General features: G+C 35.0%; 5 protein-coding genes across 11 annotated transcripts; 3 read left to right on the top strand and 2 right to left on the bottom strand.

The window, feature by feature from the left end:
• Positions 1-7,475: 7,475 nt before the first annotated feature.
• LOC122319406 (protein WUSCHEL-like) lies at positions 7,476-9,490 on the top strand. The gene is made up of 3 exons (XM_043137462.1): positions 7,476-8,115; positions 8,269-8,363; positions 8,929-9,490. Exons 1-3 carry the CDS (start codon positions 7,659-7,661, stop codon positions 9,310-9,312), a joined length of 936 nt encoding a protein of 311 aa, XP_042993396.1. The 5' UTR covers positions 7,476-7,658; the 3' UTR covers positions 9,313-9,490.
• A 3,763-nt stretch (positions 9,491-13,253) lies between these two features.
• Positions 13,254-17,265, bottom strand: LOC122274768 (protein ANTHESIS POMOTING FACTOR 1). Of its 2 annotated transcripts, none has more exons than XM_043083792.1 (12): positions 17,045-17,265; positions 16,882-16,973; positions 16,334-16,434; positions 15,800-15,900; positions 15,654-15,720; positions 15,445-15,544; positions 15,223-15,336; positions 14,992-15,129; positions 14,750-14,834; positions 14,204-14,253; positions 13,608-13,797; positions 13,254-13,532 (listed from the first exon to the last, which is right to left on the bottom strand). In XM_043083792.1, exons 1-11 carry the CDS (start codon positions 17,049-17,051, stop codon positions 13,654-13,656), a joined length of 999 nt encoding a protein of 332 aa, XP_042939726.1. In that variant the 5' UTR covers positions 17,052-17,265; the 3' UTR covers positions 13,254-13,532; positions 13,608-13,653. The 2 variants fall into 2 exon arrangements, with proteins under 2 accessions (XP_042939726.1, XP_042939725.1); XM_043083791.1 differs by having other exon boundaries at positions 13,254-13,517; positions 17,045-17,264.
• Positions 17,266-23,404: 6,139 nt separating this feature from the next.
• LOC122319265 (WEB family protein At2g17940-like) lies at positions 23,405-24,721 on the bottom strand. The gene is made up of 2 exons (XM_043137257.1): positions 24,420-24,721; positions 23,405-24,273 (listed from the first exon to the last, which is right to left on the bottom strand). Exons 1-2 carry the CDS (start codon positions 24,579-24,581, stop codon positions 23,767-23,769), a joined length of 669 nt encoding a protein of 222 aa, XP_042993191.1. The 5' UTR covers positions 24,582-24,721; the 3' UTR covers positions 23,405-23,766.
• Positions 24,722-36,563: 11,842 nt separating this feature from the next.
• Positions 36,564-43,167, top strand: LOC122319106 (calcium-dependent protein kinase 16). 4 transcript variants are annotated; one of them, XM_043137011.1, is made up of 13 exons: positions 36,997-37,139; positions 37,211-37,325; positions 37,917-38,047; positions 38,251-38,292; positions 38,486-38,597; positions 38,796-38,874; positions 39,040-39,209; positions 39,494-39,620; positions 39,901-40,016; positions 40,102-40,209; positions 41,581-41,643; positions 41,800-41,973; positions 42,610-43,167. In XM_043137011.1, the coding sequence occupies exons 2-13, from the start codon at positions 37,323-37,325 to the stop codon at positions 42,805-42,807; spliced, it is 1,323 nt and encodes a 440-aa protein (XP_042992945.1). In that variant the 5' UTR covers positions 36,997-37,139; positions 37,211-37,322; the 3' UTR covers positions 42,808-43,167. The 4 variants fall into 4 exon arrangements, with proteins under 4 accessions (XP_042992944.1, XP_042992945.1, XP_042992946.1 ...); XM_043137010.1 differs by lacking the exon at positions 37,211-37,325 and having other exon boundaries at positions 36,564-37,139; XM_043137012.1 differs by lacking the exon at positions 37,211-37,325 and having other exon boundaries at positions 37,000-37,139; positions 37,888-38,047.
• Positions 43,168-46,756: 3,589 nt separating this feature from the next.
• Positions 46,757-50,194, top strand: LOC122319422 (transcription factor bHLH121-like). 3 transcript variants are annotated; one of them, XR_006245077.1, is made up of 6 exons: positions 46,764-47,032; positions 47,384-47,505; positions 48,739-48,866; positions 48,937-49,407; positions 49,491-49,718; positions 49,809-50,194. XR_006245077.1 is itself a non-coding variant. In XM_043137487.1 (5 exons), the coding sequence occupies exons 1-5, from the start codon at positions 46,932-46,934 to the stop codon at positions 49,635-49,637; spliced, it is 966 nt and encodes a 321-aa protein (XP_042993421.1). In that variant the 5' UTR covers positions 46,757-46,931; the 3' UTR covers positions 49,638-50,194. The 3 variants fall into 3 exon arrangements, 2 of the variants coding, with proteins under 2 accessions (XP_042993421.1, XP_042993420.1); XM_043137487.1 differs by having other exon boundaries at positions 46,757-47,032; positions 47,387-47,505; positions 49,491-50,194; XM_043137486.1 differs by having other exon boundaries at positions 46,766-47,032; positions 49,491-50,194.
• Positions 50,195-71,850: the final 21,656 nt, after the last annotated feature.

Below are 71,850 nucleotides of genomic sequence, written 5' to 3'. Positions count from 1 at the left end.
CACTAGAGTTGTATGGCAAGTTAAGCAACTACCACAATAACTGGATGTGTCATCTTTGTCCGATGACTTTGGTAGTGATTGGTTGTGACAAAACATGTGTTGGAGCTGTAATGAATCCTCATTGGACACAGATAATCCCAGCTATATTTAAGTATGATTTTTGGTTGGTGCACATGAGCAAACCGGATTTTGAATGCAGCAGGATACCATAGGTAATTATATAACATTGAATTATGATGCTTGTAGCATTAATATAGCAACTTGATGAATATTGCTAGGTTTTGCATAATGTGCTGGAAAAAGGCAGCTTGAAGTTTTAATTTTTCAACAGCAAATGACCAACAAAAATATTAGGGATTACTAACTCAGCAGGTAACTGTTGATGGAAAAATATACATCTAAGAAGTATAGTTTAACTTTAGTTTGCAGGAATTCACAATTTATGAAAGAAAAACTAAACACCTCAATAGGCTTGTATTAGCACCTTAAATATATCATTTCATTATGATAGGTTAGGACTTGGCATTTACACAATAGAATCCCAATAAATTCTTCTGATGCTATATTGGCCAGTTCTTCCATATGGAAATGACATCTACATAGATATCATGTTGTAACACCAGTTATGAATAGATATGAAGGGTAATTGATAATAGCTTGCCATCACCTTCATTGTAGGGACTGCACCCTCTTGTATTTGGTGTCAATAACTGATAAAACTTTAATTGTTGGATAAAAACCTACTGATGCAGCAGGAATTTTCAGAATGCAATCATGGGATTGCATTCTAACATCCCTGGATGGAATATTATTCATGAGCAGATATATTAATTAGTGCTAAGTAGGATGGTTCCTATGATTTTGTTGGCATTTGTTGAAGTTAGGTTGTTGATTCTCCTAGAATTGTAGGGCTACTACTACTGCTGCTGCAAGTGTTTTATTTAAATTCATAACATCATGTATGAATAAAGGTTTCAGGTCAATATTCATTCAGCCAGTGGATATTTTCTGGTATAGAGAGGCATGTGGGCATCAGGATCAGCTGGTAGTATCAAAGAAAAATGGTGAGATCAACCGTTACAAAAGTCATACCTGCTTTCAATGGAGCTACCAGTGAACTTTACGTTGGAGGGAGGTTATTCTGCTGGAAGTGTATCCCCTATCTACAAGAATTGTGTAGTTGTTGTATGCATTAATAGTTGTTGTTAAAAACGCTGATGACCCTCTTCTCCTTCCCACAGGGTAAACAGAGAATTTTCCATTTCCCTCAAAGACTATGATATTGGAACATTCCTGATCAATGTTGTAAATATATATATGGGGCAATAGTTTTTCATGGATTTGTTGTCTGTATCCCAGCACAGTTATGTTTAATGGGTTATTAGTTGTAAGAAACAGGGGAACGTAATTAAAGTAGAATTATGCTTACATTGTTACCATTAATGTATTGTTGGTAAATGGTGGTGTCTATCTCGATCAACTCATGGAGAATAACTCGTGGGTATCAAGATATAGTACACTTGACATAAAAGGTTCCTTGCCACAGGTTATTTCCATGTAAAATATAGGTATTACATGGCTTTTATTTGTGGGGAAAAATCACCCACTTAAAATTCAACACATTTCCTAAAGGTATTTCTCATGGACAAATTTTTATTCCTAGGGGTGACGTTTTGTGGGGAAAAAAATAAACTCTTTGTTTATTAAGATTTTTCCCACGACAGTTTAATTCATGTAAATTATGTAATTCCCACCGAAACCCATCATGGGTAATCAGCAAATACATGAATGGATCAGGGCTTATTTGCCACAAAACAAGTAGTGGCTAATAAGTATATCCACAAAATTCATTTGTCACTGTTGCTCCTTTCCCCACGAATTTTTAAGGCGGGAATTGCTTCATCACCCACGAGTACAACTTATGGGAAAAATATCATTGCAGAAGGGTAGCGCTGGTGGGAATTACTATATTGCCTATGAGTTGTACACGTGAGAATTATACCTTTTCCCACGGATGGATCTAGTGGCATTATCTGTTTTACCCATGATATTGATAGCAATTTTATTGGCTTTTGCGATGAAGTGTAGAGTTTTTAACCACGGAACATTCCGTGGTTAAAAACATTCAGTCCCCACCGAATAGAGTTATCATGGGAAATTGAAGCATTTGCGGCGAATTATACGCCACGAGACTCCCACGGGCAGAATTTGTGGGAAAAAGTATATCCCCGCCAAAAACTGCCTTTTTGCCACGAAAAGCCCCCCCGGGGAACGTGAGAATTTCTTGTAGTGGATCATTCTCACGTTTTTTTTTTCCCAGGTTTTATTGTACACTTGGAGTAGGAGGGACTAAGTTGGATTTGTTACTTCATTTCCTATGTCTTTTTTGTGACATAGATTTGTAAATCTTAAATTATTCAACCTATTTGTTATATGTTATGATTATTAGTTACCAACTTTATTAAGTTTCTTTAGGGGCTGAAACTAGTTTTAGATTAATTTATACTTAGGTATAAACTTTATATATGTGTGTATATATTATATTATATTTTCAGAATTTATATTTATTTTGTTACACATATAGATGAATTTTTAGTTGTATTATTATTATTATTATAGTTGGTTCTTATTTTGTTCACTTTAATTTATAATTTTTCCTGATTCTTTATCTTTATCTTTTTTTTAACCAAAACAAATTCGTGGATTTTTCAAGTTCCTTTAGTTGTATCACATATCGCTTTGATTGATTGACATGCATATTCATAGCCATGAGATATATTGTGCTACTAAAAATCCAAGGGGTGATAAAATGAAAATATTACAGCTAGCGTGTGAATTTCTAACAACTCATTTAAATTAGAATAATGTTAGAGCACTCTCAATGGATTTTTCATCCTATCCTTTAAAATACATCACTAAATCTCAATTTTTCTATTTTATATACTGATTTTTACAATACATCATACATCAGCTTATCTATTTTTTCTTTATATCATTTTAATATTACACCTTTTAATATTTTATAAGAAAAAAATACAATAAAAGAAATTAATTTTAAAGAAAAAGTACAAGAAAAGATAGAAAACAATTAAAATATGTTTACATTTGTGTACAGTTGCTTCTACATCTAGAGGCAACACTGTACACAAATGTAAAATAGAAAAAAAATAAAGCATCCGTTGGATGCATGTTTTAGACCATTTTTCTTTAAATTTTACATAATAATGAATTTTACAATACCCATTGTGAGTGTTCTTAGGAACAAGCTGGCATAAATGTAAAAGACTTATGTAAGATTTTTTATATTTTTTTGTTATTATTATTTTTTTTAAAGTGACTCATCAAGAAAAATTGAGTTTATATATATATATATATATATATATATTTATATATAGTGAGGTCTATGTACTTTTTTTATAAAATAATTTTGCGAGACTTGTACGTACATTTGACTTTTATATATATATATATATATATATATATATATATATCTTTATTTTTAAATGAAGTCATTAAAACTGAGAATTTTAGAGATCTTTTTAGTTACAGATTAGGTGATATATATATATATATATATAGGTTGTACAAAAAGACTTTTAAAAAGTAAGTATAATAAACTGATATGGTTAGATCATATGATATATTAAGATATAATTTGAATGATGAGATAAGATGAGTTAGATAATTTTAAATGAAAGTTAAAATTGAATAAAATATTATTTTTAATATTATTATTATTTTAAAATTTGAAAAAGTTAAATTTTTTATTATATTTTGTGTGAAAATTTAAAAAAATTGTAATAATAAGATGACATGAAATCGTTTCTGTATCCAAATTGAGCTTATAAATTTACTTTATAATAAAATTAAACCGCTTAATTAATAATTAATTTGATGTACAACAACAAACCGTATTAGTTTATGAACTTTATTTTGTAATATATATTGATCGATATGCGAATCGAAATAATGGAAACTCCGGAATTAATTTTACATCCAATTAACCTTAAAATTAGATAAACTTGTTAAAAAAACCAAAGATGAAAAGAGAAACAAAACTTGTGGCTAGGGTTTGCGCTCTGTATCTTATACGTATCAAGAAAGAAGGAAATGAGGTTAGTAGAAGTCTAGAGAGAGAGAGAGATATGGAAATAATACTAGTGTGACGTGTCTTGAGAGATATGGGTAGAAAATAAGGGCAAGAGGATGATTACCCGAAAGAAAAGGGAGTGTACTACTGCGGCTGTGCACACTAGGGCACTCCCTTATGAGGTAAGCAGCTCAGGATTTTTGGATGAGAGAGAGAGAGAGAGAGAGAGATTTTCTCAGGCAGGCTAATCAGAAAGCTGAAACAAACACCCAGCATTCACTAGCCATCCTTCATGTCTATGAGAGAGAGAGAAACCCCATGTAAATGCATGATAAGGAAAGGCAAATCTCATGATGATAATGTCAAAATCAAACAAATTATGCAATCTGTAAAAGTTGAAACTGAGAGGGACACATAGAGAGAAGTAGAGAAAGAGAGACTGAAGCAGTCAGAATTGTAGGAAAAGGGGAATGAGACTGTTTACAGATAGAATTCAAGGAGATATTGAATATTTCCATTTACCCAAAAACTTAGATAATATTAATTAATTCAAACTCTTGCATGGGTTGGTCTGTAGTTATGAGGCTTTTTATCTATTTTCCAAAGTGATCATGATGAATGAGACCAAATTTTAGCAAGATGAGACCACATGCAAGCTGCTCTAGCCGCAGTAATGCCACAAATCACAGAAAAAAAATGAGATGACAGAAAATAGACTGATCTTATAGATAATACAAAGCTGGAAGCAAAGATTATAATAATATTTGGTTTAAGAAAGAATGAACTTGATCATGATCAAAGACCAACTCTTGTGCCTGCTTCCAGGACCATACTCATGTACTGCTATTTATTATATTACCAACTATATACGTACGTATACGTACCTCATGGCCGTGATCATCCACCTTAGTACCACGCAAAGGCATCATTTGTACTCGATATATACGAGCCCTGCATGCATGCATGGTATCTAAAATGTTATTTGATAGATATTGGAAACTAAGCCGCGCGCGTGCAATATGATAGATAATTTTTTCAATCACTATAAGTAATCTCAGAAGCCCGCAAATGCAACTCCAGACTTGTCATGTAAATGCTTCCCCATCACATGAATAAAGTAAATTATCAGCAGTAAACACATCATCTTTCATGAAGTCATGGAGTATTTTCTTATCTTTTAAAACTTCAAAGATCTTGCATGGTTATGCATATAGCTCACATATCATTGCAAATTCTTTGCCGAGAAAATCAGATTCCCATTCCATATTCTTTCATTTTAGCCGGAAATATTTCTAGTAACCAATCCTATTGTACTAAACAACTTTAGAACTTAATGTCACCTAGCCAGCTTAATTCCTTAACCTGGAGCTAGCATGCATGTGTCATGTGCAGAAGAAAAAAAGTAACACATAGCATGCATCTAGTAACTAGGACATAGCATGCATCTAGTAACTAGGACATGATGAGTTATATTATACAGAAATCTCACTTCTGATTAAAATTTGGAGTCCAATTATCTTGTTTGGAACCCTTTTTTTTTTCTTTTCCACACGCACGTAAAAAACAAACATTACCGGTGGTGGCAGCCTGGAGATTAGTCTTATCTATTTGTTATCAAAGCTGCTGCTGCAGCTGGTATGTGTCACTGAATCATATATAAAAAAATATATGCAGCGCTAGCCGGCGGAAAACGAAGATCTATGAGAGAAAGCTGGAAGAAAATGCGGATAGATCATGTAGGGATGGCCTTGGGTAGCTGAAATGCGGGTGTTTGGGAATTGGGGAGGGTACCAAAAAAGGTGCAGTGGGAAAGGGCAAAGGAATGATGGAGCTTTAGATGATGATTGATCTCTCACATCATATACATCCATAAAACCTCCACAAAACCATGACAACCCTCAACACTCTCTTATTTAATGCTCGAGAGAGAGAGAGAGAGCATTTATTTTTGGGACGCGTGCTCCGTAGCATCAAGGACTAGACACATCATGACAGTGGTTTTTTTTTTTTGTGTTTTTTTTTTAAGTTTTTATTTTTGCTTTCTTACCCTTTTGCCCCCAAGCATTTTGCCCCCAAGCATTTGGTATCTCTCTGTTTTAGTTCCCAGTTTGAAGAAATGTAACGAACCAGTACTAGTAGAACTACTCCAACTACTGGAGTTCAAGAATTAATTAAGCACATGAGATGAAAGCTGGATCTTTGAATTAAAGTGAGTTTCTGTACATTTTGTTAATAGTTAGAATATTTCATCTCATTTCATCATTATAATTTTTTTAAATTTTAATAAATAATTTAATTTTTTTAAATTTTAATAAATAATTTAATTTTTTTAAATTATAAAATAATATTAATATTAAAAAATAATATTTTAATAATTTTTTTTAAAAATTTTTAACTTTTATATCAGACCATCTATCGCATATCTAAATCCAAACGAGCAGGTCTTATACTTCTTCAACCATGATATATATAAAGTGAGGAAGGTAGAAAGATCTCATTCTAATTAGAAGTTTTCCTTACATATATATGATACAGCATGATATATATATATATATATATGTATATATAATAACATGCATATGGTATATTGGAACTCAAAGTTTAGTTAATTTATTAAGATGAGATGAAATGAGAATTTTTCAATCTCCAAACCTGCCTTTAATTTGTTAGGACCATGAGGAACCCTAAGTTTGGTTAATTTGCATAATTTTTTCTGCACATGAAAGCTAATATATATATATATATATGTGTGCATTTATATATTATTGAGGATGTAAGTAAGTAACAGAGGAATATCCTTTCCTAGCTGGCTACCATCAAATTACATTAATCCCCCAGTTGTCTGAGCAAGAAGTACTAGAACCAGAAAAGCTCGAATTTCCTGATATTCCTAGAGAGGCTACGAGCAAGCAGCTTAATAAGGTAGGGGTTGACAGGAACAAAAAACAGAAACCCTAGAAGGAAAAAGCCTCATATATAGTCAGTCAAGCTGAATAGCTAATTGGGGCTCGTGTGAGGGAGTTTATCAATTGATCGATCGATCCAAGTCATTTTACAGGTTTACCCATGACACATCCATAGGTAAAGTACAAGAATATCTTCTAGTCTGGCTTTTGGGCCTGGGAAGAAAAAGGACCATATCTCCATTAAAAGAAGAACCCTCATGAATCTATATATGACACTCCCCATCAATTTATCAACATTGCCATTCATTCATTCATTCACAAGTACCCTCTTCTCTTTTATTTCTTTCTAGTTTCTATCCATGTATCATTTTGATGCTTAATATTCTGTATTTAAGCTACCTCTCTCTCTCTCTCACACAGACACAGACAAAGTGCTTATTAATCAATTCATCCCTGGCCATATTGCCTTTTCACCTACGCAATTCCACTGATACCCTCCCTCTCTAAGCCCTCTTTTGTCCCTACTCTTTTTATGAACCCTTCTCTGTCAACTTCAGTCCTTCTCTCCCAGATATTGCTCTGATTTTCTCTGATCTCTTTCCCTCCTTGTGCCCCCTTACCCCTCGCTACTCTCTTATAACTCACACCCTTCTCACCATTTCATGCACTCTCTCTCTCTCTCTGTGCGTGTGTATGTTTTTGTTTCCTTCTCTTTGTTTTGTTCTTCTTTTCATTTTCAATCTGTCATGGAACCTCAACAACAAAACCAACCTCCGAACGAGGATGGCGGCAGTGGGAAAGGGGGGTTTCTATGTAGGCCAAGTAGTACACGCTGGACTCCTACAACTGACCAGATAAGAATTCTGAAGGACCTTTACTACAACAATGGAGTTAGGTCACCAAGTGCTGAGCAGATTCAGAGGATCTCTGCTAGGTTGAGACAGTACGGCAAAATTGAAGGCAAGAACGTCTTTTATTGGTTTCAGAACCACAAAGCTCGTGAGAGGCAGAAGAAAAGGTTCAATACTGATGTTCCCATGCAAAGAGGGGCTGGTAATGGAGGTTGGAAACCTGAAGAATCCATCCACAACAAATACCCCATGGCTAACATAACATCCGGTGAACCACTCTACTCTCCATTTCCTTTCCTCTCGCTTTCACTTCGTTTAACCCATCTTTTAATTTGTGGGTCCGGCTGATCATTACTTGTAATTTGTGCTTCATTTCATGATGTTTGAAGTCTTCTCTAATTCGGGTATCTGTTGTTTGCAGGGTTTCCTGCTTCGTCTTCTTCATCTGGGGTGATTTCTGTGGGGCAGATGGGGAATTATGGATATGGATCTGTCACGATGGAGAAGAGCTTTAGGGTAAGTAATGATGATGACTAGGGCTTGAGACTTTGGCATTTTAATAGAGATGTTGAAGTTGGTTACAAATATTTAACGTTCTTTCTAGTTTAAATTTTAAATCAGCTCTCTTTTTCAAGCACGGTGAAATGGTGAGAAACCAACAAATGAAACTTGAACCCATGTGATCATAGGGCAAGTTTAATATATGCTAAGAAGATCGCATTTTTATCTGATAATTGAAAAGATAAAGGGAGATCGGATCACAAACTAGACAATTCTACTCTTCAACATGACCTCAAAAATGTCTAAACAAAGAAGAATAAATCCTGCGGTTTGCTTTTAATCATGCCAGCCCAAACGTTAAAGGAAGTTTTCATGAGAAGAAAACCCCATTTGGGGCAAACTAATGTGAGGGATCAAGAAAATAGGTGAACTAGAAACAAGTATGTGAAAGATGGTTACATTGTATGAGAAAAAAGAAGTTTTAAAGTCTTCCGTTAAGAGAAGCATAACCACTCTCTCTCTCTCTCTCTCTCTCTGATCTCTCTCTCTCTCTCTGATCTCTCTCTCTCTCAAATATTAGGACTGCTCAATATCAGCTGGAGGTGGCGGTGGTGTTGGTGGATCTATCGGCCACAACTGTGGATGGGTAGGGGCTAATGATCCCTACTCCTCGTCCTACACTTTCCTTGACAAGAGATTATCAATGGAAGAAAATTCCGGAGGAGGAGATCATCATCATCAAGAAGGAGAAGAAGAAGAAGCTGCTCCAGAAATAGAAACACTGCCACTGTTCCCCATGCATGGTGATGACATCAATGGCTTCTGCAACATCAGTACTCCTTCATCCAACGGCTTCTACACCACCTGGTATCGCTCTGGCGGCGTTGACGGCAAAAGCGCTTCTCGTACTTCCCTCGAGCTCAGCCTCAACTCCTACTCTCGCAGATCTTCACCCCAACATTAACGGCAGTTTTAGATGGCATTTGTGGGTGTATCTATCCAGATATATTATATATAAATTAATATGCTAATTAATAAGGTTTATTTTCTCTTCTTTTTCAGTTCAAACTAGTCTACTAATTGAGAAGTTGACATGTGTAATCCAAAGAACTTAAATGGGTGCATGATTAGTTTAACTTTTCCATTTATCTCTATTTTCAGAAACATTCCTAGAAATTCTGCTAAAACAGACGGTTAAGAACACAATCATGGCAAATGATCATTAGGAGATAAAACCTACTTTATAAGGTTGAGATAAACTTGTTAAACCCAAACCGGCCAACATCGATCATTGGTGTCTTAATTGCAAGACATGCAATCTCGGCTTCATCGATCATCAACATCAATAAAGATCAGATCAGACAGTGGAAGATTTAAGGTTTTCCGGCTTATAACTATATATGAACAATGCATGGGGTACGTACGTGGCTCTCCCTCGCGCGTGGGTGAGTAATAGACAGAGATTGAGGTGGGAATTACCGGGGCCCTTGGGTAGGAAAAGGCTATACGAAGGCGTGGTGGCCCACTAAACTACAGTTTATAAATACAAGTTTTCCGGGTATCATATGGATCGAGCTGTACATGTGTGTACACTTGAATCGAAAAGATTTTTGCCCAATGATGTGTAAATGGTATAAAGAATAAACTCCATGAGAAGGAACGTCTGTTAAGTGAAGTATTGTGCATGATGATGATGAGTGCTCAGAGAATGTAAAAAGGGTGTTTATATTTTTGAAGTTTGAACCCACTTCGTGCAAAATTATTCTATTTTTTTTCTTCTTCTTCTTCAAAAGTGTCAGATGCATGGTTGGGTTTTGTTGACCAAAATTCGATCGTTTCCATCTAATTCTATGGTGGGAATGAGTTTTGGGGCCTTGATATCTTATTTCAAGCTTTGCGTCTCTCGTGATCCTAAAGTTCAAACTGACAAGGACCAAATTTTGGAGGATTTTTCAGTACCCACGTGGTTTATTGATGTTGTCATTTCATTCCACGTGAAGTAAATTACTGGGGACTACGAGTCTCAAACTCTCTTTTAGCAGCTAGCCCCTCCAATACAAAGTAATATCCCTTGTAGCTAGCACATTGGGACCGTATAGATATAAACTATACATACACACACACACACACACATATATATATATATATATATCTATTATATTTGTGATGACATGATGGGTTAGTTCAGCTTCAATACACTACAAGAAAAATGACTTTTTACGTTATATAATTCGTTGTAAAAAATATAAAATACATCGTAATTATTTGTTAAAGATGTGTTTTGTATTTTTTTTACAATAAATTTAGGTAATGTAAAAAATTATTTTTTTTTTATAGTTAAAATTAAATTTACTTTTATATATGATCATTGTCTTATATGCCTTTTAGCTTTTCCCGGCCCTAACTCCTTTAGAGCATTCACATCTTATTTTCCATAAAATTTCTTATAATTTAGCTAAAAAGTACATTCCCTAATTTTTTTTTTTTTTAAATTTGACTCATCTTTCAAAAACCTTCTACATCTCATTCTCTATCATTTCTCTATTCTATTAGAATAATATTTCTCTATTATTTCTTTATTACTTTTTTCTCTCTTCCATTTACAAACTTAACTACTCAATATTTTTTCTTATGTTTTGAACTATTACTCTAGTGAATATTTTAAACAAAAAATTAAATTATTTTTTTGTGGATATGATAATATTTTTAAAATTAATTTTTTTATATTTTCGTAATTAATTAAATTATTTTTAAAATTATTATTTAAAACTATAATAAATATGAGTATGAGAGAAAGTGTAGATGATTGAAAAATTATTTATTTTATATATTAGAATAAAATATTAATAAAAATGATTTAGGCTTGAATGAACAGTGAATTCCCAAATGACTCACTGTTTTTTAAACCTTTTTTTAAAATAGAGATCTGAATGTGGAATGTATTTTGATCAAAACTTCTTAATAAACCTCAAATTATGGAGAATCCGGTACTTTGGAGCACCGGATGTGAATACTCTTATGAATATTATTTATATAAAGCTGGCTATATATAATGATTTTGCAACATGGGGTCCCCATCAAAAAGATCTTGGATGGATGCATTCCATTAATTCGTTGGACAAAAGTCTCATATTTTATATATATATTTATATATATATATATACACTTTTTGATTGTCTGGGAATGGCTCTCATGTCCTTCACGACAATGAGGATGACTTTAGGAAACAATAGACAATGCTTCTATTCCTAGACTTAGTTGGGATACGTTGAGATATAGCTGTGGATCCCATAGGATCTTCCAAGCTTTTCAAGACTTCAAGTACGCAATGCCTTTTACGAGTAATATGAGGGATTTTCCAATGCCCCACGGGGATTGTTAATTAAGTGTACGCAATGCCCTTCTCGTATGTATGTGCAATGCCTTTCATCGACACAGCTCTTCAATCTCTCTTCCGCTCGATCCGCCTCCTCATCAGTACTTCTCATTTCCCTCGTTTCCTTTCCTATTAGCTAGAGTACTCTATTTCCCATTGCCCTCAGCCATCCCAATTTATTTTGGCTTATCATTTTTATTTTTATTTTTATGATGGAGGAATTATAACCGACAAAAAAGTCCTTAAGACTCACCTATGAAACCTAAACCTCCAGAGAGACTAATACAGCAACCCGCTGCCATGGCCTTCTACTTAAATTGCAGTTTTAAACCAATGACATGGGACTCATGCACACAAGTTTGCCCTTACAACTTAGGCTACCCGTGGGGAGTGTTTTTTTCTCTTTATTTCTTGCTACACTTGTCTTATCTATGCTACATTAGTTCATCTACTTACTAACAATGTCAATTATGTATTTCACTGGAGTAACAATATGTGACAAGAACTGTTAACTAACATGAACACAACATGATAATAACGGATTTACATTTAATCTTAACGGATTCAGGTCAAAACGAGTAAACTTGTTAAGACAAGATTACTTAACAAGTTGATAACATGAGGTCAACCTATTATGATTCGTTAAGAAAGTTAAAGTTACAATTATACCTTTATACCTAAAAGAAAAATGGTTGACATTTTAATTTCAATATTTTTATTATTTGGTTTGCAATTTTAGACTTATAGTTAGTTATATATATATATATATATATATATATTTATAGATATTATAATTTTAATATTTATATAAAATTATGCTAAACTTGATCAAGTCAAACGAGTTAATTTCAGATCTATTTAACCTATTTACATAGACAGGTTAAAAGAAGATGAATCATGTCATGTTTATCTATTTTGTAGTATTCATTAACGGGTCAAAATAGATCACCCGTTATGTTAATATGTTATGTTAAAATTTGATATTTTTGAAAAGGTTAACTTTACAGATCATATTTAGAATAACCCATATAATATAATATACATGCGTTGATATAACACGACACGTTAACACAATTTGACATCTACATATCCTCATTCTCTGCAACAATTTAGCCTTCCATGCCTTTCTTTTTTTTTTTGAAAATTAGCCTTCCATGCTTGGACTTATAGTTATTAGGGAGAATGCACACAGCACATGAACACAGATTTTTCTCCCCCTATACCTAGGGTAGAGGAAACCTCAAAAGGTGAGGGCTACCATTTGTGCTGCATCTATTATTCTCATGATGATTAGGCCCAACATTAATTTATTCGTACTCGACAAGGATAGATCTTCTTGTTGACTCACACTTTACACACAGCCATTATAATTTACCGGAGGGGTGGCCAACCCTAGCTAAGCCATTAGTAGACTATCGCAGACACTAGGCACGGCTTCCATCGGGAGCTTTATGTTGTATTGTATACACAGCAAGTACTTTTCAAGACTCAAGATTTCGTATCGCATACAATTTAAAAGATAGAGAACCGGCTAAAAATGACTTTTTGATACCTGAACTAACGACTCGGAATGGCAATTTCTCCAATCCAATACACAACCTTTTCAAAAATACATACAGAGCGGGAATGGGGCATCCCGTTAAAATTAACCCGCTACAGGCTAGGGTTGCGGTAGGGTTGAGTATTTCCTAACATGAGCATCTACAGCCGCCTCTCAAAAGGAGCTCCTCAGATTTAACAATATGATTTTGTATATGGAACTCATTTTCCTTTCTCTGTTTGGTAACTGTCCCCTGCAAAGCAAAAAACTTAAAGGAGGGAATAGGAAAACCTGTTTGTAATTTCAAGCCATACCAAGATGTACCCAAGTACAAATGGTATACCTTACAAATGCTTCACGGTTGAAATTCTGGCTAGATGACAGCAATTCTACTTCCTTGCAGCATAAGCTCCCAGCTTAGACAAGTCTGGTATCCAGAATGACAGTTCAGACGAGCCAGTTACAAATGTAAGACTTCCAGGAGCCCATTTTATGACTGGAGGCTCAGTGTCAGTACTCATCCAGCTAGCAACCTAAATAGAAAAATGATAAGGCATGCATTATGAGCATACACTAGCCAATCTAAATCCATGAAATAAAAACAATGCACTATTATCTTCCAATTTCACCATTGAGCAAATATACCGGGGTGGGTCATTTCCATTTCCACGTGATCAGTTAAGCATTTTTTTTCTTATTAGGGAGAACACTTGCAAAGAGAACAAAAAAAGCAAAGAAAATGATGGCAGTGAAGTGTGTTAACACCACAAAAGAAAAGAACATTTACATGTTTGTGCACGAGTGTGCACATACTGCATCACGTATAACCAAGTAGAATGTAGAAACATACTACATACCAGCTAAACAACAATGAGAACAAGTGAAATAACGTGAAGAGGTATTAGTCTATTAGAGATGCAGGAGGTCCAAGGAACATACTTCTTTTCCACTTCGTACACTCCAAGCATAAACACTACCATCCCCTGAGCCTGCCAGAAATAAGACTGAAGAAAGTCAAATACCCACCAAGAGGGCAACAAAATATATTGATTAAAGTTTTTTGGGAGTTCTGGGAGAATGGGGGGAAGAGACAGCAAGTCTGGTGACCAAGCTACGTTCTTTCTTTTTTATCATGTGCGGCCAAGATAATCAAGAACATCCTCCCAATGAAAATAAATATAAACGTTATTCCAACAAAACTAGTTCTGGAAACGGAGCCTCAGAGAAGCTCTGTATTTAAAGCCATGTTATTCACCAGCAAGATCAGATCCTATAGCTGCCTTCCAAAACTTCACATTTTGTTTTCGGAAAGGAAATTATAGGGCTCATTAGACCAAATATGCAATAATAAGCAAATAATCAGGAACTGCTCATCCATATGGGCAACGAGTTCTGAATTAAATTTTCCAACTTACTATTCCTGGAAAAACTGAAATGAAACAAGCAGTATCTAATTTTCTTTTTTATATAAGTTACAAGCATTACCTGATATCACAAACATTCCCTCTGGACTGAAAGATGCCTCTAAAGTGGAATTGACTGAAACAGGCTTGACATTATATGTGGATAACTGCATCGATAGAGATCGTAAAATCAAATCTAGGGATTAAAGTTTTGCAATGACCTAATGCAAATGGTATCAGCACTGTTAAATCATAAATGGCTCCCTTTTAAGTTAGGCATGGAAAAATTTATGGCAAAACTTTGAGTGCAGGTGGAAAACTCACAAGTGTGCCACGGAATGAGTCAAGCACATGAATATGTCCATCCATAGTTGTCAAAAGCAAAAGTCTCCCATCATTACTGAACTTTACAACATTTGCATCAGATGTATCCCCCCCAACAGGAAAGATGTCAAAAGGACCCTAAAGAATTCCAATTGCAGCAAATAATATTCATTTACTGATTTAGCAATCTAGAAAAATCTAAGAGTTCCACATTCTTGCATCAACACTAACCCTTTCGTACTTGCGAGCATCAAACATTCTTATGTATCCTCCAAAGGCAATAGCAAAGACTAACCCTTGTTCATCGTATGATGTAGCAGGCCTTCCTTGTACATGTAAAAGCCCCTATATTGCAGATGATAGATTGCTCAGTTAAGGATCAAACTTTCAAAAAGGAAAAAAAAAATGAGGAAGAGGACAAAAAAAAAAAAAAAAACTTGCAAATGCCTACACCTGACACTTTTCAGCTCGTTGATCCCAAAGCAAAACTGTTCGATCAAGAGAACCAGAGATGAAGCATTCTTTGCGAGAACACAAGCTGAGTGACACAACCCTGGAAACAAGAGTAGAAGCTGTCCTCTTAAAAACACAGATGTGTTCAGTGCAAGCAATCACTTGAGAATTAAAAAGAAAAAATGCCAATATTATTCAAGAAACCAAACCTGTCATGGTGACCTTTGAAATACCGCAAATACTTGTAGTCATGCAATGATAGTAGCCTCAGAGATTCTGATTATGTTAATCAAATAAATAATTATTCTACATAAACAATGCACATACAATAATTTTCTTTTGGGGATTAACTTACCGTCCCAACCATTTTTTGAAGAGTATATGACTGTTGTAGGGTGAGAAGTAAAGCAAACCAGATCAACTCCATACTTTTTGCTGTTGATTGTCTTCAAACAGCTGGCAATAAAAAAAAGGGCATTTCAACAATTTGCGCCACTACGATAACAAGGGCCTAAAAATCAAAATAATGCATACTAAAAATATAAAAGTTTAGAAGGCAGGGGGAGGATTTCATGGGCACAATTGATTTAGTTGTTTTAGTATAAACCAACTAAAGCAGAAAAACTGGCGTCTAAAACCAGTACCAAGGATGTCTTATTACAGTTCCCCTTAATCACTCTTTTTTGGTTCCCTTAGAAAATATAATGTGATCTTGAGGATAAGCTTAAGGTCATTGTGCTCTACCAACTGAAAATACTTTGAGAGTCTTGGTGAAATTAAATTCACGTATCACTACTAGGATTGAGGAAAGCATGGTGTTACTAATACATAACTGGACGATTTTCAGTGAACTCTTATATACAAGCCAAAAAGGAAATGAGTCACTCACGTTGCACTAGCGACATCATAAAGGCGGATGGATTCATCGTCACTAGCCGTCACTAGATAACTTGATGTCTTATGAAAATCCATCGAACTAATTCTACCACTCTGTGAATAGCAATAAAAATACTCGCAGAAAAATCAGTAAATTTTCATCCTAAAAGCTTCAGTAAGGCAGAATACGTAAAGGAAAATAAAACCATGAAGCAGAACATCAAATATAAATTTAGACATCTCCAATTACTGATAGTGTAAAAAGATAGAAACCATATTCAGACAGACCTAGGAAAGCTATTCGACTTGGCAAGATAAGTTTCCCTTTTTTCAAATTATCTAGCTACGGAACAGAGGATTAGGGTTCCAATAAGAATCCCCAAAAAACACACTGGCAAACCAGACACCGTCCGTTGCTTATGCGCATCAGAATCATAAAATTCAACTCATGACACATCGAAAGCTATAGAATTCCGATAAAGCACAGCGTTCGACAAAATTATTCGAATATATTTGAAGTGGTAAAATATCAGAAGAGGCAATTGAATGAAAAAGAATTACATAGTCTCTGAAGGTCATGCCGACTTCCATGCTCTGAAGAATTTCTTCACTGAGCTCCAAGGAAACCTTTTCTTCTCTCTCAGATTTTGTTCCTGCATACACAACATTAATAATTGCACGACAAACACATTCAGAGAGAGAGAGAGAGAGAAATTTCACATACCACCCATTCTTTATTTGTTTTTGTTTCGGTCTCTGATTCGCAAGTTTCACTCAGAGTAAAAGGATAAGTTTTGAAGAAAGTTCGGAAGCCCTAACTACGAACAACTCCGACCGCCGGAAAACATAAGATCGGAGCACCACACCACCACGACTCTCTGGAGTCCGGAGCAGGAAATACTGGTATCTAGAGAAATGTTTATTAATCATTTATTTACCTATTATTTATTTACTTCATTCTCTTCAAAAACAATTTATTTACTTCATTAATCCTTTATCGTGGACCATACTACAGGGCCTCCGGCCCATATCTCTAGTTCTGGACCGAAAATGGCAAAACTTGCTGAAAGGGAAAGAATGTTTCCATCTTGCTATCCGTACGCGTGAAACACACTATCTTCCTTACGCGCTGACACGTCAATAACACATCTATCACTGTCACATTTCAATTAGAGCAAACAAAGTAACCATCATCTTCATAAATCAAGACTGCAATTAGATTGTTATGTGCATTAGGGTTTTGATCTTTAGGTTTTGTATGATTGTCTTAAGTTTATTAATGATGTCGTTTGATGTTTGAGTTGTATCCGTGGACTGGGTCTTATGTAATTGGCCTATCGCTTGAACGTGGCCAGTTAGTACGTTAAGTATTAGTGGGTTAGTTAATTAGCTAGGGTCAGTTATTTAGTGGGCTTGATACCAAGTTGAACGTGGATAGTATTCATCTTATGTAATCTATTTAAGTTGCAATCGATCAATGAAATCAGTTGAAGTTTTTTAGTAAATCAGAGTACAGGAGGCATTGGCATCTCGAATTGCCAATAAATATTTACAAGTTTTCATATTGCATATTTTTAACCGTAACATTGGTCTCAGAGCCGCATTCCTGGGATATGGCGGAAGGCACTTGACAGGCCCAGTTGGTAGAAGCGGTGGCATCTTTGAAAGGAGAAAGTGTGTACCTGCGGGAAGAGCAAGAGAATAAAAAAAAAAAAAAAAAAAAAAAAAAAAAAAAAAAAAAAAATCATGAGAGGCAGTATTACATCAGATTAATAAATTGGCAGCAAGTTATGAGCAACTGGTAGTGTTGGCAGCAAACCAGGATTCAAGAGAGGGATCATCAAACCAGAATACCAAGGTGAGTACCTATCCATTATACAATAAAAAATATCACGTCGAGGTACTGATAATATATGACACAATATGTAAATTTAATATGAACACAATACAAAGTAAGCGGTCAAAATAAATTGAACTGATAAGACACAACTAATAAACGGATCAATTGAGGGTCCACCTGCGAAATCCACAATCAACCCATGTGACACAAATAAATTTTATTTTCAAATTTTATAAATGCTTAGTTTTATATGATTTTTGTTGTTAGCATGTAATATTAGTATTCTTATTTGACTCTTTAATATCTCAATCCATTAAATGCTTTTTAATATTATATACTTTTATTTTATAAAAATATTAATATTTTATATATATTATTGGTTTAGCTAGATATTGATAATAAAATATTTTATCATGAATCTAATTGTAACTGTGAATGATTTTAAACAAATTGAAATAGTTAAATGAATAGATCGTGTCTAGGTTAATTCAATAAAATTTAATTATTAAACAGTTTAAACCAGTAGATCATCCTTTATTTATATGCATGGTGTTAAAATCTTAGAATATGATCCGTTTAATTATTTGACATGCATCAACACAAATTATCAGTCTACATGTATCACACTTGACTTTCGAATTAAGGTCCGGTAAGGACGCTGTGGCCAGGTCTATCGAGCCTAAGTCCGGGTCCCATTTACAAAGATCATCCACCGAGTTTGACTAAGAAGTCGGAAAATCCTAGCAAAGGGCCCGATCCGGCGATCCGGCCACCTTCTCAATCTGGGATCCCGGCCATCGCCATCTCCGACTAAAAACTGGGAATGAAACATTTAACTTGAATCACAAACTGGATATATTCTTGCTAGCTATTATACGCAGCATCTTGTTGGACAGAAATACCTGCAGAATTCATGCACAGATCTTGATAGATCCGGACATGGATGATGTGGGGAGCACTATTTATTATGATCTTAGGATTTGACCAGAACACATCCATTCTCCTCTCATGAATTTAGAACACAATATTGAAGTTTATGCAAGACGACAAGCTGGGGTACTACACACAGAACTAATTCCCATTCATTTTGATGATTATTTTCGAATAATAATCGAAGAACAAGTCCAGAAAAGACATGAGGATCGAGAAATTAAGGAAAAAAAATATACCCTTTCTGCACATCGATCGATTTACAAAATATCTAGTGATCTCTATCTAACACCTGACATGACAATATCAGTGACAGTAAACTAACAATCAACCTCAATCTCAAGCAAAGACAAGAAAAGAAAAAAAGAAAAGAAAATGGGGGGAACAATAAACATATATAACCTCAAAACTAAATCATACAAGTAAATTCGGGCGAGGCATGAATGGACGAGCTACTTGCAGAAGACTCGCGGTTCTCCTCGTCTGCAGAAGCCGTCTTCTTTATGAACTCGATGCAGTCAGCGACAGCTTCGCTGTGGTGAGAGTCATTCGGATAGCAGCATCGTCGAGTTTGTGCGTCAGCGGTGGATCCGGTACCGTTGCTTGTGGCCTTGGAGAGTGCGGACAGCATTATCAAGCGGAGCACGGCCTCCCGGAAACGCTCCAGCAGGGTCATTGGCGACACGCTCTTGTTATTCTTGTTGGCGCAGGCGGCGTTGCCTCTGAGCCTGGGGATGCAAAGGCTGCTGATCTTCGGTTTTCTGGGGCTAGCTGTAGGTTTCTCCATTATCTGAGGTTGTGAATTTCGTTGGTGGCATATGGGGTCTTAATTTATAGGAGAATCTAATACACAAGGACAAATCGTAGCTAGGTACGTATCTTGATCAAGTACTGCTTTGCTGGTTAGTAGCTTCCGCCATGTGAATGGAAACCGAGCGCGCAGCTTGTTAGAATATGATCAATACTGTTTGACGAAAATATTGTATATATACATGATGACCTTCTTCGTACAAGTTACAACGTGATTTTGTTGTTCCATCCAGTCACATAGTCATGACAGACAGACCGGCCTAGCTAGCAGCTTGGTTCTAAATAATTTGTAAGTTCACGTCTAATAGATAATTAGCCGATGATTTTTCTTATTCATACGAGGTTGGGCCATGGGGAAGCTAGCTTTACACGGATTTGGAGTTTAATTAAGAAGATAAAACACGGATTTAAATTCTCTATGTATGGTTCTTGATCGAATTTTAAAAATTAGAATGAAAGAGAGATGTATGTTTGCACCGTTTCTGATATATATATATATATATAGATATATATAATTAATAAATTAAGGCATATAATAAGATCATGCGGTGTGGTGGTGTTAATTTAAACTAGAACTTGCAAAAGAAAAATCACAACGTATCCGAAATTAAGGCTGGAAATTAGGGTAGGAATGATCATGGTAAAAGTCAACACTAGTAACGAAATATAAGGCCCGCATGACATTAAGCAATTAATAAAGTAATGATACTTATAATTGTGATTGTGTAAGTATCGTATAATAATTTTAAAAAAATGAATAAATATGGAATCTACATAAAATGAAAATTAATTTTTTAATAATAGATTTTATTTTTGTTTAAAATGAATATACGATATTTACACACTTCACAACAATATATAACATTACTTTAAATAATAAACAAGGTTTGGTGAGTCGTGTACGTACATTTATCCTGTTATATCTAATATCACAACCAAGTTGTATGCCTAAAAAAGTAAAAATTTACTTTAACATGCCGTACAGCTAGTTAATTACTCATGCATTATCCGTTTTCAATGCTTTCATGAGTAGTAACAAAGAAGTGTACGTAATGTAGATATATAATTTGAAAAGGAAATCAAGAAACAATTTCTGGTCATAAAAACACATACGCATAAATTGTGCAAGGTTTTCCTCGATTAAAATGCTCGTGCTACTTGGAGGACATAAGACTTCTTGCCAATCCTTACTTTTCACTCGCTTCGTCTCATCTTTTAGTCGAGTAGCTATGCTTGATCGGTTGCTCAACCGCTTATCCTTAAGACTACCTACCTTTCCTTCTTTCGTGTGGCCTAGCTTTGATATGTAGGAGCTAGGGGCGAGCATTTCCGACAACACAAGCTGCTACCACTTGAGAAGCAAAAAATTGATCAAGAGTCCAGGTTAGAAATACATGCATAGATATATATTGGTCTAATGACAAGGGCCAACGATGTAAGTTCGGGATGGAGCCATATGATGCAGAAGGGAAGGTTGAACAACAAAGAGTTTCTAGTATTCATGACTCCCTTTGGAAGAGAACAAGTTGCCATTATGTCAATTAACAGGAATAGAAGATCACAAGGCATGTTTAACAAGTATATATCAATCTTCCTACATATGTGAGTAATTGATCTTCCAACACATCCTTCTATTTTCATTTTAAGGGTGTGCAAGTCCCGTTTTCTCATTTTTAAAAAATGGGATTAATTATTAAAAAATATATTTTTATGTAGATCTCAAATTTATTCATTTTTTTCAAAAAAAATTATACGAGATTTGCATATCTTAAAATTGCAAATATCATTTCTCACTAAAGAAATAGTTATATAAAATCACGCTTACAATATATAAACAATTATTACATTTCATCTCATCTTTGGTTATACAAATAATTTAATTTCATCTCATCTAATTATTGTAATTTTTTTAAGCTTCTACACAAAATATAATAAACAATTCAAATGGCCTTTTCAAATTTTAAAATAAAAATAATATTAAAAAATAAGATTTTATTTAACTTTCATCTCATCTCATTTGTGTAGCCAAACATAAACTTAATATTATCTCAAAAACTTATATATATATATACACGCGCACACACACACACATAAAACAATAAATAATATCACAAGTGATCACATCCTTCGTATAGATATATCTTTCTTTCATTTTAGGCTATAATGTCCGGACAAAAACCCTAAAATTTATAAGCACATAATTAATATTATGCATGTCCTAGCTAGCTGCTTTTTGTCCTGATATGCTACGTAGTCGCAATTCACATGGTTACACGTGAAGGTTAGTTAAATTATTTTGAAAGCGCTAGCTCATTTGTTCTCAACCGAATCATCATGATGTGGAGGGTTAAATTCTTTTTATAGATATAATTATCAGTTGATGATGATGATAGCTGCTATATGTACTGCAGCCTAGACTCGCCGCGTACAATTTAGTATCATGTATTTATGTATGTTCGAGTACAAGAAGAAATGCATATATATATATATATAAACGGCCATGCACTTTGTTCATATATATATGTAGGCCTGCATGCATCATTGATCATTTTTACGTACATGACCTTAATTTGTTTGTGAAATTAATTGCATGCATGGTAATTTCTTCATATTTCTGGTGTAATTACTTATATATTAATTACCAACATCCGATGGAGTACACATTAATTGGTCCTTATAAATTTGACAGGTCAGTATACTGATCTTTTTGTTTTGTTTTTACCCAGAAATTAAGCTGAGGTACTTGTCTGTTATTGGAACCTCATGCTTGTCTTTGAAACAATAATATGATAACTATCAGAATAGGAATCTTAAGTTATCCAAACACATGGTGTTGCATGTTAGTCTAATATATATTCTTTTGCCTCGATGGCTTGCAGTGGCAAGTGCATGAAAAAATTGCGTGTAATTCTTTTGAAAAAACAGTAAAATTTATTATTAAAAAATAAATTTATTATATAATTTTTAAATTTACTTACTATTTTTAGAGTGAGTGCACAAGACTTATTACTGTAAAACTTCGGGTGTGTTTGGATTTGAAAAGTGTTGAGAAAAGTTGTGAATAGTAGTAAAAAATAAGTAAAAAGTAATAATAAAATAATGAATAGTAATAAAAAGTAAGTAAAAAATAAATAATAGTAATAAAAGTAGGTGAAAAATAATAATAAAGTAATGAATAATAGTAAGAAGTGTTGAGAATAATAGTAATCATTTGCCTTGCAATGCTATTGTCGGGTTATTGTTGTTCAATTCGATTTAATTTTCGCTAAAATTACGAGCTACCATCATTTTTTTTTAAGAAATAAAAATAAAAACTAAATTTTTTTGTGCGGAAATTTATTGTATTTCCAAATCCTAAATTGGTATAATTCCTTATTTAAGTCTCTTCTTCATGCGAATCTTCTTGGTCAAAGAGCAAACATGGCCCAATATAACTGCAGAAGGTAATGTTATCTGATCTGGTCCATTTGGCAGCATATAACCATAGAGAATAGGAAGCATCTCTTCAAAACAAGAAAAGTTTCCCACTATTTATTATATATATTTCTTTTTCTACAAAGAGGAGGGACTAATAAGGAAGGAAATGGACAGAACAGAAAATAATGCAAATAGAACAAAATACTATAATGATCAACTGTGGTATAAAGCTGAGATCTCCGATTATTTACTAATTCCAATCAAAATTTCTTGCTAAAAACCAAAAAAAAAAAAAAAAAAGATACTTTTCTATGAATTTATATGTTTTTCTTTTAAAAAAAATGGCATTAATGGCTTTGTAAAGATGGTTCTCACTTCAAGTACTACTTATGACTAACATGCTTGTGCGAAGGAACTTTAATTTGCTTATTTAACCAGTAGAGAGAGACTCAAGCTCTTGGAGAATCACATTCATGGCTTCCCTTCTTTCTTGAAAAAAGCCATCCTATGAGTGGTATCAAAGACTTCTTCTTTGTCTTCTTAAGAGAAGGGGGTCTCTCCAGAAACTGATCTTCATCTTCAGCAGCACTGATTATAACCTTTGCCAGTGAAGGAGGGCTTGCAAATTTCACGTATCTCTTCCTCTGGAACTCCTTTGCTTCTTCTGTTTTTGGTGTCTTGATCTGATCAACTTTTTTTTCATTTTCGACGAACTTGAGGTCTTCGATCTCAGTTTCAGCCTGCTGATCTTTTTGGAACTCCATTACCTTCTTCAACTCACGTATTTCTTTCTTTGCTTGTTCCAGCTCTTCTCTAAGGGATCTTATGCATGTTGCCATGAAGTTACCTTCTTCCCTAGCTTTCTGAAGGCTTTTCTTTGTTTCTTCAAGCTCAGCTGTCAAGGCTCCAAGCCTAGATTGAGCATTCCCAGTTTGATCACTTGCTGCAGCTCGTATCTAACATTTATAGCAATTAATGTAAGTTAATGGCACATTTTCATACATCTTTTTTATCGGATGTTGCTTCAAATTAATAACCCAAAATAAAAATAGACCAGAGAAGCTTAGAAAAGTATGCGAGACAGAGGGAGAGAGAGAACTACTTTGAGCTGCTTGGAGTAGATTTCACCGGCCAAAACCCTTTCTCCGAACAACATGACTGCTTCTTTAACAGAATTGAAAGGCGCTCGGGTGTCGATCTCTGCACGCTGCATGACCATTACTACTCCTGCATGGCCCTGATCTTGATCTCTGCTCATCTCCATCTCTACTAAGCTAGCTAGCAGGCACCACTTTTCCAAGAAGTATAAGTAGTTTAGCACAAAAACTTATTTAACTTGAAGAAAAAGATGGAATTGAATGAATGAATTATATATGGAAAGTATTGGGAGGACAATGGTCTCCTTTTAATACAAGTAAGTTGCAGGGATATTGATCAAGGTTGTTGCTAATGGGGTGTGGTGCCCATATTTCGCTTCCTCATACCAATTTAAGTTAATAAATTAGTTAGTAAAAGTCATTAGGCGGGCATGCAGGGGTTGGATTTGTTTCCTTTGCGTCCACTTCACTGTTATTTTGTTGATTGAAGTTGACATTAATGGTGGTTGGGGGGCTGTCTACATTAATTCGTTAGTTCAATATATCTGAAAGCATTATACCCTTAGGCCTTTGATTAGGACCCCCCTTCTAATTTCTAGGCTCTAGCTAGCTAGTACTAGATAACTCACCCATGGGCTCCATTTTATAAACTTTGCAATAAAATATATGGATCAAGCTCTTATATATATATATAATAGATCAGTAATTAGACTTTCATTTCATTGTATAATATAAAAAAACTTTTATCACTTTTCAATAATTTTTATTTTTTTATAGACAAATCTAAAGGTTGATGGAGAATATCATATCATCATAATGTGAGATGGAAGTACGTACAATTAAAATATAATATGTAGAATTTTTCAGGCTTAATGATATTATATATATATATATATAGGAGTTGTAACTTGTCAATACTCGAAGAATAATATATGGCGTATTGTAACTATTGCATTTTTTGTACTCTTAATTTGGTTCTGTCTTCTAATCTATTTTTGGCACAAAAATCATATGTGGTGGCCTAAACCACCCCTCCCCCCCCCAAACACAACAACACACACATACCAAAACTCTTTTTCTAAAAAATTCAAAGGCTCCATATCTGATTTTTGCTAAATGAGAAGGAGGTCATTCACTCGTCTATCAATGTTTCTTTTACTCAGTTTTATTTTACTTTCCTTAAAGTCAAAAAATACAGATCTATAACTTTCCGACAACTCCCAAGAGACACGTGCATCACAGCACAAGCAAATTAATAGGTTAAAAATCATTCGGAGGAAAGTGGTGGTTTTGCAAAAATCATTACGTGTGGTTCTCAGACACTGCCCACATTTGCGTGTGGGTCTTTCAGATCTGACCTTTTATGGTTGAAAAAAGGCAAGTGTATTGCATTCATAAGTCGTCACAGATTCTAAAGTCTAGTAGTACTAGAGTTGGTCTAAACTATAATTCGTCTTTTTTCGCATCTATCTTACTGCTTTCTTTTTATTTCCTTAATGTTAATTAAAAAAAAAAAATCATCTCTCAGATATTTGTTTGTAGAGGTTGTGTCATCTCTTTCTATGAATAATAAGATTAAATTTCTGTTTAGGTAAAGAGTGTTGCCTCTTAGACTTTTATCTATAAAGAGTATCAACAATAATAAAAACCAGAATAGTCACAAAAGGAAATAGTGTACTGATAAAGTTTCAAATGTATTATTTTGATTTATGATATCATGTTTGATATGGAGATATATCAGAATATATCAAGTCATTGATGTAATTTTCTCTGATTGATTAATGATGATATATTTCCTTAAAAAAAGAAAGAAAGAAAATGTGCCTAAAATATCTTATTAACCAATTTGAAGAGAGAAAGTATTAGATAAGCTTATTGGAAATGTTTTAAGGAATATTAAAATCAACAGAGACAAGAGTAGTTAATGTGTAGTATCGAATGGGGTCTCGGAGTTAATGATTTGGATGAGGTCCAGACATTTGTATCTTTTCATCAATTCATCCCTCTCTCAAGACTCAAACTCAAATATGTGGCCTTCTTTCGACCCATGCATTCAGATTGCAAGTCATCTCTTCTGCTAGCTTTTCGATCCGACTTAGAGTAAAAATCTGAGTGTCTAGAATATCATTAATTAAGGGCAGATTTGAATATTAAGAAATTTCTAAAATATTTGTAAATTATAGTTAAATAATTTATAAAAAAATTAATAAAATAATAATAAAATAATAATAAAATAATAATAAATAGTTTATAAATAGTGATAAATAATTTGAGATTATTTAAGAGTACTTGTGTTTCCAAACAGACCCTAAATACTCAATAACTACTTTTTTACCTATCTTCCTCACATACACAATAGGATGCTGGAAGAATATATTAAACAATACATTATTTGAATTTTGGCAATTACTTGTTATAGTTATCATCAGCCAAACAACCCTTTACAGTATTTATTTTTGTGTGAGATTCACACAGATAAATAATAAATATTATAAAATATTTTTTCTTTTTTTATATATATACAAGGAATGGAGGATTTTAAATTTAAGTTTTCCATTTAAAAAATCGGATCATATGCTATAAGATCATCATCCTCCTAACTACAAGACCTAATTTATATGTTTATATCTCTCACATATGTAAACGAGCTCCTGCGCAATTCATATTTTTGTTGGTCTCATAGTCCAATGGGCTCATGGCCCATATCATTTCTTTGGCTACATGCTCACTCTCAACACATTTTTATTAGGCAGGAAGCCGCAGTCTGCCAAATTAGGCCCACGACCCAAGGAGCGGGGAAAGTCTAAATTGGGCTCATGGCCCACAGTTCAACTTTACTACAAGGGCCCAACTTTCTTCAACGATTCAGCTGGCCTAAATCCATAGGCAGAGACATTCACAGGGCCAGTGGCCTTGACTGCTAAAGATTTTAATAAAATATATATATTATTTTATTTTTATTTTTCAGATTTTTATTATTTTTTTAAATAACGGTTTCATGTGTTGCGCTCAAGCTTGCCACTAGATAAATTGACAAGAGATAGACAAAATGATCTAATTGCACAAATTTGCACAGCCAGTGAGCTCATAGTCATATCCGACATGACACTACCGCATCTTGCCCGAGTTCTTTGCTCTGCCAGCTGAGGAATAGCTTCGGTTTGACATGTCTGGTGGCAAGAAGCTGGGTGGGCTTCATTGTCTCTAGCCATCTACAATATTTAGTACACCTCCCAAACCTTTCTTAATTTGTCCATAAATTCCATATATTGTTGTGGCGTGGGTCCCTCCATGTGAGGGAAATTATGACAAGATAATGATAGGCTTATTAATTTCTTACCACTTGTCTATCATTTTAGTCTATTTGAAATTTTTATTATTTTCTTTTATCTATATTTTTAACATATTTAATCATTAATTTTTTTCTAAATATATGATTAAATTCACTTTCTTAAAAATTAAAAAAATTAAAAAATTATAAAAATTATAAAAAAAAATAATAAGAAGCAGTAAGCTTATCATTTTATATTATGACGATGACGGACTTATAATTTTGCTTGTCGTGTGTGTGTGTATATATATATATATATATATAAACATATATATAAGTAAATGAGAGTGGCGGCTAAAAGGGGCAGACTTGCACATAAAAAAAAGTGAGAAGAGGAATAGACAGGAGAGAAAAATAAGAGAAAGCCGTGCATGCGGAAGTTTTTCTTTATTCTCACGTTACCATCAAACGTTTGGAAGATCATCCATGGTTTGATTTGGATGAAATTTTAGCACGTTGTTCTTGATGTCGACAGCTTCTTTTTGAATATGCCAATCTTGAGATTCATTTTTATTTATCTTTTATAAATACTCACTTAGTAAAATCTTTATTGTCACTCTCGTAGTTTTCCATTTATATGATGATGATTTTATATTGAACCAAGAATATAGATATTCTTTATATATTGATAGCCTCTAGATATTGTTTTAAAGAAGATAATTTGTAACCTCATTATTTTTTATAGTGGAAGTTTAACTAGACTGGGTCTCAAGGTTTTTCTCTTATATTGGAGAATTTTTCACGTAAAAATTATTATGTCTTACTTGTGAGTTTATATTTCCTAGATTATTAATTTAATTTATACATCGAAATGATAGAAAAATATTTCACTATGATTTTTGTTGTTCACCCTAACAAAGTAGTGTCAGAGCCAAGTTGATTATTTTGTTAATTATCGGTATAAATTAAATATGGAGGATTCATCTAGTAGTATTATCAAACTCACTTCTTCCAATTACTCAATTTGGAAGACTAGGATGGAGGATATTCTGTATTGCAAAGAGTTATTTGAGCCCACTAATTTGGCCAATGTTAAACCAGAAAAGAAAACCGATGATGAGTAAAATAAATTAAACAAGAAAGTTGTTGGTCATATTAATTAATGGTTTGACCAAAGTGTCTTCCATCATGTAGCCAAAGAATTAGATACTTACAGTTTCTGGATGAAATTAGAAAGGCTTTATGAGCAAAAGACTGCACAAAACAAAATTTTTATGATAAGAAGGCTTGTGAATTTAAAATATAGGAATGAACAAAGTGTTGCAGAGCATCTTAATAATTTTCAAGAATTATTGAATGAGTTGTCTAACATGAAACATGTCTTGAATGATGAAGTTCAAACTTTACTTTTGTTAAGTTCTTTGCCAGACAGTTGGGAAACTTTGGTTGTGTCTCTCAATAATTTTCTGCCCAATGATGTAATGACTATGAGTATGGTGAAAGATAGCATGTTCAATGAAGAGGCAAGAAAAAAAGAACATGGGATTCCTTCTCATTCAGAGGTACTTGTTACAGACAAGTGAAGGATGAGTAAAAGTAGAAAACCTCATGGTGATAATAGTGGTGACAAGGCAAGAGGAAGGTCCGCTTCAAGAAGAGGAATAAAATGTTTTCACTGTGGTAAGCTTGGGCATATGAAGAAAGAGTGCAGGAAATTTAAAAAGGAACAGTTGAAAGAAAAAAATGAAAAGCTGAAAGAAGAAAAAGAAACTACAGCAGTTGCATATGATACTAACGTGTTCGTTGTTTGTAATGATGCTCATGTTAATATTACTTGTTAGGATTCTACTTGGATAATTGATACAGTGGTTTCTTTTCATATTACCCCACGCAGAGATTTCTCTCTCTTCCTATACCAGTGGTTACTTTGGTTGGTTTAAGATGGAAAATGAAGAAAAGTGTCAGATTATGGGCATTGGAGATGTGCAATTGGAAACTAACATTGGGTGTAAATTGCTTCTCAAAGATGTCAAGTATGTTCTTGATATATGTTTTAATTTGATCTCAATTGGAAAATTAGATGATGAAGGCTACCTCAATCATCTTGGAAATGGAAAGTGGAAACTTGGTAAAGGCTCTCTTATTCTAGCAAGAGGAAGGAATGTTAACACTCTCTACAAGACAAATATAAGATTTATCAAAGGCAATGCTATTGCTGCTAAGAATGAAATATCCACTGAGTTATGGTATAAGAGGCTTGGCCACAGTATTGAGAAATGACTTCAAATTCTTGCAAAGAAGCAAGTCCTATCCAATATCAAAGGTATGCGACTAATGCCATGTACTTATTATCTTATGTGAAAGCAACGAGAAATTTCTTTTAAAAGATTTTCTCCTTTTAGGAGTGACATTCTTGATTTGTTTCATACTGATGTTTGCACTATAAATGCTAAAAGTATTGGTGGTGCATTGTATTATGTTTCTTTTTATTAATAATCATTCTAGAAAAGTGTGGGTTTTTACATTGAAAACTAAAGATTAGGTGCTAGATGTGTTCAAAACACTACATGTGAAAGTTGAAATAGAAACTGGAAGACTCTCTCTCTCTCTCTCTCTCTCTCTCTCTCTCTCTCTCTCTCTCTCTCTCTCTCTCTCTCTCTCTCTCTCTCTCTCTCCATAGCAGCCCAGCCCATAGCCCCTCTACTTTCTCCCTTCGATTTCCTCTATCGTGAGCTACCGCACCGCCACCATGAGAACCCTCTCCCACAAGCGTCGCTGCCTTACCCCATCGTGGATCTCCCCATGCCGTGGCATAGCCTAGTACCATGAGTCAACAACCACCATCCGACGGCCCCCACCCTGTGTCTCTCTGGAACCATCTCTCTAGCCCCTTTACGCGCCACCATGTACCACCACCTCAAGGTGTGTGTATCTCGACCAACAGGGTATAATTTCTATACCTTTTTCCCTCGATGATTGATTTTATCTTGAAGTTAATTAATATTGTAAACTGTTGTTTGGTGCACTGTGTTAGTAATTGTGAAGGTGTTGTGGATGTACTGTGTTGTGATTTGTGATTGAAGTTGTGGTGATATGAAGTTGTGTTGTGAAGTGTGTGCCAGGATTTTGTAGTTTGAAGTGTTGGGCACTTTGTGTTGATTTGAGGCATCTGGTTCCACCTCTAGCCAGCCCCTAAATTTTGAAATAACCCCTATTTCCCTATCTCTTAGATTAATAATTACACTTGATTAAATGATGTTATATTTGAATGCTTGGACATAGGCAAACTGTGTTCTACTTGGTTGGAATTGTATTGAGCCATGATGAATTGAACATGCGTTCACATATTTTATATGGATTTAGAACCATCATGAAATATTCAGCCAATTTAGTACAGTGGACTTGATTTCATTGCATTTCTAGTTTTTTTTTAATCAACTTACAGCGTGAATTTATGGCTTCAATTCTAGATTCTTTGTATTACTTCTCTGATGTTTTAAGTTATACAAAAACGCCAGAAGATTTGAATCCGTTCAAGCCATTTTAGATCAACCAAACTAGGTGGGTACGTTTTTTTCAATTGTAAGGACTGGGGTAAGGGCCTGTGGACTGAGGTTTAGCCAGGAGAGATAAGTCATCAAATTCAAACCTTTTTTTTTTCCTCAATTGGCCAATATGATGAGATTCCGTTTCCTTGTGCAACTATATATGCTAACTTCAATGGTTGGTGCGGAATATAAGAACATGATGTCTCATTGACAGTGCCAAACCAACTGATCATTAATTAGGGCAAACGTACATGACCATATGCATTCATGAAATTAACTAGGCGTGATTCTGATCTATATATTTCTCTTTGTATTGTTTTCCTCTCAGTTTTTTAGTTTTTATAAATTATATAATTGATGTTAGATTGTTTATAATAATGGTATATATGTTCACTACTTAGTGTTATACTCACTGCTTCTTTGAGATTCTTTTTCTTTCAGCTCTACTCAAGTGCACAAGCTTTTGGAAATACTTCTCACATTTACACTGTTTTCAGTCTATGAAAGCCTGTTGGAACTTCCCACATATGCATTGTTTTCTAGTATGTAAATATTTCTTGGAATTTGTATGTTTTCTCCATGTTCTTGCTGGAACTTGTATGTTTTCTCCTTGTTCTTGTTGGACAAATTTTCAGCATGTAAATGCTTGCTTGAACTTGCTATGTTCTCTCTAATGTAAGAAATACTACCACCATTATTAGTATTATTATTTTTTATTTAAAGATCACTTGTAAAAAAAAAATAGTTAGTTTAATTTAAAAAAATCATTTCCCCCTTGTGTTGGATGTGGTTGGAAGGGATGCCTACATGTGGGTTTGGCGTATTAATATTAAATTTATGGTGTTGGACGAATCAGTTTAGTGTATTTGTAATATATTGTGACATTGTCCACATTCTTTTATGTATTTTAGGTATAAGGTTGTAATACTATATTACTAGTAATTTTTTTTTTTCCATTTTGGTTACGTTAAAGACTATTTCCGGCAAGCAATTTCTGTCACAAAAGAATATTTATAGCGAATTTACTAATTACAAATAAGTATTTTTCGAGTTTAAAATCGCCTCAAATACTCATCTCTAACTTTTTCTGGTGACATCAAAATCATCGAAAAACATTTATGATGCTAGTTAACCATGGTTAGCCAGTTTTAGCGAATAAATTTTACATTTTTTACGACGGGAAATATTGTTGAAAAAATTCATTTCCAGCAAAAATATGGACTAAATGGGCAAAAATTCTCATGGGAAAAAGGCCGACTCAATACTTTTTCTTACGGAAAATACATGTTATAAGAGAAAAATCCACAGCTTTTCTTCACAAATATTGGTGAATCTTAAGAAGAAGCTCATCATAGATTACTAAAATTCGTACAGAAATTTGCGAAGAGTTTGATCAACTAAACACAAGTACAGGATGCTGTGTTCCTTGCAAAACTTTTGGCAAAAGCACTGTAAGGATCACCTCCGTGCTCGAAAGGACAATAACATGACTGCAAAAGCTGTAGAAAATTGACAAAAAACGCATTCTTTTATAAAAGTTTACTAGTTTATTGCCAAACATATCTAATGAAACTTTAAAAATACTAAAATACATGAAAAAGTCTAACAACACAAAAAACAGAACCATAAGGACAAAAAACATAAAACTTAATATAAATGAAGAAAAAAATTGAGGACTATAACATCACATTCTAGGGCCAGAGGAGAGGGTCCAGTGAGTGAAGTGGGCAGATAAGGGTAGATGCAGAAATGAGAGAGAGCTGGGACCGTGTGAAGTGGGTAAGGACCAACCCTATCTCTCTGTGTGGATGGAACCAGAGCTTATTGCCTCGAGAGTAGTACTACATATATCACACGTGGAGATTTTGATAGTGGTTTGTTTTTTCTTTAATAATTAAAAAAATATTTTTTTTTAATGATGTTGTAAATTTTTTTTAAAAATATTTAAAAATATAAAAAAATACATAAAAAAAAAAGCAAAGAAAAAAGTTACACCGTCGGAATCTCCTATGCGTGGATAATGAGCCACTCAATATATAAAGATATTACGTAAAAATAAATTGAGAAACTGACGGATTTTGTACGATCCGTTTTAGATTTAATTTATGATAAGAATAACTTTACATTTTGATTTGCTACATCATGTTACGTCATTTTATGAATATATTTTTATATAATCTCTTTGTAGTTATAATATTTCTCTTATCTTAAGACTCAAATGATATTGACACGTATAATCCACTTATGAGTTATTGTATGTTGAGTTTCAAAATATAAATAAAAATAAATCTATTTATAAGCAACTTAATCAACATACCAAACAAATTATTGAAGTGAAAACATATCACATTAACTTACATAAAACAATGGTAGTACTTTTCCTTTACTGTTTTTTATAAATATAATGGATCTCGTAATAAGTGGTGTGTTACTCATGTTGTGAAAGACACACACATACCAACAATAGCAACTGAAGTAAACAAGCACATGATCAACCAAACACACGATACACAACTTACGTGGTTTGAAAATTTGCCTACGTCTATAGAGCTATATAAATCTTATTAATTATAGAAGATTACAATTACTTAATCTCAACTCACTCTCTCTAGGGCTTGTGCTCTCTCACAAAATATACACTCACTTGATTATTGTTTTCTCTAAAAATATGCTGAAAATTGTACACAATAAATCAAATATTACATATTTATAGAAAATGGTGCTAGAAATCCTAATTGGGCAAAAATGTATCCTTTACTTGAGTGGTGTGTCGAGCACATCTCGAGCTAACAACCAATGATCATTGGCTTGAGCGAACACTAAGGTTTGTGTCTCGCTCGAGTCCATTGTTGCACAAGACATGAGCAAACTCATGGGTTGAGTTTCGCTAGAGCCCACTATCGAGCGCACCTCGATTGAACTTACAGGTCAAGTTTTACTCGAATTCTAAGTCAAGCAACAGTCGAGTGAACTCTCTATTTATTCTTTTTTTGCTCAGAGACCAATCTCTCCAAACAATACATAGGCTAGTAAATAGTATAATTGAAGAATTAAAAGAGTAGGGAATAATAACCTACATTTTTGGATGAAAATACTGTATCTTTTGAGATGAAAGTAGTTATATTATTTTAACTCGGTTTGTTTTTCATTATCTATGTAAAACTAACTTGGTTCTCTCTCTCTCTCTCTCTCTCTCTAAACAAAAACTCTTTTGACTCTCTCTACAAACAACCCAAACCTTCACGAGGGGAGGAGCCGAGCTCCCCTCATTTTGACTTTTCTTAACTGTTGCAAGTATCGTAACGAGGTATTTGTTTGGAACATTCATCCTTTCTTTATCTCTGTTTTTAGTTTAATGTAAATTTATTTATAAAAGAAGTTTGGGAAAACAGAAAGCACCCAACCCTCCATTTTTCTTTAAATAGATGTTTGAATTCTACTTTCTATAGTTATTGTTTAACAATTTTGATATTTTTCTCATGTAGTTGGCTTTTTAGTTTTATATTTTTCAATTTTTAGAATGGTTAATTTATGTTGTTTTATTTTTTTTTTTAGTAGTTCTAAAATTGTCACCTTTTTTTAGTTATTTTATGTTCATTAAATCTTTTTTATATCTTTTTTTGGACAAGTATCATTTCACGTGTAGATTCGAACATCTAGAACATCACGTGACTCAAGTTAGTGGACCATTATAACTCAAACGAGTTATTTACAAAGATGCCATATTTTTTTTTTAGCAAAATACAAAATTTGAACTATTCTTTTTTCAAGTCAGTCTATAAAATATATCATTCACATTATTTAAATAGTAAGATTTGATTTATAATATTTAAATTTTAAATTTTATTTTTAAAATTAAATTTTATCATATAAACACTTTACCACGTGTTATCCACGTGGTCTTATAAATAGAATTTTTTCTAAAATTTATATCCGTTGCCAATCTTAGTCCATATAGCCTTCCATAATAGTCTACTTGCAAACTTTGTTAGAATAAGTAATATTCTCTCCATGTGCGTTGAATGTCTGATAACATTTCATACTTATCCCTTAAGATTATGATAGAGAATGATTCAATCTATATTATTTTATATATCATGATTCAACATTATATTAATTAATTGGTATCACAAAAATGGTCAAACGATTATAGAGTTTTTGTTTTAAAAAAAATTCTGCTACATACAGTTCACTTTTATATATTATTTATATACTTTATTGATGTGATTTGTTAAAATAATTATTTTATATTAAAAAAAATGATACAATCAATCACATTAATAAAATGCGTAAAAAATATATAAAAATGACTTAATATAATTTTTTTTTAAAAAGTCTCATCAAATCATTTTAGGTTTATTCACAAAACTCCTTTTATTCATAAAAGTATAGAGAAAATAATATCTGGATTTATTACCCCAAGTTACTTAGCGTGCACATTGAAGACAACAAAAGATGACGTGGTAAAAGATCAAAGATGACCATTACGTTAGAAAGTAAAAGAACAAGATTTATTCAATCCAAAATATGACAGAACATAAAAATTATATAATAAAAAATTCTAAATTTCTTGTTTATATTTTGAAAAATAATAATTATAGTTGTGAGTTCGTAAGTGTCGTATAATTATTTAAAAAATAAATAAATATGAGACTAACATAAAAAAAAATTAATTTTTTAATAATAGACTGCACTTTTTTCAAAGCGACTATACGACATTTGTGTACTCAACGACTGTATGCAGCATAACTCTTATATTTTTTTTTTGCATAAATTTCATAAATTTTGAATATCCAAGATGAACAAAAAATTGGGAAAAAAATAGAACAAAATTTATTCTAACCCAATAAATAATAAAACCTTAAAATTACCCCAAAAAAAAAAAAAATCCAACTTTCTTCTTTATATTTTTACAAAATTTAATCTTCACCATTTAGAAAATGTGCACACCTTTCTCACTTTCTTTCCTACATTCTTAGAAGGCAAATAATATTTAACACTCCTAATTATTTAACATAGACCTTAAATTATAGAAATTCAATTTACACACCATAAATTATTATAATTTTGAGCATTTGTAGTTTTGTACCATCAATTAATACCTAAATATTGTTATCAATCGCAAGTGACGTGACACATTGATTTATAACTATGATATATTTTTTCCAAAAAAACTACATGATATTTTTAAATATATGATGAAAATTTGAAAAAAAAAATTAATAGATTACGATCAAAATTAAGAATTTTTTATAATTTAATTACATATTAGAAAATAATTCGTGTTCAAAATATAATTAGCTCAAAGTGTCTTTATTTGACCGCCATCTCTTTCCTTTCTTCTTCCTCCTGTGACCCTGTCTGCTCCTCCCTTTCCTATTTTTTTTATCCGCTCCATTCTCTCATTGTCTGTCTCTCTCTGTCAAGGAAAAAATGACTGCTAGTATTTATTGAGACATGTTTCATGGTTTTGATCCGTCAAAACCTCTCATTCTCCCATTATCTCTCTCTACCACCGTTTCCCAATCATGGGTTCTTGCCTTTCTGCCAGCAAAGTCATTGGCTCTAGTAGCAACACCACCGTCAATCACAACCGCAATGAGGGCACCGCGCCCCAGACGAGGACTATCACAACGAAGAAGCAGGAGGATTCGATCCATCAGCGTCAGAGCAAAGCGAACGGGAAGAATTTGCATCAGCTGAAGCCCAAAAACAAGCCAGTCTCGAGGCGGCAAAGCGGGGCGATCCCCTGTGGGAAGCGCACGGATTTCGGGTATGCCAAGGATTTCAACGAACGCTACACGATTGGAAAGTTGTTGGGACACGGACAGTTCGGGTACACCTACGTTGCCACAGACAAGGAGAATGGGGATCGAGTCGCGGTGAAGAGAATTGAAAAGAACAAGGTATATCTATAATCTGGGTTATTGGGATTCTTCTATGTTCTTTATAAATTTTGGTTCTTGTACGTTTATAGGATTTGGATTTCCATTGAGGTGTTGTTTGGCCAAGGGGCGTGGGAGAAATTGCTATAGGAAGTTGGAGGCCTTTTTCTGATCGGGAGCCCAGAGTTTGGTTGTGGATGGGAAATGGTGGGTTTCAGCCCAATATTTCCTTTTCCTTTTGCCATGGATAGCTGGATTCCTTCATTTGGTTTTACGTTGACCTGTCTTTGGGTGATTTTTGTTTTTGTTTGTTAATAGTCTTTTCTGGTGTCTAGGATATCGATCTTCCCATTTATGAAGCTAATCACCAGGGAACATATGTCCGACTCATTGCTCATATGCCTGATGAGGGATAACCTGTTTTAAGCAGTTTTTCTATTCACATTAGTAATAGGTCCAGAACTTACTCTGTTTGATCGCTTCCAAGGGCTAAATCTAAGTATGATAATGAGAACAGCAGTTTGAAAGATGGCTTGTTTTGCATATAGTAAATTCATTGGATTGTTTTGCGAACTTACCTGAACGATTCTCATCTTCTTAAGGTCTATTGGTGTTGAGATAGATACTGTGTATTCGTCCTATTGGGTAAAATGTGGTGTTAGAATTACTAGCGATGCAGGTCGTGGAAACAATATAAGCTTGTATTATCTTTAATCATGCAGAAGTTTTGTCTTCCCTCTATTTTTTTTTATTAAAATCTTTAATGAAGTTTCAGAAAACCCTTGGATCTGGTGGCAGATGGTTCTTCCTATTGCTGTTGAGGATGTGAAGCGAGAGGTCAAGATATTGCAAGCACTTACTGGCCATGAGAATGTGGTTCAGTTTTATAATGCGTTTGAGGATGATTCCTATGTGTATATAGTAATGGAGTAAGTTTAGCTTTTATGAATTTCTTTTTCATTTTGAGCTTCTTTTCAAACCATTCGATTCTTCACTTGCTTGACCTTCTTTTGTAGAGGAAATTTTGCACTTATTTTTTGCTTTTTAACCTCCTTTGTTCTTAATTTTCTTTTTCTGCACCACAATCTGTTCATATCTTCAAATGATGGTTTCTTGTTTTTCCTGCTATCAGGTTATGTGAGGGTGGCGAATTGTTAGATCGGATATTGGCCAAGTAAGAACCCTTTATTAATGGATATAATTCATTAATTCATCAGTTCTGCCAGCAATGGCTGCGATCTACTATGTTTATCTTTTCAACAGTTATAGTTTTACCAATGGCCATCCTATTGCCATTTTATTGTGTTTTTTGTGTTTAGAGTGGTTATTAACAACACTAGTAATTCTGCTTCATTCATTTAACTCAGGAAGGACAGTCGTTATACTGAGAAAGACGCGGCGGTAGTTGTGCGGCAGATGCTCAAAGTTGCAGCTGAATGTCATCTACATGGGCTGGTACACCGAGACATGAAACCAGAGGTATAGCCAGGTTCACTAGAAGGCATGGGTTGTTTAGCTTACTACCTGATCTCTCATGCTGCTAGACTTTCTTTATTTTTTTTCAATTTTTAAAAAAGATATAAATTAAATGCACATAGTAGGTTTCACTATAGCAGTCAACTAGCTAAAGTAGTCACAGTGCTTGACGCTAATTCCCTTAAACTTTGTTGCATGTAGAATTTTCTATTTAAGTCAACTGGAGAGGATTCACCTCTGAAGGCTACGGATTTTGGTTTGTCAGATTTCATTCAACCCGGCAAGTGCTTCTATTACAGTGCTTTTATGATATTGCATCTTTTTTAGTATAGAATTATAATTTTCCAACCATGTGCCTTTCTGTTCTTTTGAAGCTGTAGTTCTTCATGGATTTCTTGCTATTTATGTTTGATACCTCTGATGGCATATAATCCCAAAAATGCAGGAAAGAACTTCCAAGATATTGTTGGTAGTGCTTACTATGTTGCTCCTGAAGTACTAAAACGAAAGTCTGGACCTGAATCAGACGTCTGGAGTATTGGTGTTATTACCTACATTTTGCTCTGTGGGAAGCGCCCCTTTTGGGATAAGACTGAAGATGGTATATTTAAGGAGGTTGAGTACAATCTTCATCTAAATTGTTATTTTCTGCACCTCCAAGTATCTTCCCAATATGTTCCAATCTCCAGCTTTTGTATCAGATGGAAAACTGCACACCGCCCAAAAAAAAATAACTTTTACGGCCTTCCGTTTACCCTAACCTTTAATTGTTATATATTAAAGGATCATTACCATTGTTTAAGCAGTGTCTGGGAAGGGAAGATCATCGCTGTGTGACTTAGTTTTTACCATTTTTCTAATATGACTGTTTTCTCATTTAACTGTCTTAATATTTGCAGGTGTTACGAAAGAAACCTGATTTTCGCCGCAAACCATGGCTGAGCATAAGCAATAGTGCTAAAGATTTTGTAAAAAAGCTACTGGTGAAGGATCCTAGGGCAAGATTAACTGCTGCTCAGGCTCTATGTATGTACCATGACTCTTTAGTGAAAATCAATGTTGAATATTTTTGGCATATTGGAAATATGGCTGATGTAATTACAAATATTTTGATGTGTGGCTTTGAGTAAATTCCTTTTGTTTCCTTCCTATCTCTAAATTATAGTGACCAAGGCCAATAGTCAGACTGTGTTATGTATGACCTCTTTTTCTTCTCATAGAAACTATAAGGAAAAAAGAGATTAAAAAAAGAAAAATCATTAGAAGGGGGGAGGTTAACTTTTGTGATTGGTTTCAAAATTTCCAGCACACCCGTGGGTTAGAGAGGGAGGAGATGCATCGGAGATCCCTGTGGATATATCTGTTCTAAGTAACATGCGACAATTTGTAAAATACAATCGTTTGAAACAGTTCGCATTAAGGGTGAGATAATTTCATTTAAAAAGGTTCTTTTATTTTAGAAGACAAGTTTTTTTCTTCCTGTCTCTGAAAATTGACTCCCTTGCAGGCACTGGCTAGTACACTTGACGAAGAGGAGCTTTCTGATCTTAAAGATCAATTTGCTGCAATTGATGTGGATAAAAATGGTTCTATTAGTCTAGAAGAAATGAGACAGGTAAAACTTATCCTTCACATAAAATGTTTGAAATTCGACTGGAATGGCCAAAATTTTCTGTACCAGTTCAGTAACTGGTACTCTTTACCAATTTTTTCATTTGGCTCTCGGCTTGGATGTTTTGAACTGTTATGGGCATTTCACCAATTGCGGCCATTGTGGATTTATATTTTGGCGTGGAATGTGAGACGCTTTCTGAGCTGAGAATATTAAAGGAGAATTTTTTTTTTTATCAAAAGTATCTGAGACGCTTTTATCTGAGCTGTTTGACAGTTTTGGTTTTGGTATCCTACAAGATTTCTGCATCATAAAGCCTGTGCATTAGACAGCCCACCTCAAAGCGTAATATACAGCTCACGTACCACAACAAGATCTCATGTTTAACCCTTTCTTATTTTGGTTTACGCTATATTCTATCTTTTTGAGATTTTTGATCAATAATGCTACAACATTTTATGATCGTGCAAATTTGGAAGAAGCCCCCTCTGCCACATGGTCTTCTGGCTATTTTCAACAGCTCTCCTTTAAGGAGATTTAAGGCATTGCTTTTTTTTAAACAAAAGTTTAAAAGATACAGAAAGAGAAGATATGAAGAATGAAAAAAGGAAAAAAAATGATGGGATAGATAATGAAATATTTTTTTTTTGATAAATAAAAGATAATGAAATATTTTGTGCCATTTTTATGAATAATATAACGACAAAACCTTATGCATAGTTCTTTAGGCACGTGTGCTAAAATTTATTGCAGAATATTCCCAAAACTAAGCTTTCTGTTTCAATAATAATAAGATAGAAACAATTTCCATAGGACTTAAGGTGGCTGAACCCTGAAGAATGGTAATTTCTTGTATGACATTTACTTATCAAAAAAAAAAAAAAACAATCTTGTACAACATTATTCATAGGCATCAGTTGCTCAGGATTTGGAGAAGTAAAGGCTCTTGGATTGATACTCAAATCTGATGAGCTATATTATTCTATTTAATGTTTTTTCATTTTTTTTTCAATAATGTATTAGATTTGAAGACTTGGAGTTGGGAAGTATAAATTTTTTATTTTTGTTTGATGAAATGAGATATTGTTTAATTTATTAAGCATGAATTTGTCACACAAGCACGCACGCGCGTATATACATATACATACATACATATGTGCATACATAGATACATACATGCATACATATACATATACTGGTTGTTCTAAAATGGTACACTGATACCAAAATATTCTGTTGCAGTGCTTGAAACTACAATAGTCTCCGGAACATAATCCAAAACTTTGCTTTTCTATCAGCTTGGTTTACATGAAATTGTACTTTGTCTGCTTGCGTGTTATTGTTTTGGTCCTAACTAGAATTGTTTTCATGCAGGCCCTTGCTAAAGATCTCCCTTGGAAGCTGAAAGACTCACGTGTCTTAGAGATTTTGCAAGCGGTGAGCTTTCCCCTCTACAAATTGAAAATGAGACTATCAGGACACTCTAACGAGTCTAACCGACCTTCAGCTGTCCAGCATATACACATAATTTTTCTTGAACTTTGGCTTGTGATTACATTTAGTTTTTATTATAATGGTCTCTATATAATACAGATTGACAGCAACACGGATGGCCTTGTTGATTTCACTGAGTTTGTAGCAGCTACACTACATGTGGATCAAATGGAAGAGCATGACTCTGAGAAGTGGCAGGAGCGGTCTCAAGCTGCTTTCGAGAAATTCGACATAGATAAAGATGGCTTTATTACTCCGGAGGAACTGAGACTGGTGAGTGTTATATCTTTGGATCAAAAGCCCACTCTCTCATTTTTGCTGACACCCTTCCCTCATGTACAAGAGAGACCACATGAAAAGAAAGAGTTGATCCCCATTTTTTTGGTCTAATGACAAGAATGGGGTTCATTCCTCCTTCCTGAGCGATTTTCACTATTACCTTTGGGAAAATCAGACCCCCTTCCCCCAAAGAGTACTAGAATTTTGGCAGTTCTGGTCTTGTAGTGCGCTTAAGTTTGCACAAAATGAACAGTGATTCCTATACTCATTGATTAAATTTTCTGAACTAGATGGTGAACATTGGGAAACCAAGTGATTCTTACAGTTTAGCATTGATTTTGGGTGAAATCTAGTTTAGACCCTCATCTTTTGATGTTATACCGTGGTTTGATCCTCAAAAGGCTTCACTTTCAGTACCCAAGTATCCGTGCACTCATGCAGTCGTGCTGAATTGGTTATGATAAAATCCTAGCACAGAGTACATATATAAAAGTGGAAAAAAAATTCCTTGAACACTTGTTTGGGGTGTGCTTACTGATGTTCTATATTTGAGCTATATATTTTCATTAATCATTGTTATTCAGCAATACAAAGATATTCCACTACTGAAATTGCTTGGTTGCTTTGTAGCACACGGGTTTAAGAGGTTCCATTGACCCACTTCTTGAGGAGACTGATATTGACAAAGATGGGAAAATAAGTTTGGTAGAATTCCGTAGACTTCTAAAAACTGCAAGCATTAGATCGCGAAGTGTGGCTAGCCCTACTGCTAGTCGGAGTTCCCAAAGAAATAGATCCAAACTGAGTTTTGAACATCGAGAGAAATGATAAGAGGCCAAGATGGGTGGAGTTCCTTTCCTCTTATTTCATCTACTTTAATCCTAGAGATGTCCTCGATTACTTCTATAACCACTCCTGCGGGTCCTTCTTTGAAGTCAAGTGATTATAGGAATCTGGATAGGATTTTGAATACCTTACAGCCCGGATCTTCGATTTAGAGTTGGTGTGGATCTGAATGGAAGATGACTCCAGGTATGATGGTCATGCTTGTGTACGTCCCTTTCGAGTATGAGGGTTCCTTGTCATGCCCTCCAGATTGTAATGTGACTATAAATGAACTCTTGATGGAAATTCGGGATTTCAATTCATTTATGCTTATAATATGTTCTTAGAAGTAATTTCTTCCAATTTATTTGCAGGAATTTCTTACAACTTTTTCCATCTTATTTGATTATCAATTCTTATAATCCAGCTTCCATGTTGTGTTTGTGTGTGAACTTTGATTAAGTAATGGCGTTGGTATTGGGGATTTACATGAACTCTCATGTTCTGTTCTCCATTACGACTTTGCTCCGATTGGAGTCAAAGTTTTGGAATTAGAGTCAGTGTTGGGTAAAGAGAAAATGATGTTGGAATCGAACTTCAAATAGGGCTAGGCAAAATTCTGAATCCGACTCTGATTTTAGTTGAAAATTAAATTTAGGGTTTAAGTACTAAAACAATCCAAGGGATTTTACAAGATTATCTCCCACTCCATGTGTTTTAAATATATATACTACTTAGATTTTACAATTTGATTAATTAGGTCCCTCCATCAGATTTTCCTTAAATAATAAAACTTTTTTTTTTTTTAAAGGAATGTGTCATCATTCATTTATTATGAAAACTTACATTCATGACTGGATATATTTTGAGATGTCTTCATATCAAATATGACATCATAAATCAAAATAATGTATTTGAAGTTCAACCAGTATACTATTTTATTTTATGACTGGTCTAGTTTTCATTATTGCTGGTACTCTTTAAAGACAAACGGTCAAGAGATAACACTCATTGCCTAAATAAAGACCCAACCTCACCCTTTATAGAAAGAAAGGACTTAACCTCTACGGACAAACGTACGAGAGATTAATTTTTTTTATTTTAATTAACAATAAGGAAAAAAAATAGTAAAATAGATGCGAGAAAAGATGAATTGCAGTTTGGACCAATTTTGGTATATATCGGAATCTGTGATGGCCTATGAAGGTAACATACTTGTTTCTTTTTACAATAGTCAAATTTGAAAGGTTTGGTAGTGGTAAGTCTGGTGATCTAGCGTGTGTCTCAAGAATAGCTATTGGAAAGGGTGGCGCATGAGGACCACGTGCACATGAGTGGCACTTGAGAACTACGCACAGTGACTTTTACAAAATCATCACTTTCCTCCTAAAGATTTTTGACTTGTGAACATACTTGTGTCACACGTGCCTCTCGGAGTTGCCAAAAAGCTATGAATCTACTTTTTGACCTTGAAGAAATCAAAATAAATTAAGTAAAAGAAAGCTTAATAAACAATATAGATGAATAGAGGAAGGAGGGAATGAGGTGAGAGTCAAGGCCTCCTCTCCCTCAGGCGGAAATCACATCTTAAGCCCTTGAATAATAAAACTTAAACCATGCTACAACTTTATCAATCAATGATGCTGGGCATAAATATACTTTATTGTTGGTGAGGAAAGGCTAGCTGGCAGATAACGGAATCAAGAGAGATTCATGCAACAGAGCGCGATTAAAGGACAAAAAAAGTATATATAACGTACCGTAGGAATTTAGAGATAAAGTAAAGATAGCGAGTCATAATTGTGATCCAAAAATACTCATTTATGATCTAATTTTTATGTTCAAACTTCAACCAAACATATTCTATATTTTAACTTAATTTTCTTCTACTATGAGAATCAGTCTAGCATATTAGAATGAGTTTTGTTATATATAAGTACAGTCACGTATTAATCTGTGTACTAATACTGATTTATTTATATTTAAAATTTAAATTAATATTATTTTTAATAAAATTTATTTTTTAACCAATCACATTATATTAGTACACGATTATACTTATAACTATACTTTTTCTATTAGAATTAATTTCAGTTAGTCGACTTAACGTGTTCTGAGGGCAAATCAGATTCTGCACAAATATTGAACTAGTTTCTGACCTATTCAAGTTAAATTGATTGAATCAGTCTGGAATGGATGAACCGTTTTTAAAACAATGCTTAAAGTCAAAATTCAGAATCGGAAGTCTTTATTGACCAAACCAGTCCAATTATAAGAGACTTAAAAATACATTTTATTTTGTTTTGTTTTGTTTTTTCTTTCCTTCATTATATCTTTTTCGAATTATGTCTTAATAAGCATATGAATCTAAGATTATATACCTATAAGAAATAAAATCTAAAAATATTATAAAAATTCTAAAATTTTGAAAAATGAGAAAACATATTTTTGCACCCCTAAATTGTTTTTTTTTAATAGGAAAGTGCTATTTATACTTATAATTTTAATTATTTAACAATACGTATTGATATGTCAATTACTGAAATGATGGAAATTTTAAAATTTGACATTTGAAATTCAATTTATATAAAAAAAAATACTAATAAAATAGGATTACCACTCAGTACATATAATATTGTGCTTAAAATTATGCGTATGAGTAACATTACTCTTTTTAGTAATGGTTAGAATGGATCTTAAATTATCACATCTCATAAATTTTATTATTATTATTATTTATCAAATTGCACATAATGCTGGGCAAAAATTTCATAACTCCAACTCCGACAAGTCCAAACTCCTAAAATTGTCGGAGTTGGAATTAGAGTTTGGAGTTCAACAAGACTCGGATTACAAACCCTTACTTTGCTAGGTATATTTAATATATTTTATATTGTAACATAAATAATAGAAGGTTAAGTAGCCTAACAGTTGAAACAATTTTTATAAACCACATTAGTTTTGAGCCCCCAGGAGACCAAAATAATACAACTTTTTATTTTATATATTTTTTTAAGAAAATAGTAACACGCACCGTTTTGCTCCTCCTATATATTCAACTATTTCAGCTAGTCCTACGCCTTTTGTCCTCCTCGACCGCTTTGTTCTCTCTCTTTATTTGAGTATGTCATTCTTGTCTTCTTCATCATGCTTTTTGCTCTTGTGTCTATGCATGGGGGTGCAAATATGAGCCATCCGCCATCTCAACTTCTTATCCAAGATTCAAATGAGAGAGTGAGAAATAAGCTATGAGATTCTAATTATTACCTTGATTCTATTGCTGTATTTGAAATTTATGAGATTCTTGTTGTGTTTAGTAATATAGAAATTTCTTAATCTTTGCTTGGATGCTGGGAAAGTGCTAGTCAGGAAAGAAAAAACTTAATTTTGAATAGAAATTTTGACTCCATTCTGATATTGAGTAAGTGAAACGGAATCATAATTAGCTCGCTCAAAATTAGAATTGAAATTGATTTTAGACTCCAACTCTTATCCGGGTTGAGAAATCCAATTCATCGAAGTTGAAGCCCATTCTTAATAGCACAATTCATTGGATCATTTGATTCATTTAAGGTAAATGAAAGATGTCTAATTTAAAATAATGATTATGTGGAATCTTAGTTTTTTTTCTAAAAAATAAAAAAGAAAATTGATAATTTAAGGAAGTAATACCAACTATTGAAAATGACGTGGCACGATGTTTAAAATTAAATTTCAATTAATGATATTTTACAACTTGTTTTTGTAGTATATATTTTTCTTTCCTCGAAGGAAAACACCTTTAACAAAAATTCAAAAATTATTTTTAAAAAATAAATTATTTTTAAAAGAAATAAAAAGGAGAAATTCCAGACGGGTGAGGCAGATGCTCGCGGCTCGTGTAAAGCACAAGTCCATTCTTTGTCCCTTCCGTCGCCACTCTCTCTCTCTCTCTCTCTCTCTCTCACCGAGCTCTTTATCAGATCACGTGTCTTTCCTGCAATCAAATCCTTGCCCAGAAAAAAAAAAAAAAAAAAAAAAAAAACCCAAAAAGAATAAGAACCGGGAAAAACCCTAGGACCCAGATTGTGCTCTGGTGGTTAATGCGTGTGTTTGAGAGAGAGTGAGAAGCCCTCATTAACAGTGGAATGGATCAATGGATGACAGACGATAAATTGAAGTCGGATTTAGCCCCTTCTTCGTCCTCTCAGCCTCCCAATCGCTCCCCCAACTCGCATCCCGATTCCAGGTTTCTGGGTTTTTATTTTTTCCGCTACAATTTATTAATTTAAAATAATTTTTGTTTGAGTTGTTCGTTATCTATAAAAAATGAAGTTTGATTTTTTCAAAACCAGTGAGCAGTACGGGAGCACACATGCAGGATGTTGATGGGAAAAATTGAAATCCCAATAAGAACATTGAATTCAAAATTCGAAGGCCTAAGTTGTTTATATTATTGGCCTTCATAGATTTGATACATAGACACACACACGGAGTCAAAGCTGGTTGTTCGATTTTCTTGTGATCAAGCTGAAGAAATGCTCTTATTAACGTCCTGTGCTTTTCGGTTTGACATATTGTTTGCGGGGTTTTGTCTCAGAAGAAGTGTTGATGTTGAGATAAAGGATCCAGTTGCGGCAAGAAAGGTTCAGAAGGCTGACCGTGAAAAGCTGAGGAGGGATCGACTGAATGAGCAGTTTCTCGAGCTGGGGAGCGCATTAGGTAAAGTATAGCACCCAAGTACTTTGGTACATGGGGAAACCCGAATTAACTAGAAACTTGAAAGAAGTTCCTTAAAATAATTCCTTGCCCTCAAGGAAAATGACCAATTTCACGTAGTCTCCGATATTATTCTCCTGAAATCTGTCAAAACTGATAGGTTCGTGGACTTTTAAAAGTATCATACACTACAAAATGTACTAACTCCTACAAATTTATAAAGTACAACCGTACAGGGATTGGCGCCGGGAAATAAGTTTTCATGTGAGTGAGTTGATTTGTGGGTCTGTTCACTTGCAAGGTTTGAGCTTTTCTGGATCGCTATGCTAGTTGATTAACTACACCATTGCTGCCTTATTCTTTCCTGGCAGAAAATATCTTAAGGTGGTGCTAAACTCGAGGGGACTTTTTTGTTCTTTCCCTTGAAGTTCCTTTCCTATACTTGGGCACTTGATTGTGGACTGGCTGACTAGGTTTCTCACAGCGTAGAACGCTGTGAACTTACTTTACATATAAAGGCTTAATATAATTTTGTTGAAAAGGAATTGAGTTATAGCTATAATATTAATGAATTGCATGCAGAAACTCAAATGAATCTAAATTATATCTTCTCCTTTCCTACAGTATACTGTGGCTTCAATAATAGAAGTAAAAGGCAAAAAAGACAGCTGTGGATGGCTTAGTATGTAATCAATTTGATCTGTGTAGGAACTTAAATTAACACAATCTTAATCTAGAAGTCTTATACTGGTTAACAGGTTATGTGGCAAGTATATTCAGTTTGGAACTTCGATTGGTGTATAGAGTTTAACATTACTACCACCCTCCCTTTGAGGTCCCATATCTTGCGGTGTTTGTACTGTTATTGCATGGAAATACAAGCTTGTGCATCAGAATTACTAATCTTTGATCCATTTCTTGATTTACCATTGGAGAAGATGTCGTTTTAGCTAGTGATTAATGACTGTGAGCAGTAGACTTTCTGCTGAGTTTGTGCAATAAATATTCATGTAGAGAGGATATGGGTACACATATGCATTTGCTGTGCTTTCATATTAGTTTGGCTGTTAATTTGTCCTTGTAGTAGCATTACTTTTTGCTATAAATAATTACCTTGCTGAGAATAAACATTAGTGGTAATTGTAACTGGAATCTTAATTATTGACTGGACTGCGGCCCCTGGTGATGTTATGTTGAGCCAAATTTGGATATTTACAATTTACATTCAAAATGCAGATCCAGATAGGCCCAAGAATGACAAGGCAACCATCCTTACAGACACAGTCCAAGTGCTGAAGGATTTAACTGCCGAAGTCAACAGACTAAAAACTGAGTGTGCAGTGCTTACTGAAGAAGCACGTGAGGTAATTTTGTCTTCAGGTTACCTCATGGTTGTGCAGCCCATTTTGTGCTTATATCTTTTACCACTTACAGCTAACACAGGAGAAGAATGAGCTTAGAGAAGAGAAGGCTTCGTTAAAAACTGACATTGATAATATGAACGTTCAGTATCAACAAAGAGTCAGGGTTATGTACCCATGGGCTGCCATTGATCCTTCTGTTGTAATGGGTCCGCCTTACTCATACCCAGTTCCTGTACCTGTCCCTCCAGGCGCAATCCCCATGCACCCATCTCTGCAGCCATATCCCTTCTTTGGAAATCAGAATCCTGGTGCCATTCATAATCCCTGTTCGACTTTCATCCCTTATCCAACTCCTCCCAACCCTCCAGTGGAGCAGCCATCGGCACAACATGCATCCACGTCCCAGATTTCAAGTAAACAAGAATCCAAAACTAAGTCATCATCAGCTCATCAAAGGGCCAACAACGTTGAAAGATGTGACGATTCCAATGATGTGGCAACAGACCTCGAATTGAAGATGCCTGGGTCATCAGCACAACAGGTTAGTTTTATGGTTATAAAAGTAATATTGTAGAAATGCTCAGCAAATTCATGATTGAAGAACCATTGAATTGGTTCATATAGGATTCGTCATCTGGAGGAACAAAGGGCAAGCAGTCACAGAGGAAGGAAAGGAGTGTTGCCGAAAATAGCTCTTCGAGCAGGTATTCTTCATCTCAAGGTCTTCAAGATAGCTCCTCCACCAGCGTGGGCGACGTGCCAAAGTCTTAAAACTGAGAATTTTCTGGTTGTCTGATCCATTGACCGTCTTAAACTACTAAACCCTCAACGATGTCTCTGCTTTGACACCCGGTTGGTATTTTCACATTCGAGTTCCAGATTCTGGTATCTCCTCCAACTGAATCTCCACTTTGAAAGCAATAGGTTTCTTTTGCTGGTCAGGAATTATTGCGATTGGGATGTGATTCTCTGGCACTGGGAGAGCTCGGAGTCGTTGGTTTGACCCTGTCATTTAACTGATTTTTCCCAAACAAAGTTCTGCGGCTCTGTTGCAAGGGTGACTCCGAAACGCCGTCTAGTTCCTGCGTAGACGAATGTACCTGTAATTTATATGTAGGATGCCCCTAACTCGAAATTTTGAATCCCTTCGCAGGATTTCCTTGTAAATGGCTCTTTGGCACTTTTGGTAGTATATATGTTTCCACGGTTCTGGCCTACAACGTATGGCTTTAATGCAGCAAACGTCATTTCCTTGGGAAGATCCCCAAGTGGTCGATGCCGTATTTTAGTGAAAAATAATTTATCAAACTTTTATCTTAATCTCAAAATTCTAATCTCTATCCCAAACCTCCCCTAAACTGCAGTTGGGTGTTGACTGTTGAGGTATATATCAGATGATGACTTGAGCGATATGTCAATGGGAGTAGGTTAAAAGATGTTTGACTGGGTTTTGTGGGTCTATTGAGAATTTGATGTGTTTTAATTTTTTAAGGGAAGCTGAAAAAGTAAATGGATTGTATGAAATGATTGGTTTGAGATAAGTTAGAAATGAGTTTCTCAATAATAAAATGAGTTCCTCAACACAAAGCAGCTTCTAACTTCTGTCACAATAATAATCCCTCGTGAGCGGCCTGCAGTTCAGCTCGTGTTAGTTCATATCTATTATTTCAATTAGTCAGGACATACAATGCCCTATATTCTTGGCAATAACGTCCTGTGGTTGATTTCAATGGAGCAACAACCCCCCATCAGGATGAATATGAACTAAATTCCCTTTTTTTACAGAGAAAAAAAAGGGAGAAAGATCTCCGGCCTCAACTGATAAAGGGGTCATGATAAAAGGGTGCCTGAAAATAAGTTCAAAATTTTTATTTCTTAAAATCGGTTCGACCAGTTAGTAAGTTTTGAACTTGATCCAACAGGTTGCCACGTGCTCCGTCCAACCAGTCAGCACAGGTCCAGTCTCAACTAATGAAATCAAGTAAGGCTAAATACAGTTAAAAATTGTATATATATCTTATTGTTATGAAATTTAATGAAAATGAAAGAGTTTCAAGAGATTGAGAGAGAACGAGAGAGGAGATTTTCTTATTGATCTCTATATCATATAACATCAATGTACCCATATATATAGGGTTACAAAAGAAACTATGCTTTTGACGACTAGCACTATACATTTGACGGCTAGCTCACTATGCTAGCACTATGTACTATGCATTTGACGGCTAGCTAAATGTGGTCATACAATTCAAGATAGTTTATAACACTTTCCCTTTGGATGACTATATTTAAAGAATATGCCTCGTTAAAACCTTGCCAAGGAAAAACCCTGTAGGAAAAAATCAATGGCAAAGGAAAAAGAGTACAGTATTCATGTGTATCGTCGAGTGCTTTAGAATTGCGTCATTAAAACCTTGCAAAGGAAAACCCAGTGGGATAAAACCTTAGCGAAGGAAAAAGAGTACAATCAGCACAAGTCTTCAAGACATTACTTCCCCTGAAAAGTGCATGATAACATGTCTTCAAACCTCCGCATTCCAATGTTCTGCATAATCTTCTTAAATGTTGCAATTGATAATACTTTAGTGAATAAATCTGCTAGATTTTTACTTGACCGTACCTTCTTGATATCAATTTTAACTTTCTTCTCATGAATTGCAATGATCTTCTTGTGTGTATCTGAAAGATAACTTGCATCTGTACATCCAACTAACTGTGGACTTGATCCATGTTGATAAAATAATCACAACTGGATCTTTCTGCTCATCACTACTCTTCTGGAGTTGTACTCTTTTGGAGTTTTTGTAAATAACACAGTTAGTGGAGAATTCATCAACATTAAACCGCTAACCTCTTTTTTTTTTAATAAAAACGGTGGCTAGCCTTTTTAGATCAGACAAGCACCGCAGATTTTCAACTCTTCTGTAGGTCTCAGGCGTGCTGTCAGGCGCCGCGGCTGTCAGGCGTGCTGTCAGACGCCGCCGAGCTATGAAACTATATTTCATCTCTTTTCTCTTGCTTTACGAGAGATGCTGTATCACAATTTTCTCTATAAAAGAGATATTCAGCTCATCTTCATTCGCATCTCATCTTCTTCACTTTTCTATAATCATACTGCACTTTTACTCTGCAATTTCTTTTTGCATTCTTATTCTACAATGGCTCAGCGATCTTCTCATAGCCAATATATGAGGTACTCTGCACCTCGTTCATCAGCTGTTCCTGCTTCTACTACAGGTGCTATTATGCAATATAATGATCTGACTCATAGGTCAGATAATGAAGCTATCTATGAGCTTGTGAGTCTCGGTACCCAATAATCATCATCTATTGTCGCATTTTCTCAGCGACTGCAATCCAAAACTCGTGGAGTTGACAATCTCTACGAGAATATTGCTATACTTCAGCGACTTCTTCTAGAGTCAAATATGAAGATAGAATCAATAAAGTAAGAGAATAGGAATTTAAAATCCTTACTTAAATCTTCTTTTCAATTGCCCACCCCTTTAGATAGGGATGCCATGCAGATTCTTAAAGAACAAGAGCATTTGAAGAATGAGACAAAGTGCCTCAAATTTCTGTAATTCTTGCTTCAAGATAATAAAATAATATTTCACAAATATTCATATTTGTGTTTCTATCTTTTAGTAGATGTTCTGTGTGCTCCCTTTTATTTCTTCTTTAATAATGCACACTTCATATCAAACCCATAATATGAATATGAAATACTAATTGTATTAAAAGATGGTATTTCATGACTAATAACATCATCCATCTTCCACTTGAAGCTGCAAGGGTTTCAGATCTATATTTCAAATATGTGCAGTTTTCATAAGCTCTTCTGGAGCCTCAATGACATTTAAATCATATATATAAACTGCAATAATAGCTTGTTTCCATTTGCGTTTGGATTGCTTTAGATCATATAAAGATCTTTGAAACTTGATAGAATACATATTTCCAGATGTATTCATATTAGAAGCTTTAGACATTTTCTATCCTTCAGGGATTTTCATATATATATCATGATCCAATGATCCATATAAATATGCAGTTAATCATGCATATCCAAACTCTCGGTAACTTTCAAGCTAATAAAAATCTCAATATGATTTCAACCACTTTAAAATCATATCAATATTATTTCTTCGAGAAACTAACTTGTGATTTCTATATTACATTTTCATATTAAAAGTTCAGACTTTTTATATCATGTATATAAATATCCACTGATATTTAACAAAAATCACCTCTTTAGGTGTTTGGACTTCAAGTCCATATTTATCACATTTTACTTAGTGATATCAATTCTGCAGGAATTGAGAAACTGATTCGTGATTTATATATCACATTTTTATTTCCTTTCCATAAATACCCACTGACATTCAACAAGCATCACCTCTTTAGGTGTTTGGATTATAAGTCCCGATGCATCATATTTTACTAGTGAATCAATTCTGCAAGAATTGTTTCTTTCAAATTTGGCCAATATTTTACATCGTATTCTTCGACGGTTCTTGATTCACTTTCATCATTACTTTTGGTAATGTCAATTGCCATCTCATATGGAAATACGTTGTCGACAACGATTTTATTTCTATCCATAATTTCTCCATTATTCATGAAATGTAACGAGATCTCGTTATTTTCAGGTACCTGTCCCTCTTCAAGGGAAGACATTTTCATGAAAAACCTCTTCAGGAGGCACTCTTCAAGAGTTTATATAGGAGAATTTTATACAGAGAATTTGGATGGACTTTATTGCTTGTTTTGTGGGTATGGCCTCTTTATGAGCACCAAATTATTTGTGCCTTTCTCTTTTGAGATGCTCTATCTTTTGTATCAGTACGTCTCACATGCATTTAGACATGTCTTTAGACTGCTGAATTTCTTAATTGTCCTACAGGGACTTCATTCCTCGCTAAAATTTTAGCAGATAGAATATGAGATATTTTTATCTTATTGCATCCAAAATTTAATTATCATCTGAACTTCTGGTTCACATATGATAATCAAGATAACGTCGAATTATTTCATCTTATTTGCTTCTGGCAAATTTTTCTTTCCACTTCTGGTGGTAAGACTTTATAGTAAAAGAATCTTCTGATTCTTTTATGGACGTCCATATGAAAATCATTCGACTTATCGTAATTGATTTTGGATTATCAAGATAACCATGAAAAGATACAAATATTTTGAATCATATCACCTTTTGATGCATCATAATATTTGATTCAATAATTTGTATAATATCATCTCAAAGAGAAAGCTTACAGCTTTTCCAATACGAGCTTCTGGCCCGGAAAGATATTCATTATTACGTCCAATCTCTTAGTTTCTTTGAATGAAACGTATCATTCTTTTCACTTCAGGGAATAGAATGATATAAATTCATTATCATTCACTTCAGGAAATGATGTAGATCTAGTAAGACGTGACTAATGATTCTTATCAAAAGCTCATTATTTTGCTCAGTTATTGAAAGACCATATATAAATTTAGAATATATTGTGAACTTTTGCATTTCATATTGCTACTTCAGAAGCATACTCGATATTGCTACTTCAGGAGCATACTCGATATTGCTACTTCAGGAGCACATTCGAGACGTTCAGGAGCATACTCGATATTTCCACAATTTCAATTATGCAACTTCAGGTGCATAAATCATAATGAGCTTTTGGTACAAGTATCAATCATTTAAACTATAAGATACTCACAAGCTATTATTGATTTAGGGCGATCCTTCAAGGATGCTCCATTTCCATGCTCAGATAAATCATATCATCAATAAATAAAACTTGTATCTGAACAATATGAATAAAATTAATCACATTAAAATGTGAATTATAAAAATTTTAATTCATCATAGATATAACTTGAGATGTAATCATTAATACTCACCTCAAGAATTATAAATAATATATTGAAAAACTTACTTGAAATAGAAGATTACTATATTCAGTGTCATCAGGATCTTCGTGTATTGTGAAAATTACTGGGATCGAAAAGATCACGACACATGACTCCTGTCAGAAAACTAATAGAAACTATTAGTCAAACATGATATGCCAATTATAAAAAAAATTATCGTTGATTGAACTCATCCTTTATCTCTTCGAGGACAAACTGGGTCCAATGTCGTATTTGATATACGGTGGAAGGCTCCATGTAGTAATTCTAAAAGCAAGTGGGCTCCATATAATAATACCAAAAACAAGTTGGCTTATTTTTTATACTTATCCAAAGATGCTTCCTTTAATGAATGTATTGCATAAAGCCGAAATGGTAAGGCTCCACCCTTGCAACTTGTGCCATTTTTTACTTTACCTTTGACAGCCATTATTTTGGTCTTGAGAGAATTCATGGACCCCAATCCTTTTCCTGGATAGAAACCAGCTCACCTCTCACCAAACTTTGTCGGCAATATCATTGCTTTTAAGACAAACAATTGAGGTGGTGTGGGTCCTTCAAAGTACATGAAGACACTTTCCCTTCGGCGCCATGATTGTTCCTTTGTCCCACGCTGTTTGAAAAATAAAATGGAACCCATTCCAAGCATCCGCGAAAGAAAAAATCATGCTGGCGACACTGCTAGTCTTATATCGGCCTCTTTTTGTGAGTCTGAGGTTTTATCAAGGACTTTCTTCGCGTCACCGAGTCTACCCTGCATGACCAGCCACCTTGGTGACTCTGGCATGCCTAAACCGACGATGCCGAGTATAACAGAGGGGACCCAGCAACAACCAAGCATTGAGGAAGACCTCTGTTCCTCCAACTGCTTTGTGCAAGCTCGGATCCCGTGTGCAGATCGACGCCGTGTACGCCGCTCTAGCTTTGGCTGATTATAAGAAACTATTTGTTCACATCTCCGAGACGGTTTTTGGCCGTCGAAAAGTGACGAGGATGAGACCGGTTCTATAACGTCTCCAAGCCTAAGTCTTCCTCCACTGGCCATGGTTTTTAGCTCTTTCTTCTGCATGGCGTCCTCGAGATCCCCTCCTCCGATCTTGCCTTCACTGTAGTTCCAACAGGTTTCACAACAGAAGCTCCGGTTCGGAAATGAGTCTGAGAAAAACAAGAAACGAAATCGGAAGAGAAACGTGGTGGCGATGGGGTCTCCGGTTCCTGTATGGCTTCAAGAAGGTAACCCAGCTCTGGTTATAACCTCTTCAGATCCGCTCTCTTTCACGTAGATCTCTCCACTTTTGCAACGGGATCTACCCTGGTATTTGCTCTTGAAAACCGACATTTATCGGCTAGGAATAGTGAACGATCTTGGATCTGAAGCATGGTTTCGGCGCAGGTTGGCGATTTGGAAGCCATAGGGATCGATCTTAAGAGCAGTCTGCTGATTCCTGAACTCCTAGCTGCTACGACGTCGTCTTCCGTTTCTGTTGCTTCATTAGAAATAGAAGACGAGGACCTCGAATTGGAACTGGACCATGAGCGATGTTTGCAAGGAGTTAATTGCTTCTTCAATGGATTTTCATCAATCATGGGCCACCAAAATATTCTCGTTTGGCATGTTTTACTCCATGGATCTACTGGACCAGCTGTGGGACGGAGATCGGAGGATCCCGAGCGAGAAAGAGATAGACAAAAGAAAAAAAAAAATCGAGAACCATCTGGCCTAAGGAAGATTTTTTACACATCGTGCTGAAAACGTGTTATGAAACTTAATGAAAAAGAAAGAGTTTCAAGAGATTGAGAGAGAACGAGAGAGGAGATTCTCTTATTGATCTCTATATCATATAACATCAACATACCCATATATATAGGGTTACAAAAGAGACTATGCTTTTGACGACTAGAACTATACATTTGACGGCTAGCTCACTATGCTAGCACTATGCACTATGCATTTGACGGCTAGCTAAATGTGGTCATACAATTTAAGATAGTTTATAACACTTACCCTTTTTTAATTTATTATTAAAAATTATTATTCTTATGCAAATCTTTCTTTTTAAAAAGGAATTATGCTATACCATATGCCCCGACAAGTGTCCACTCATTTTTATATTTTTATTTAAACACCACTTGCATATTTACTTTTTGATAAAATTAGATAATTTTATATAAAATTTAAAAATTGAATAAAATATTATTAGAATTTTTTAATATTTTTATTTTTATTTTAAAATTTAATAAGGTTAAATTATTTATTATATTTTATGTGAAAATTTGATAAAATTGTAAGAATGATATCGGTTGAAATGGTTTTTCGTATCCAAATTTAGCCTTAGGCGTTGTTTGGATTCAGAGTTGATCTTAACTCATCTCATCTAATCATTACAAATTTTTTAAGTTTTTAAATAAAATGTAATAAATAATTTAACTTTTTTAATTCTCAAAATAAAATTATATTAAAAAATTATATTCTAATAATTTTTTATTCAATTTTAACTCTCATCTCATTCTATCTCATCTTAACTCATTGTTCAATTCTCTAAAAAGTGAAGATGCAAATTGTTAACATGTGATTTTCAACAACAGATCGAAAGAGGAGAAGGATCCTCCCCCCTGACACACCGAGGAAGTCGTTGGGTCAGGTCGATGATATGTGGGCTCAGTGGTACTAGGCTTGGACGAGATTGTGTGAGCCCTCGACTAATCTGGTGCGGCCTTACAGAGTCCATGCACGTGGCTGTGGTGGTGAACAGTATACGAGTGCAGAAAAAATAGAGAGAAATAGACACACGAATTTACGTGGTTCGACACTAGCCTACATCTAAATGGATTTGGAGAGGAAAAAATCCACTAAATAAGCTTGATTTACAGTCTCATCGGGTCTCTCATCCTCATTGTATAGTAGATTTATTGATCATTCTTCCCAGTCTGGACATTATCGTAAGATATCGTGTCTGGAGGTTAAAGAAGCCTTCCCGAGAAGCCTTTCTGAAGTCTGGTCAAGAATCTATCCGAAGATCCCCCAAGTCTTTTGTCCCTCCTCCTTTTATGTCACATCACCTTACCTTAAGTCTTTTCCCCCATTCCCTGCCTGTAAGCCTGACATTACTTCATTTCATTTCTTTTCTAGTCTCATACCCCCTCATTTCTCCCCTATCTTGTCCTTTAGTGAAGCCCCTTGGTGGGCTTGGGCTTTGAGGGCCCTTGTGGGCCCATGAAAAAATCTCCCCTAACAGATGCTCGTGATTCTTAAGGCCAATTTTGCTCAAAAGCTGATCTCGATAATCTTCAAAAGTAAAATATGCATCCGACTTGACCCGTCCAAGTCTGTAGAGAAATAAATTTCGGTAATTGGTTCTCATCCTCCGTTCCTCGTTAAGCAATAAATATTTCTGAGCTAGGATTAGGCGGGACATGGGGTCAACCACGCGAAGTGTGACCGACCATGCAGCTCGTCTAGGCTAGATAAGAAGGAGATAACTGAGCAGCGCATTGAGGTTGAACTTGCTCCAAATCTACAGAGGTGATCGAACAGCCCGTTAAGGTGGAGCTCGCCCAAATAATTTGAAGAAGGTCGAGCGGCACGTAAGCCTAGCTCGCCTCATTGACCCTCGTGCTCAGTGAGAGGGGGCCAAGCGGTGTGTAAGCCAGGCTCGCCCAAATTCCCCATGTACATACTGCAAAATCAGAGCCCAGATATACATATATTTTATTTGACAATTACCAACCTGTCTTGTCAATTTGGCGTGGTGGACTCTGGGGTCTTTGCGGTTTATACGGGTATTCTTGGGACTACTTGCACTCCACCAAGGGAGAGTAGGGGCGCCTCAAACCACACCCTCCCATTTGGTCCTTCTGAAGAGGCTTGTCGTTCCTTCTCTTGGGGGAGGATTGTTCATTCCCTTACGGGAGCATTTCCTTGCCGATGCGTATTTCCTCAGGGGAGGTTTGTTCGTTCCCTCAAGAGAGTTTTCCCTCAATGGAGCTTTCTAGCACAAGGGAGCATTCCCGCGCGAGGTGAATTTCCTCATGGGAGATTCATTCATTCCCTCAGGGGAGCTTTCCCACACCAGGGAGCATTCCCACGGGGGAGGATAGTTCATTCCCTCAAGAGAGCATTCTCTTAGGAGAGCTTTCTCGAGCGAGGTGTATTTCCTCAATGAAGGTTCATTCATTCTCTTAGGAGAGCTTTCCCGCACTGGGAGCATTTCCATGGGAAAGGATAGTTCATTCCCTAAAGGGATTTTTCCCGTGCCAGGGAGCATTCTTGTACGAGGTGCATTTCCTCGAGGGATATTTGTTCATTCCCTCAAGGGAGCTTTCCTGCACCTGGGAGGATCGTTCATTCTCTCAGAAGAGCATTCCCTCAAGAGAGCCTTCGCTCATTCCCATGAGGGGAGCATTCCCTTATCGGAGCTTTCCCACGAGGGAGCATTCTCTCACGGGAGCATTCCCTTATTGGATCATTCCATTGTGGGAGCTTTTCCATGAAGGGAACGTTCACTCAGGGGAGGATCATTCATTCTCTCAGGGGAGCCTTCATTCATTTGCCACAGAGATTCGAATAGGGCTATATAGCTAGAGTTTTGCATCACAAGTAGCAATTACGTTAGCAAAAATAAAATTCAAACAAGTTTTAAGGCAAACCGGAGTATTTTTGCCGTTGTAGCTAACTTTTTGCTTGACTTAAATTGACCGCTACTGAACATTACTTCTTTTCCTCCTTGCTTTGCTCTGCTCTTTATTTATCTTCTCTTTTCTTCATTATTCTTCTTCTCTTTTCTTCTTCTTCTTCTTCTTCTTCTTCTTCTTCTTCTTCTTCTCTCTCTCTCTCTCTCTCTCTCTCTCTCTCTCTCTCTCTCTCTCTCTCTCTTCTTCTTCTTTTTCTTCTTCTTCTTCTTCTTCTTCTTCTTCTTCTTCTTCTTTTGAAATGGGGTTATCCCTGGTTTGCGCACGACAGTTGATGTCGACTGCCCGCTTTCACCTAGTAAGGACTAAGCTTGTGGCGGAGTGTTCAGGCTGACGAGTCCTTCATGATGGTACTACTACTCGAGAGTCTTCGTGGTGGTCCCACTCATGCTACCCAAAGCCTTCGCGAGGATTCCACTCGCGTTGCGCTTGAGCCTTTATGGTGGTCTCACTCGCACTACCTGCAAGCCTTCGTAAGGATTCCACTCACACTGCTTGCAAGCCTTCATGGCGGTCTCGCTCTCCCTGCCCGCAAGTCTTCGTGATGGTCTTACTAGCACTGCCCTTGAGGCTTCCCACAAGCCTCTTAATGATGGGTGCTTGCATTTCTCGGAGTTCTTCACGTGGGTGTCGGCATTGTCCGTGAACTTCTTCTCGTGATGGTCTGGAGAGTTCAATATGTTGCCCGTGAAGTCACCCGTGAGCCCCTTGTGCTGTCCAAGAGTCTTCACGGTGGTGTTGATGGTATGTTATGCGCATGCTCTCACAGAGGCCACTACTCGCATGATCGAGGAACACTTATCTGGAAAGTTTCATCCATTATTTGGAGATTATCAATCGCGCCAGGAAGTTATCACTCTTTCTTTTTTCGGTGTAAAAAGTAACTCGATCCCACAAATGGCACCAACTGTTAACATGTGAATTTCGTCAACAAAACGAAAGAGGAGAAGGATCCCCCTTCTGGGCGTGCCGAGGGTACAGTTGGGCTCGGGTCGATGATTTGTGGGCCTAGTGGTGCTAGGCTTGGACAAGGTTGTGTGAGCCCTCGGCTGATCCAATGTGGCTGTATGGAGTCCATGCGCGTGGCTATGATGGTGAACAGTATACGAGTGCAGGGAAAATAGAGAGACATAGACACACAAATTTACGTAATTTGGCACTAGGCCTACGTCCGCAAAGGTTTGGAGAGAGGAAAATCCACTAAATAAGCTTGATTTACAGTCTCTCCAGGTCTCTTACCTCATTGTATAGTAGATTTATAGATCGTTCTTCCTGATTTGGACATTATCGTAGGATACCTTGTCTGGAGGTTGAAGAAGCCTTCTCGAGAAGCCTTTCCAAAGTCTGGCCAAGAGTCCAACCGAAGATCCCCCAAGTCTTCTGTCCCTCCTCATTTTATCTCTTTCTTTCCCCCCTTTATGTCACATCACCTTACCTCTTATCTTTTCCCTCATTCCCTGCCTGTAAGCCTGACATTGCTTCCTTTCTTTTCTTTCCTTGTCCCGTACCCTCTATTTCTCCCCTATCTTGTCCTCTAGTGAAGTCCCCTTGGTGGGCTTGGGCTTTGAGGGCCCTTGTGGGCTTATGACAAAAATTCCCTCTACACAAACCGACAAAGATGGAAGCCACTATAGAAATAAAATAAATAAAATAAAATTAAAATATAAGTGGGATCTATTGTAAGCAAAAAGTGAAAAATACAAACTAACCAAAAAAAAAAATGAAGAAGACATGGGTGTGGTTTGATAGTGAGTTGAGATGAGATGAGTTAAGATGAAAGTTGAAAGTTAAAAGTTGAATAAAATATTATTAAAATATTATTTTTTAATATTATTATTAGTTTAGAATTTTAAAAAAATTGAATTGTTTATTCTATTTCATATAAAGATTTGAAAAAATTATATAATTAGATGAGATGAATTGAGATGTGATGAAATAGATTTTATATCCAAACACCTTAGTCTTCTCCACTTTTTGGTTGGCCTACCGCTCTAATTTTTTGATTGACCTTCTTGCTGCTATAAAAATAAAATAAATTAAATGAAATTAAAGATGAGTGTGACTCATTGTCAAGTGTGTGATTCATTGTCAAGTGTGCGGTGTGAAGGTAGACGAGTAGGATTTTCGTTTAAAAAAATACGCAGCATTTATCGCTATAATATTGTAAATATATTTTTTCATTTTTGCAAGACTCCTATGCGCCTTGGGCTGTTGTTGGGCCGCACACCCACTACCGCAGGAAATGACAAGATCCTAAGAACATTTTCTATGGAATAGGCATGGCTAAATCTTCATTTTAGCTAATAGGACTATATTATGCATTTGTCTATTTTATTCGCATTTTATATTTATATTAGATTATTTATTTATTAATTATAAAATAATAAAATAATATTTTTTTTAATTTTCTTTAATCTTTTTTTTACCATTCTACCAATTATAGATTAATTACTAATCAAAATCTAATTAAATGATGGTTAAAAAATCATATTTTTAATATTCATTTAATGCTAATATATACAAACATCTAATTAAATTCATATAAAATTTAATATAAATGTCTTAATTATAAATCAAATTTCTATATTTTCCATCTAACTAATAAAATTTTCCAAATAAATTACTATAAGAGCCGAGCAAATGTGAGCAAACAGAAATGTTGATAGAAGAGAGAGAGTAGAAAAACATGAATCAAATAAGATTTGGTTGATGAATAGTATAGATCAAAGATAGATATTTTTTCCCATCAAAAAAAAAAAAAAGATAGATATTTTTTTACATTTTCTGTAGTAAAAGTTAGATATTCAAGTATTTGCCTATTCCATTGTGGGGTGCATTTTGTATATATTTAGTAGTGAATAGGCATTTTTTTTTAAACTATGCCTATTTTGTTGAGGATGCTCTTAATACAGCAGCATTAAAAATAGGGTTTTGCTACTATATATGATTGAAGTTAATATTTAAAAACGAAAGTAACAAAGAAAAAAAATAAATTAAATGCATTATGGAATATGGATCACATACTTCGGTCAAATGCATCAGACATATTAGCATTTTTGTTTAATAAAAAAAAAAGTACGTTGCTATTTGTAATAATATGCAGAGGCTCATGTGATCGTTGTTTTTTTTTTTTTTTTTTTTTCCCTTTTGAAACAGATCAACTTTTATTCATAAGAGTTACTCAATACAATGTTTTTCAGCTTGTAGCGTACTAGTAATCATATCAAGCCCACATTGCATTTCCTCTAATGACAACGCCAGTTTTGCTAAAATATGTGCCATCTTGTTTCCAGTTCTTCTTAAAAAGCTGATTTTTCAATTATGCAGATCTTTGAAACTCTCTTTGACATGTTGAATAATCTGCCCATATGTTATCCAACACGTCTCTAAATTCACCATAGCCTCTAAGAAAACTTTTGCATCTCCTTTTATAATCACCTTTCTAAATCCTATCTCTAAACACAATACAATTGCTTTCCTCATAGTCGCTCCTTCTGCTAGTAATGGTTGACTCAACAAGCATTGTGGTTCACTACAAGATGCCATTTGTTCTCCATTATGGTCCCTAATGATAATCCCAACACCTACTTTTTGGTTTTTTGAATCTACAGCAGCATCAAAATTCACTTTAAACCAACATTTCTCAGGTTTTCTCCATATAACCCTCTCTGTTATTGGATGTTCTGCAATGTTCTCCATCACCTTCTTCTTTTGAGCATCTTTGAACTCTTTTAATGACAATAGAGCAGATTGAACAATCTATTTTGGGCCATCAAAATGATTCTCGAAAACTGATCTATTTCTCTTGTGCCATATACCTCTTAACATAACTGCTACTTCTTCTAATTTCTCTTGAGACAGCCTTAGATGCATTTTACCCCATAGTTCCATAAAATCCCCAGCCATAACAAACCACTTTTGTAAAGAAATTCCCTTTTCTACCGATACATCACACACACAAGGCATTGCCATATAGCAAGTAACACAGTCTCCCTTTTATGTTTGCAATTTGGACATAATTCATCTTCAACCACCTTTTTTTGCATAAGTGCGACCTTAGTTGGAAGAGTATTCAAGCTTGCCCTCCATAAAAAGTGTTTAGTTGTTGCAGGTATATGTAATTTCTACATGGATTTTCACAACCCCTCTACATGCCCCCCCTTTTGATGATTCCCATTCCCTCCTTGTGCTCAACTGATTTGCTACATAATAAACACTTCTGACATTATACTTACCATCTTTACTGTATTTCCAGATCAACCTGTCTTCACAATTTCTCTTACTAATTGGGATCCTGCAAATGATATTAGCTTCCACTTGACATAAATGATTGTTTATCAAAATCTCATTCCATAAATGCAAACCAGGTAAAATAAGATCACACACTCTTGCCTCATGTCCCAACTTTGAAACAGGTGATTGCACACAGTGAGAAGAAGGTGTTGGTAGCCATTTCTGACCCCAAACTTTAATTTGTCTCCCATTTCCCACACACCATATTAACCCTTTCTTCATGAGTTCTTTTGTTGACCACACACTCCTCCATATCAATGAGGGAGTGCCACCTAACTTTTCATCTAAAATACTACCACCATTAAAATACTTACTGCTATAAACTCTGGAAACCAGTGAATTTGGCTCTTTTAAAAACTTCCAACTGTGCTTTGCTAAAAAAAGCCATTTTAAAATCTTCAGTATTCCTAAACCCCAACCCTTCCTCAACTTTTGACCTCCCAACTGAGTTCCAACTCTTCCAATGAATTTCTTTTGTCTCTCCCCCCTTCCCCCACCAAAACTTGGCCATCATTGCAAACATTTCATTACATAACCTCTTTGGCAGCCGAAATACATTCATGGTATAAGTTGGGATAGCTTACAATACTGCTTTTATTAAAATCTCCTTATTTGCCTTAGATAAAAAACAGTTTTTCCAATTACTAATTTTCTTCCATATTTTTTCTTTTATACCTCTGAAAAAATTATACCTTGATCTACCTACTAATGAAGGTAAACTTAGGTATTTTTCATAACTCTCACATACCACAACCCCTGCTTCGCTTCTAATATTGTTTTTGATTTCTGGTTTTGTGTTGGAACTGAAATATAGAGAAGTTTTATCTCTGCTGAGCTTTTGCTCAAATGCCATTTCATACTTGTATAACACTGCTTTTGAATTATCCCTATCTGACTTAAAAGCTCTACAAAAGATTACACAATCATCTGCAAATTAAAAGCAAATGATTGATCCTTGGTCCCCTCCTTGCTACCTTCATTCCTCTTAACAGCTTATCTTCTTCTGCTTTATAAATCAAGCAACTTAAGCCCTCAGCACAAAGAATAAAGAGATAAGGAGGTAGATGATCCCCTTGTCTCAACCCTTGAGTTGATACAATCTTTTCACCCTCTTCTCCATTAAATAAAACTGAATAGGTCACAGATTTGACACATCTCATAGTAAGCTCTATCCAGTTTTGATTAAAACCTATCTTTCCCATTAAGGCTTCCAAATATAACCACTCCACTCTATCGTAGGTTTTTGACATTTCAATCTTCAAAGCCATACTACCTTGCTTTCCTTTTTGTTTTGTCTTCATTGTCTAGAGCACCTTATAAGCAATCATAACATTATTTGTAATTACTCTTCCAGGTATGAATGCACTTTGAGAATGTGCTACAATGTCTAGTAACACTTTCTTAAGTTTATTGGCTACAGTCTTTTATAACAACTTATAAAAGACATTACATAAACTAATTGGCCTAAAACCCTGTACATATTTATGATTTTTGACCTTAAGAATTAATGGTAAATAAGTAAAATTAGTAGACTTGGGGCCAATACCATTATTTAAAAAATCCAAAGCTGTCTTGCATACCTCTTCCTTGACAGTGCTTCAATGCTTTTGGTAAAAGCCAACTCTAAAACCATAAGGTCCTAATGACTTTAAAGGTGACATTTGCATCAAAGCTTGCTCAACTTCATTTGCTGAAAACTACTGTTCCAGGTCTGCATTCATTTGATTTGTAACTCTACAGTCCACATTCCTCAGGACAACATCAATGTCTTCAATAAATGGTGTTGTAGTCGATTCAAAATAATCTTTGAAAGCCTTTTGAACACCTTCCTTGCTTGTTTGCAACCTGTTCTCCATATCCCTTATCTAATAAATCTTGTTTTTCTCCATTCTTTCAATTGCAAATGAGTGGAAATATTTAGTGTTCATGTCACCCATTTGATACCAATGGGTTTTTTATCTCTGTCTCCACTTGAGATCCTCCTGCTCCAACATAATTTCCACATCTTCTCTCAAACCCTTTACCTCCTCTATATTTCCCCCCTCTTCGATTGACTGCATCTTTCTTAACCTCTTAGTTTTCACTATAATCAAACGATCCCTCTCTCTGAAGGTATACTTGCTCCAGTGGCCTAAAGCCTTACTACATTCCTTTAATCTTGCTTGTAATTGTTCCACAAATTCAAATCCCTTCACAACTTTATCTCATTCAGATTTAACTACAAATCCACAACTTTCCTCAAAAGACCATCCAACTTCATACTTGAAATTCTTCTTCTTTCATGCACATCCCCCCTCCCCTTACATGAGTGAAGGACAATAGGTTTATGATCAGAGGTGCATGCAGCAATTACCTCCATTTTCACCTTATCAAAAAAAAACAAACCACATTGCATTCACCACCACTCAATCAAGTCTTTCCTTCATAAAAGTTTCATCACCATGGTTATTGCACCAAGTGAAGAAATTGTCTATCCAACCTAAGTCAAATAGGCTGCATTTATCAAGCACTTCTCTAAAATTTTCCATTTGAATTTCACTTCTAGGTCTCCCTCCCCCCTTTTCATTTTGTGTCAGAATTTCATTGAAATCTCCTTAAACACACCACATCTCATTAGTAGGTTTTAAGAGTTCCAATAAATCCTAGCTTTCTTTTCTTCTACTAACTTCTGGTTGTCCATAGAAACCTGTCACTATCCATTTTACATTATTATCAAGATCATTCACCCATCCACTTGTATGATGACTTGAATAATTAATGAGCTCAAAGTTAATCTCTTCTTTCCATAACATCAATAAATCTCCACTTCTCCCAATTGCATTAATAGTAAAACAGCCTTCATACCCTAACTTTTTCCTCAAAACTTCAAATCTTACTTTATTAAGTTTAGTTCCCATTAGAAAGACTAAATTGGACTAAATTGGGCTTCTTGATTCTTATCATACTGGCAAGATCTTGAACCATTCGGGGGTTCCCAAGCCCCCACCAATACAAGTTATTTTTCCAAACTAACCTCAACACAATTCTTCTTACTTTTCTTATTTAGCAAATTCAACCTCTCTTCTTCCAAAACTTCTTTTGCACTTCTCTTCTTTCCTATCTTAGCCAGACTCTTAGAAACTAATCCAGTAGCTCTAGCTCTTCTTTTCCAAGACCCTCATGTTGTCTTCAATTTCTCAGGTACTTCCAAGTTGTCAATCAGATTATAATCTTGCCCTTTCTGCCTTGTACTAGCTTATTATTTGTCCCCTTATCTTCAACTAACAGCTCTTTTTCCAATTTCCCTTCAGTTTTAGTATTATTGACCAAGTTAGCAAATATTTTAGATAACTAACCCAGTTCCCCTTATTTCTTCATTCCTTTTTTTTTTCTCCTTTATCTCCCTTATTCTTCAGAGAATATCTAACCCCACCTCAACTACATTCCTGCTAACTGCCCTCTATCTCTTTATCCCCTTATTTAAATTCAAATTTAAATTCAAGTTTAAATTCAAGAAATTTGAACTTATGGTTTTTGCTTTCTATTGAGCCTCCTATCTTTTCGATAACTACCGCAACCTATGAAAGTTCCATCTATTGCCTCCCTTCCAGCCCTGCCATCTCATCACCACCACTCACCACCATAGGAACCACCATAGAATTCCATCTTCCATTCTCTTCTCTGCCATCTGTATCCTTTCTCCCTCCCCCATTACTATCATTCCATCTTCGCTTTCCTAGTATTTCTGCTCTAAGCCACACCCCCATAATGAAAAGCCTTTCCATCCACCTTTTCTCTATTAGACTTACGAGACAGGGAATCATGCATAATTGTACCAAATGAAAAACAAACTCAAGGTAATTTTTCATACCTAATGGGGATCCATAGCCTTGAACCATTAACAAATATTGTTCTACTTCTTGCTAATGACTTCTTAAGATCAATCTCTAATTTCACTCTAAAGAGCTTACCCCAGCCAATATCTTCAGCATCCACTTCAACCTATAGTACCCTACCATTTGACCTGGCTGATCATTTCTCATATATCTCTATTCATTCTTGCAAGTGGAAGATTATTAAGCTACACCCACATTGACTTACAATCAAACTACATCTTCCCCAGTTGTAAATCTACCTCAAAAGGCTTTAAAATGAATAGATTATTGTTGAATAACCATGGCCTACCCTCTTCTATCTTTTGCTTATCAGTATTGGTATTAAATATAACCACAAAACAATTCTTCCCCACCTCTTGAAATACTATTGGTTTACTTAAGCGCCAAATCTTGAACATTTTTTTTTAAAGAGTTGTGGACCCTGGCCCATATTTATTAAAAATCCTCACTTGTAGTGGAGGAATACAGTATAACAATAAACCACTTGAATTAAAAACAAAAAGTAGACAAAAAGGTTGGAACTCAAGTGTAACTAACAACATCAACCTGAAAAAAGCCAAAAACTTGGACATGATCACGTGATAACACTCTTGCTAATCACTCTATCAACACAAACTTTCCACACCAAACATAATTCCCCCTTTTTAATCACAGCTTCAGTCTCCTCCTCATTTAGTTCTATCGTCTCTATCTTCTCTTTCGTCAACTTCATCTAATCCTATAGTTCCTCTAATTCTTCCATCTCACTCTTTCCTTCCCACTCAACTCTCTAAAGAACCTTGTAGAACTCACAAATTCCCTTAGTTAACTCGAAACCAGCAAGCTGTTTCGACTCAGATCACCACCTCAGTTTTCTCCCAAGCAAGCTAGAGAGAAAAAAGGGAAGAGACTGGGAGCATTGTTATTAATGAGCAATTTACTGTTTGGAAATCAAAATGGCAAAACAAATATGATAAATACTTAGAAAGGATTTGTTTAAGAGAAGGATTTGCGATTATATAACATTTTTTTGGGAAAATGTTAAATGTACTTAAGAAAATTTTATAAAAAAATCTACCTTTTCACATGTATGTTATTGATATGTTGAAATAACATTTACCAGCACTAACATTTTTTTGTACCTCCATATTAGCACACATAAATTCCATTTAATGGTAGACAAGATAATCAAATTTTGGAATCAAATTAACATTGCGGTACAAAATAAGATCCAACTCATCCCTATCTTTTTTTCTTTTCGAGTAGATAAGATTAATTTGATACTAATATCTTCCTTGTGATGTGAACATGTTATACTATTATGGAATTTAATGGCATAAAAGACGTGTTTGCATAGTCCCTCTTTCTTTGTTTGAATCAAACATCGCTTTTCATATATTAGAAAACTATTCCTTACAACACTTATCTTGTAAAACAATAGAAAAAAACCTCTCAAGGCTATCCTCTATCTAAACTAGCTCCTGACTAGACTTTACAACAACCTGAGCAAGAAAATGAGCTAATCTATTCCCTTCTCTATATGTATGTTGAAGTATCCAATTTGGATGTGTACAAAAAATTCTTTTAATGTCTTCTATAACATGTCCATGCCATTCCTAACATTCCTCCTTATTATTAACAGTTTTAATCACCCCCAACGCATCACCTTCAAACACTGCCTTATGTATATTTAGTTCTGTACACAAGCATAGAGCCCTCCATAAAGCAATAGTTTCAGCAAGCTTAGCTATCTAAATTCAATCTTTTGGCATACACAAAGACACCTGCACACTCTCTCTTCATCTTGAATGACCACACCAGCTCCCATCCTACTTTGAGTTGCCTTGAAAGTAGCATCTCAGTTTACTTTTACATAGCCTTCCCTTGGTGCTTCCCATTTAACCAACTCCCTCTCCACTATACCGGATTCACTACCCTGCATACCTTTCTGTTGTGCCCGCTGAAAATCAATGAGGCTTGCCTTTGCTTTCTGAAAAACCATCCAAGGGCTAATAAACTTCCCTTCAAACACAAAATTATTCCTCCTTAGCCAGATATGTCTCATAACAGATAGCACCAGCTTTACCTTTTCCATAATCAATTTAGCTAACAGTTTCCTCTAGACAGTAGCCATATCCATCTCAAATGACAACCACTTTTGCACTGGACTTTCTCTATCAACCCACACATCTACAGTCGCAGGACATCTCCATAGAACATGGCTTACAGTCTCATCTTCTCTTAATCAAACAGGGCATACAGGTTTTTCCACAACTTTCCTTCTATAGAGATTCATTTTGGTGGAAAGGCAATTATTAAAAGCCTTCCATAAGAAATTTTCAACCACTCCTGAGGTATTAAGTTGCCACAACTCTCTCCAGCCTTCTTTAATCTTTCTCCCATCAAATGACATCCCTTTCAATTCCCTCTTCTTACTCAGGTCAAGGTGATAGGCACTCTTAACACTAAAGCAACCATTCTTAGAGTATGCCCAAATTCTTTTATCCTCCAAGCCAGTATGACTCAGAGGAGTATTACATATTACTTTAGTTTCCGCATCATTGAATATAGCTTTAACTTTCTCAACATTCCACCCACCATCCCTTAATAATTCCACCACCTTTGCCTCAGCATTCAGATGCTTAATAGGAGATTGCACTCGATGAGAAGGTTTACGAGACAACCATTTATCCTTCCACACTTTTATATTTAAGCCATTGCCCACTCTCCAAACAAGCAATTCCTTAAGCAATTTCAAGGATTCCCAAATGCTTCTCTAGATCATTAAAGGACCATAACCTAGATTAGAGCTCAGTACATCAGAATTTCTGTAATACTTAGCATTTAACACCATAGCAGCAATAGAATCTAGTTTAGTGACCATTCTCCAACCCTGCTTTGCTAAAAGTGCAGTATTGAAACTTTTTAGCTCTCAAAACCCAAGTCCCCCCACCATCTTTGCACAACCTATGTTCTCCCAACTAGCCCATTGAATCTTCTTCTCATTATTTTTATAGCCCCACCTAAATCTGACCATTATACCAGATATCTCTTTACACAATCTCTTAAGTAGCCTGAAAACATTCATATGGTAAACAGGTATGGACTGAATAACTGCTTTGAGTAACACTTATTTAGGATCTGATGTTTTTCTAGACCAATAACTCAATACAAATATGACAGTCTTAGAGTACGCAAACTGTAAATTTTGCGCATTCCTATTAAAAAATAGAATCTATCATTAAAATATAAATTTTTTGATATGGAAAACAAATTTATCTTTCTTTCTTTTTTTCTAATAGAGTAATTGTTACTATATAGATAATTTTGATAAGATTGAGAAAAGTTATGGGAACTAATTTTTATCTTTTTTATTTAAAATGAAGAGGGACAATGCAAAGGGTGTAAAAGGTAAACCACCTAGTCGTCTCTCAACCATTTTTCCCGCTCTGAAAAAAGCTTGAGGAGAAGTGAGGTTGTCTTCTTCCTCTACTAAGGAAAGAAGGATTTCTTTGCTTGTGAGTGTGAGCAAGGTAGTGCTATGTAAAAGATGGAGGAAGTGTGGAGAAGGTTGGAGTTGAACGATGAGGAGGACTGTCCAATTGAGATTAGGGAAGAGGTTCGTGGTACGACAAAACTGAAGGGGGACATAAGTATAGTGGAGAGGGTGATCTTGGAGCGAAGGATTGGGAAGGAAATCGTTTGATCGATGATGGAGAAGGTCTGGAAGTTTGGTAAGCCGCTTGAATTTCAAGAAATTGGTAGTAATTGCTTTGTGATTACTTTTGTCATTCGGCGAGTTAAATTGAAAGTTCTTGATGGTTGTCCATGGCTGTTCGACAATTACTTATTTGTATTATTGGATTTTGATGGTAGTGTGCAACCTAGCTTGCTTGATTTCGATCATGCATGTCTATGGGTGCAGATGCTGAATTTGCCCTAGGGGTATATGAATAAAGAGATGGGGAACTTAATTGGGAGTTCGGTGGGAGTGATGTTGGAGGTTGATGTGCAGGACGATGGATTGGCTTGGGGGAGGTGTTTGAGGGTAAAGGTGGAATGTGATTTGAGAAGACTTGTGGCTCGAGGCAGAACTGTTATTGTGGATGGAAGGAAAATCTAGGTGCCTTTTCAGTATGAAAATATAACAGCCCGCTAGAAATTCATTGGTAAAATTTCTATTGGCTTTAAGAATCTCGTGAAGACCCCATAAGTTTTCACAAATCTATTAATCG

Source organism: Carya illinoinensis, chromosome 8 (genome assembly GCF_018687715.1).
Source record: "Carya illinoinensis cultivar Pawnee chromosome 8, C.illinoinensisPawnee_v1, whole genome shotgun sequence".
Lineage (NCBI taxonomy): Eukaryota > Viridiplantae > Streptophyta > Magnoliopsida > Fagales > Juglandaceae > Carya > Carya illinoinensis.
This window is presented reverse-complemented; position numbering and strand designations above follow the sequence as displayed.

Excerpts from the sequence above, each read along its gene's own strand:
- LOC122319106 (XM_043137010.1), top strand. The coding sequence starts at position 36,762 with ATGGGTTCTTGCCTTTCTGCCAGCAAAGTCATTGGCTCTAGTAGCAAC. Across the intron at positions 38,293-38,485 it reads TTAGATCGGATATTGGCCAA|GAAGGACAGTCGTTATACTG; the intron begins GTAAGAACCCTT and ends CATTTAACTCAG. Across the intron at positions 40,017-40,101 it reads TGAAACAGTTCGCATTAAGG|GCACTGGCTAGTACACTTGA; the intron begins GTGAGATAATTT and ends ACTCCCTTGCAG.
- LOC122319422 (XM_043137486.1), top strand. The coding sequence starts at position 46,932 with ATGGATCAATGGATGACAGACGATAAATTGAAGTCGGATTTAGCCCCT. Across the intron at positions 47,506-48,738 it reads CGAGCTGGGGAGCGCATTAG|ATCCAGATAGGCCCAAGAAT; the intron begins GTAAAGTATAGC and ends TTCAAAATGCAG. Across the intron at positions 48,867-48,936 it reads TTACTGAAGAAGCACGTGAG|CTAACACAGGAGAAGAATGA; the intron begins GTAATTTTGTCT and ends TACCACTTACAG.
- LOC122274768 (XM_043083792.1), bottom strand. Across the intron at positions 15,337-15,444 it reads AACGAGCTGAAAAGTGTCAG|GGGCTTTTACATGTACAAGG; the intron begins GTGTAGGCATTT and ends TCTGCAATATAG. Across the intron at positions 13,798-14,203 it reads GTGTACGAAGTGGAAAAGAA|GTTGCTAGCTGGATGAGTAC; the intron begins GTATGTTCCTTG and ends TTTTCTATTTAG.
- LOC122319406 (XM_043137462.1), top strand. The coding sequence starts at position 7,659 with ATGCACTCTCTCTCTCTCTCTGTGCGTGTGTATGTTTTTGTTTCCTTC. Across the intron at positions 8,116-8,268 it reads CATGGCTAACATAACATCCG|GGTTTCCTGCTTCGTCTTCT; the intron begins GTGAACCACTCT and ends TGTTGTTTGCAG. Across the intron at positions 8,364-8,928 it reads CGATGGAGAAGAGCTTTAGG|GACTGCTCAATATCAGCTGG; the intron begins GTAAGTAATGAT and ends CTCAAATATTAG.
- LOC122319265 (XM_043137257.1), bottom strand. The coding sequence starts at position 24,581 with ATGGAGATGAGCAGAGATCAAGATCAGGGCCATGCAGGAGTAGTAATG. Across the intron at positions 24,274-24,419 it reads TCTACTCCAAGCAGCTCAAA|ATACGAGCTGCAGCAAGTGA; the intron begins GTAGTTCTCTCT and ends TATAAATGTTAG.